Source organism: Marmota monax, unplaced genomic scaffold, assembly GCF_021218885.2.
Source record: "Marmota monax isolate L192 unplaced genomic scaffold, Marmota_monax_Labrador192_F-V1.1 WCK01_AAM20220418_F8-fsc00023, whole genome shotgun sequence".
NCBI classification, from domain to species: Eukaryota; Metazoa; Chordata; class Mammalia; order Rodentia; family Sciuridae; genus Marmota; species Marmota monax.
The window spans coordinates 16,484,810-16,556,898 of NW_026692907.1; the positions used below are offsets into that span (position 1 = coordinate 16,484,810).

General features: G+C 36.2%; 2 protein-coding genes across 4 annotated transcripts in view; both read right to left on the reverse strand.

Annotated features, from left to right (window-relative positions):
- Positions 1-22,313: 22,313 nt before the first annotated feature.
- Positions 22,314-43,108, reverse strand: Rpe65 (retinoid isomerohydrolase RPE65). Of its 2 annotated transcripts, XM_046451016.2 has the most exons (15): positions 42,923-43,108; positions 42,162-42,236; positions 40,973-41,055; positions 39,155-39,305; positions 37,631-37,738; positions 37,391-37,532; positions 34,006-34,153; positions 32,778-32,859; positions 32,413-32,545; positions 32,168-32,307; positions 31,409-31,538; positions 24,541-24,655; positions 24,350-24,444; positions 24,132-24,243; positions 22,314-23,018 (listed from the first exon to the last, which is right to left on the reverse strand). In XM_046451016.2, exons 1-15 carry the CDS (start codon positions 42,931-42,933, stop codon positions 22,867-22,869), a joined length of 1,677 nt encoding a protein of 558 aa, XP_046306972.1. In that variant the 5' UTR covers positions 42,934-43,108; the 3' UTR covers positions 22,314-22,866. The 2 variants fall into 2 exon arrangements, with proteins under 2 accessions (XP_046306972.1, XP_046306973.1); XM_046451017.2 differs by lacking the exon at positions 42,162-42,236.
- Positions 43,109-66,943: 23,835 nt separating this feature from the next.
- Depdc1 (DEP domain containing 1) overlaps positions 66,944-72,089 on the reverse strand; it is a 19,584-nt gene continuing 14,438 nt past the window's right edge. For both annotated transcript variants that reach the window (XM_046450846.2, XM_046450845.2), the window contains 4 exons: positions 71,571-71,743; positions 69,723-69,899; positions 68,612-68,797; positions 66,944-67,904 (listed from right to left, as the gene is read on the reverse strand). In XM_046450846.2, coding sequence (XP_046306802.1) covers positions 67,764-67,904; positions 68,612-68,797; positions 69,723-69,899; positions 71,571-71,743 — 677 coding nt within the window. In that variant the 3' untranslated portion in view covers positions 66,944-67,763. The remainder of the gene's footprint in view (positions 67,905-68,611; positions 68,798-69,722; positions 69,900-71,570; positions 71,744-72,089) is intronic.

Consider the following 72,089-nt stretch of genomic DNA (forward strand, 5'->3'; position numbering starts at 1 on the left):
TGGCCGAGACAAACTGATACTTCCAATAGACTTACTAATTCCTGGCAGGTCTCCTTTCAGTGGAATTTTGCTAGAGGTTTCTCAGCAGGTAGCATGTAGGTGTCTCTCTGATCCCGTTACTGTGGAGGTATTGAAAGTGCTGCTTCCTCGCCGGCCGCCATGTTGGGTCCCCCTGACATTATTTTCAATTTATGTAGAAGAAAGGACAAAATAAGAGTAGGAGCAGAAATATATGAAGTAAAGAAGAAATATTAGAGCTGAAATTTGATAAAAATCAAGGAACTCTAATTAAGACAAAAGAAGAAACATAAAAATTAATGTCAATGGAAAGGAAACTATCAAAATAACCCTACAGATTCTAAAAATATATTAAGGTAATATTACAATTGTATGCCAACATATGTGATAGCTTATATAACATGGTCTATATTAGAGAAGTATCCATGTGTACTGAGAAGAAAGTGTATTTGCTCGTTAATGGAGGAAATAATCTGGTTATGTCTGTTAAGTCTAAATTATCAATTATATATATATTTTTTACTTCTATAGCTTTTGTTTTTTAGTTTTTGTTTGGAGGACCTATCCAGTGGTGACAGAGGCATGTTAAAGTTACTCAGTATTATTGTGTTGTGGTTTATTTGATTCTTGAAATTGAGAGGGGTTTGTTTGATGTACTTAGATGTTCCACTATTTGGGCCATAAGTGTTTACAACTGTTATGTCTTGTTGATGTTTAATTCCCCAGCAGTATGAACTGGTGCTCTTTGTCTCTTCTTCTGATTCACTTTGGCTTAAAGTCCACTTTATATAATATGAGGATAGAAACCTCTGCTTGTTTATGCAATCCTTGTGAGAAATATGTTTTTTCCCATCTTTTCATCTTCAGTCCATGGATATTTTTGCCTATGAGGTGAATCTCTTGGAGGCAGCATATTGTTGGGTCTTGTTGTTTAACCCAATCTTCCAATCTGTGTCTTTTGATTGATGAGTTTAGGCCATTAATGTTCAAGGTTATTTAGATATTATTTGTATTCCCAATCATTTGGGTTTATTTTTAGTTTTTATTTTGAAGTAGTGTATTGACTATTGCTTCAGTGTAATTCCTCCCTTGGCTATTTTCACTTTTTTAAAACATATTTCATCTTCATGGAATATTTTGTTGAAAATGTTCTGTAGTGCAGGCTTTCTAGCTGCAACTTCTTTTAACTTTTGTTTATCATGGAAGATTTTAATTTCATTTCAAATCTGAAGCTTATTTTTTCCAGATATAGGATTCTTGGTTGGCATCCATTTTCTTTCAGAGCTTGTTATATGTTATTCCAGGACCTCCTAGCTTTGAGAGTCTAGGCTGAGAAATCAGCTGAGATCCAAATTGGTTTCCTCTTATACATACTCTGATACTTCTCTCTTGCTGCCTTTAAAATTCTATCCTTATTCTGTATATTAGGCATTTTTACTATAATGTGCCTTGGTATGGGTCTGTTGTAGTTTTGTACGTTTGGGGGCTTGTAAGTCTCTTGTATTTGATTTTATATTTCATTTTTTAGGTTTGGGACATTTTCTGATAGTATTTCATTGAAGACATTGTGCATTCCTTTGGTTTGTATCTCCATGCCTTCATCTATTCTGATAAATCTTAAATTTGGTCTTTTCATGTTATCCCATAGTTCTTGGAAGTTTTGTTCATGGTTACTTAACATGTTCTCTCCATGGTCTAGTCTATTTTCAAGATTATATATTTTTGTCTTCATTGCCTGAGGTTTTGTCTTACAAGTGGTCTAGTCTGTTGGTGATGCTTTCTATTGAATTTTTAGTTTGGCTTATTATTCCCTTCATTTCAAGGATTTCTGTTTGATTTTTTTTTTTAGAATCTCTATCTCTTTGTTGAAGACATCTTTTGCTATCTGTATTTTATCTCTTACATCATTCTTTACTTTGCAGATCAGTTTAACTATGTACATTCTAAACTCCTTCTCTGAAATTTCTTCCACTGTGGTGTTGATGGATTCTGTTATTGGAGTATCTTGGTTTGCTTGGGGTAATTTGTTCTCTTGCTTTTTCATGTTGTTTGTGTGTCTACCCATCTAACAGTATGAATCGGAGGCAGTAGAGTTTCTACCCTGTGGACTTACAGTGTCCCTAAATCTTTCTAGTATCTTACTGTTTAGGGGGAGACAAGTAATAACAACAACCAATGCAATTACAGCATTAAACCAAATAGTTCCTACTATGACACCTACAATGTTAATTTATCATGATAAACAGAAATGATATGATCAGTTATTGCCTATAATTAAAACAGCAAGTTTGCAAAAGGCTTTACATTTTCAAATGGTGAACAGGGAGAGAACAGAAATGATATAGGATGTGATGATTATAAGGAAGGAGTAGAGAAGATAGAAGTGAAAGATTAAAGGAAGAGTGAAAGAAAGAACAATAGAGATTGGCTGTTAGCAGAAGAGAGAATCAAGAGAAATAGGAGAAAAAATATAAATAAGGAAAAAATTTAAATAACAAAATAAAAATAAAAATAATATAAAACAAAACTAAAATATACCAATCAAATGTCCTAGTTAACAAACTTAATCCATGTAAAATAATTGGCTTCAAAAATGCTAGAGATGAGAAGAAAAAAAAATAGGAAACTGTATAAATGTCTATGTATCATTAAGATCACAATTAAACAGTGAAGAAGAAGAAAAGAAAAGAAAAGAAATCTTGATGAAAAGTTAATTCTTTCTGTTGGATTTTAAGGTATTCTAAACTTTTGTTCTCAGCAGTTTTAGGTGGGGTTGTCTGGAGTGTTATGCTCCACTGTCTGGATTGCTGGAGTGAGAGAGGTAATCCCATAGGCAGAGTTCTTGGAAGCAGGTGGGTGCCAGCTCTTTGCTGAATGTTAATTGGTCTGAAGATTTTAAATCAGTGCACCTCCATCACCCAGTACTTGCTGGTCCTCTCTGAAGACTTTACACCAAAGATCTCTCCTGAGTTCCATTCACATGGTGGGGGAGCCAATTCTTGGTCCCCTACATACACCTTCAAACAGTTTCTCCTGCCCTTCCCCTTCCGAGATCTGGGTCAGATGTGTCTTTCCCAGTCAGTCCTGCAAGCAGTCAGATTGAAGGTGGAGAGGTAGAGAGGGTGGGTTTCTAAGACCAGTTGTCCCTGGTGTAAACCTCTCTCCACATTTGTTTTTTTTTTTCTGGTCACTTAAGTACACTTTATATGGTGCAGCAGTGTTTACTAGGCCTGTATTTTGGGCCAAACTTTTGTTTGCCAGGAATTGGCCTCCTCAGCTGCTGGCCCCCATGCAGTAGCTGCAAAATGGCTCTTTCCTTTGTCCTCCACATGCTTCCTGGAGATATGGCAGCTTCTTTCCCTGCACCTGGATATTGTGTAGCACATCTTTCAGGTTTGTAGGGCAATGTCCTTGATATCTAAATACTCCATAACCAGACACAGTTTCCTTTAATTCTCTTCTTCCTCCACTAGCTCATGGAAGTACCGCTCTAGCTGGTGATTTGTCCTTGGCCATGGCAGTGGCAGTGACTGTGCCTCTGGGGATTTCTTCCTTATTTTATATGTCCAACCTCCTGAGTCCCCCAACTGCTTTGAATGTCCAGCTTTAAATTCCAGTAAATTCCCCTGATTTTTATTCTTTTGTTGTTGTTGTTGTTCCCATACCTTGCTGAGAAGTTGCCTGTCTGCTTTCTTGGTTGGTGTCACTCCACAGAGCAGTCAGAAAATCAACCTCCTCTATTTTCCCATCTTGAAAACCATCTGGGTCTCTTATTTCTATAAACGAATGTAAGAATCTTTTTTTTTTTCTAATTTTGTGAAGAATGTCATTAGTATTTTGATGGAAATTGCATTGAATCTCTATATTGTTTCTGGTAGTATGGCCATTTTGAGAATATTAATTCTGCCTATCCAAGAACATGGGATGTCTTTCCATCTTCTTTCTTTAATTTTTTCATTATTATTTTATAATTTTCATTGTACACCCATTTCCTTGATTAAATAAACTCCTAAGTATTGTATTGCATCACACTGTATTTATTTATTTATTTGTTTATCTATTTATTTATTTATTGAGGTTATTGTGAATGGGATGCTTTTCTGGATTTCTTCCTTGGCTGAATCAAACTTGTAGTATTGATTTATGGGTGTTGATCTAATATTCTGCTACTTTGCTGAACTTATATAAGTTCTAGAAGTATTCTGGTGGAGTTTCTTAGGTCTTCTAGATATAGGACCATGTCATTAGTAAACAGAGATAGTTTGACTTCTTCTGTTCCTATTTGTATCCCTTTGATTTTCCTTGGTGTCTGATCACTCTGGCTAATGTTTCAAGGACTTTAATGACTAGGAGTGGTGAGAGTGGACAGTCTTGTCTTGTTCCTGATTTTAGAGGAAATGCTTTTAATTTTTCTTCATTTAATATGATGTTAGCTTGGGTTTGTCATAAATGGCCTTTATGATGTTCAAGTAAGTTCCTTTGATCTCTAGCTTCTCCAGCATTTTTTAACATGAATGGGTGCTGAAGTTTATCAAAGACCTTTCAGCATCAGTTGAGAGGATCATGTAATTCTTGTCCTTAATTCTGTTTGTTTAAGTTATAAACTACATGTATTGATTTGCATTGTTGAACCAAACTTGCAGCCCTGGAATAAAATACACTTGATCATGGTGTATTATCTTTTTGCTGTATTTTGAATGTGATTTGCTGATATTTCATTAAGGAGTTTTGCATCTATGTTCATCAGGGATATGGGGTCTCCAGTTTTACTCCCTTGTGGCTGTCTGGTTTTGATATCATACTGGCTTCATAGAATGTATTTGGGAGTGTTCCCTCCTTTTCAATTTCATGTAATAATTTGAAAAAGACTGATGTTAGTTCTTCTATAAAGGTGTGGTAGAACTCAGCTGAGAATTCATCTGGTTCTGGACTTTTCTATTTTGGAAGGTGTTAAATTACTGTTTCAAATTCATTAGTTGATAATGGTCTGTTTAGGTTTCTATATCAACCGAATTCAATTTGGGCAGGTCATATATGTCTAGAAATTTGTCAATGTCTCTTAGATTTTACAGTTTATAGGAGAATAACATTTCAAAGTATGTTCTGATAATCCTCTGGATTTCAGAATAGTCTGTGGTAATATCTCCTTCTTCATCTTTAATGTTGTTGATCTGAGTCTTCTCATCTTTTTTTTTTTTTGGTTAGTTTGGCCAAGGGTGTATCTTATTTATCTTTTCAAAGAACCAACTCTTTGTTGCATTAATCCTATATATTGTTCTCTTATTCTCAATTTCATTAATTTTAGCTCTGATCTTAATTATTTCCTGTCTTCTACAGGTTTTGGAGTTTTTTTTTCCTTTTTTCTTTCTGTAAGGGCTTGAGATGGAGCCTAAGCTTATTTATTTGGGATCTATCTAATTTTTAATGTAGGCACTCAGTGGTATAAATTTCCTTTTAGAATTGCTTTCAGAATGTCCTGGAGATTTTGACATGTTCAGTTTCTGTTCTTGTTCATTTCTAAGAATTTCTTTATTTCTATTCTCATTTTTTCTGTGATCCATTATTCACAAAAGAGAGTGTTATTCAATCTCCATGTGTTTATGTGGTTTCTTTTATTTTTTTCTTGCTGTTGATTTCTAGTTTCATTTCAGTATGGTCTAATAGGATACATGAGATTATATCAATTTTTTATTTGCTTTGTGGCCTAGAAGATGATCCATTTTGGAAAAAATTTCATATCCTACTCTGAAACAGGTAATTTCAACTGTTTTGGCATGGAATATACTATAGATGTCTGTTAGGTCTATTTGATTTATAGTGTTATTTTAGTTGGTATATCTTTATTGATTTTATGTTTTGATGTCTATTGGTAATAAGGGTGTGTTGAAATCACCCAATATTATTGCATTTGGATCTATGTGGGATTTAATGTCATGGAGTATTTTTTTTAATGTAATTGTGCTTGTTGATATTTGAGGCAAAATTGTTTACTATCATTATATCTTCTTGTTGGAATATTCCCTTTACTAGGATGTAGTGGACTTCTTTATCTCTTCTGATTAATTTTTACTTGAAATCTGCTTTTTTAGATATGAGAAGAACTATTCCTGCTTGTTTTCAATGTCCTTATGTATGGAATATGTATATTTTTCCAACCTTTTACCTTCAGCCTGTAGAAGTCTTTTTCTCTAAGATGAGTCTCTTATAAACAGCATAAAGTTGGACCTTGTTTTTTTATTTGTTTTGCTAATTTGTGTCTTTTAATTGGGGAGTTGAGGCAATTAACATTCAACATTAGCATGGATATGTTTTTGTGGTTTCCTGCCATTTTGATGTTTTGCCATGTTTCATCCTGTTTTGAATCTCATTTGGTGTGTTATTATTCTATTGAAACTTCTTTGCTCAGGAGCTTTGGGAACTGTTTTTTAGTTCCTCTGTGTGCAGTTTATCTTTGAGTATTCTTTGTAGTTCTGATTTGGTGCTCACAAATTCTTTTAGTTCATTCTTATCATGGGTAGTTTTTATTTCACCTTTAAATTTGAAAGTGAGCTTTGCTGAGTATTGTAACCTTGGCTGGCAGTTATTTTCTTTTAAGGTTTTGACTATCTCATTCTAGGTCCTTTTGATTTTAGGATCTGAACTGAGAAATCAGAAGTGAACCTTATTGGTTTGTCTCTAAATGTGATGCAACGTTTCTCTTTTTCAGCTTTTAATATTATTTTCTTATTTTCTATATTAAGCATATTGATTATGATATATCTTGTTGAAATTCTCATTTGAGTAGGTCTATTTGGGGTCCTGTCTTCCTCCTGTATGTGGATTTCTGTCTGATATGTGAAAAGTTTTCTGTAACCGCCTCATTGAAAATGTTCTATATGACTTTAGTGTGTATCTCCATATTTTCTTCTATCTCAATGATTCTCAGGTTTGATCTTTTAGTGTTGTCTCTGAGTTCTTTTGTATTCCAGTTTTGTTCAATAATTTTTTCCCCTTTATTACATTCTATGCATTAAAATATACCCTGTCTTAATGGCCTAAAGTTCTATCTTCAAGGCTGAGGTTCTATTTTCTGTACATTTTAAGCTGTTAGTGATGCTTTCAAGTAAAATTTCAATTTGATTAATTGTGTCTTTCATTTATAGAAGTCCTGCTTGGTTTCTTTTCACTATTTCTATTTCTTTACTATAGTGGTTTTGCCCATATGATCTTAAATATTGCAGTTGAATTAAATGTATGTCTCTCATTTAACTTAGTATAGCTGATATTTTCATTTTCTTGGCCTAACATTATGAAATTACAAATTTGACAGCATTGGGTATTATCATGATTTAGAACATTTCATTGTTTTATAAGTTGAGTTTTTCAGAAAACAAGATACAAAATAAATATAAAGATAAAATTTTAAAGCCTGAAAAATGATATCTTTTGTTGGTTTTTCTCATTCAGTTTAGGTAGAGTTATTATGGATTTTGTGAAGCAGGAGCTGTATACATTTCTAGCCTGCTGGAGGAATATACAACTGTAAAGAGTATAGAATCTCTGTTTCTCACTGGGCCAGTTTTTCTTTTTCTTTTTTTTTTGTGGTGCTGGAGATTGAACCCAGGGCCTTGTGCTTGTGCACAGGGGGTAGGCACTCTGCCAACTAAACTATATCCCTAGCTCCACTGGGCCAGTTTTGATAACAACTTCTATCAAAGAGGATAGGCTTATTGAAGACCTGAGAAGTCTGAACTTTTAGAAGGAAAAGAACAAATCAGATTTCTTGCAAATAGGGTGCTCAGAATTAAGAAAAACTAGAGCTATTTTTGCAGAGACCAAATAATTATCACTTAGCATTTTAAAGATGAATTAGTTCTTGTAACCAGTTCTGGTTATCCATTATGTAGTGATAATAGATTGGGATCTAAATCTGATCCTTGTTAAGGAGTTAGGCTTCAGTGTGAAGACAATAAACTTTGCAGATAAAATGCAAAATATTAAAATCATACATGGTATAAATCAATGTTATACATAGCTATTTCAAGATGCATGCAAAATAACAGCAAACTAGGAATATGGAAAGCAGGAGAACGAATAAAAAAACAAGGGGTTGGGTTGTAGCTCAGTGGTAGAGTTCTTGCCTAGCCCATATGAGGTACTGGGTTCGATCCTTAGCACCACATAAAATATATAAATAAAATAAAGTTTTTTAAAAGAAGGAAAAAAAGTGTTACATATTGAATGGAAAACATGTATATAATAAAAAACAGGGCAAAACTACCTTTTTGTAGAAACTAATGAAGTTCATAAATTATAGGTAAAAATTATTAATTCAAAAAGTGGGAAGTTGCCAGGGTTGATGGTACATGCCTGTGATCCCAGTGGCTCAGGAGGCTGAGGCAGGAGGATGGCAGGTTTGAGGTCAGCCTTAGTAATTTAATGAGGCTGTAAGCAACTTAGTGATACTCTGTCATAAAATAAAAAAATTAAAAAGGCTAAGAATGCAGTTTAGTGGTTAATTATACTTGGGTTTAATCCCTGGTAGCAAAAAAAAAAAAAAAGGTAGAAAGTTACAAAAAGTGAAAAGGAATTAAAAAGGAGACACCAAAAAAAGATTAAAAAAGTATGTTATTAAAAATTATGCCAGCAAATTTGAAAATTTAAATAAAATTGACAAATTTCTAGGAGAATAAAATGTTAAATTAACAGAAGAAATTTAAAAAATCTAAGAAGTTCTATAACTATTTACAAACTTTAATGTGTAATTAAAGACCTTTCTATAGAGAAAACTTCAAGTGAAGATATCACCAAGTATCACCAATGAGTTTTGCCAAATATATAAAGGAAATAAACACATTTAATACAAACTTTTCCAGAAAATAGGAAAAAAGAGAACACTTCTCAACTTTTTTTTTTAAAGACCAAATAACCTTGATAATAGATTCTGACTAGAGTTAAAAAAAAAAGAAAGAAAATTTTCAGGTAAAATTTTTTTAGTGGCCTAGATGCAAAAATCCTAAAACATTGGTATAGGTTGTAGTTTTCATATGTCCCCCAGGAGTTCTGGGGGACATAATGCAGGAATACTTCAGAGGTTGAAATTTTTGGATTGTGAAAACTATAATCCAATCAGTACATCCTAGTTTGAATTTACTGGATGGTAATTGTAGGCAGGTGAGGTGTGACTGGGGAAGGCAGGTTAATGGGGGGTGTGCCATGGAGGGGTTGATTTTCCTGTGGCTTCTTACCCCCTCCCCACTCCCAGCCTTTTGGCTGCCACAAAATGTGCACTTAACTCTGCATTTTTGTTCCACCATGATGCTCTGCTTTACCTTGGGCCTAGACCAATGGAGTCAGCCACCATGGGCTGAACCTCTGAAACTGTGAGCCCAAAGTAAACTTTTTCTTCTCTATTTTGTTCTTGTCAGGTATTTAGGTCACAGTGATGAAAACCTAACTAACACAGTTTACACAGTCAAGGATTTTAAAAAGAGAATAATAGAACAAAAGCAACCTGGTTTATTTATTATAGTGCAAGTTCGTTTTTTTTTTATTTGAAAATTGATGGAATTTATAAAGAGAATAGTAGAACAGAGCCAACCTGAGTTGATTTCCAATCATGCAAATTTGATTTTCCTTTGAAAATCAATATTCATCCCATCAACAGAATCTGGAAAACATGTCATATATCCCTACACACAGAAAATAATTTGATAACAATCAACATCCATTCATAATAAAAACTCTTAGGAAATCTGAAATAGTAGGAGAAATTCTCTATCCAATAAGTATTTACCAAAATGACCTGTTGAAAGCAATCTATCTGAGATAGGGAATAAGGTGAGAAGCTCATTTTCACTTTAGCTTTATAGTTATGATTCTAACCAGTGTAATAAAGTAAGAAAAAAAGTATTGGAAATGAAGAAACAAATTATTATTCTAAGAGTTTTTAAGCACTTTGCTAAGTTATTTGAAGTACAAAAGATAAGATCAAAAACAGGTGAAAAAGAAGATATGAGAGTTAAGGTTGAGACAAAATAGAGTCAGGATGAGACTGTAGAAAACACATACTACAGCATTTTGCACACTTTCAATCATTGGCACACAGATCTGATTCTGACCTTTTTTAGCCACCAGTGGCAAAAGGAATTTCAATTCATTTAAAACAATTACACAAGAAAAACAACTGTTTAAGGAAACATAACCCTTTCTGATGCAAAGACCAGGGAAATTTTTTTTCTTGATGGAAAAATATGTGTAATATATGTACTAGGTATGTGAGAATATAATGATTTACTAATGCATGGGCTTAAATTTTCATGTATAATTTGATGCTTTGAATTGAAAAATTTCAAGTTTATATCCCAAGTTTTTTTCATCTGGAGTCAGTTTACATCTATTGAAGAAGCCAATAAACAGGTGAAAAATCTTTTTCACATTAAATTATAGATTTCTACCTGCCCAGGCTATGTAATATGATGGTCTTGTGTATAACCTGGAAGAGCTAGACAGGTATTTCAGGAATTCAAGTCTCATCTAGGTGTTAAACTGGCAAGGAACAAAAGGGTGATTTTCTTTCCAAATACATTACTTAGGAATTTAATTAATCATTTCCATTAAAAATTGTGGTGCATTTATGACAACTATAGGTGAATATACAATGTGGCAACAAAAGTTAAACTTACAGATAAGGAATACTTATTCCTTTTTATAAGAACATAAATAAAATATTAAATTGATAAATCAAGTAGAGACAAGTGAGTCATAAGTCTGATACATTTTCAAACTGATGTCAACTTCATAGAATTTGATGATTTCTGTTGAAATGTGATATGTGTCCTTAAACTCTGTTAATACATTCTATATATACAATTAAAAGAAAATGTAGATAGAACAGATTGAGGATCTGTGACTTCCTAGTTCCAGGATCCTTTAGCATTAAAGAAATAATTAATAGAAGGGAGTATTTTAAAATTATAAATCTTTTTAAAAAATATTTTTTAGTTGTAGATGGACAAAATTCTTCCTTCCTTCCTTCCTTCCTTCCTTCCTTCCTTCCTTCCCTCCCTCCCTCCCTCCCTTCCTTCCTTCCTTCCTTCCTTCCTTCTGAGGAAAGAAAACTGAGGGCCTCACATGTGCTACTCAAGTGCTCTACCACTGAGCTGTAACCCCAGTCCAAGAATTATGAATCTTAATCTTGATCTAGAAACTGTGCTCTTAGCCAATATAATGCAGTAATGATTAGTAGAGTAGTAAGAGGAATTGGAGATAAAGGAAAGGGGAAGAAGGAGAAAAGCAAAAGGGGAAGCAGGAGAGTAATTAAGAAACAACTGGAAGTAGCATTAGTAGAGTGGTAGCAGCAGCTCAGTATTGAGGAACCCAGAACTGGTGGTTATGAGTGAAGACTTTAGAGCCAGACTGCATTGGTCCAAATTCTACCTTTGATTCTAATAAGAAGTGAAACCTTGGGCAAGTCACAAAATCTCTTTATGTCTCAGTTTTCTCACCTATAAAACACAGCCTGGAGTTTTGGGTAGTATCTCAGGGACAGAGTGCTTGCCTAGTATATGCAAGCTTCTAGGTTAAAAAAAATAATAGTGTGTGTATGTGTGTGGGGAAGAGATTGGGGAAGGATTAAATGATCAATACATGTAAAGTACTTAAATTAGATGCACTCTGTGTTGGCTGTCAATATTTATATAATTGCTATTATCCTTAAAAATAAGGAAATATGTGAATGAGAAATCCTTTTCTCAACTTTAAATCCCTATCATAGGATCCTTTTTCAGGTTTTTGTGCATCTTTTTGTCTGTATTCTGGGATGCATTTTTCAGGGAAATCTGATTTTCTGACTCCATTTGCTACATGCCTCACCTATCTAAGTATATGATAAACTTCTCAAGAGCAGGGGTGACAACACATTGGAAATACTGAGCCTGGTACATGATGAGACAACCCAGGCTTGGTGCAACCAAAACATAAAAACTAATGTCTCCCCTGATGCCTCCCACCTTGGAGCTTTGTAGGGGAAGTTTTCTCAGGCTGATGAGGAGGTTGGCCATCTAAATGGAAATTTACTTTTAAATTAAAGTAACTTTTTTTTGGTCTTAAGAATTGAACACAGGGGTGCTCTACCATTGAAGTGTATTTCCATCCCTGTTTATAATTGGAGATAGTGTCCTGCTTAGTTGCCTAGGCTGGCCTTGAACTTGTGATCTCTCTGCCTTAGTCTTCCCAGTAGCTGGGATTATACTTATGAGCTACTATACCTGGCCCATATGGGCACTTAGTGAAGGTCAGCAGCAAGGCATAGATGGCGTATCTCTGGGCTGGTCCTTAATACTTAAGAAGGAAGAGTTGTAGTAGGGAAAGGAGATATTGGCAAAAAGCAGTAATATACTTTCTGAGACTACATTTACTTGTTATAAAAATGCCAATTAAACTTCAGTTTCTGAGTTACACTTGCCATATTTAAATGCTCAATAGGCACATGTAGCCTGCAGATACTGATTGGACAACACAATATTGAATATTTCCATCATCACAGAAAGTTCTACTGGTCTAGACAATGGAGCATAAAGATTACTCAGTCAATGTTAGTGGAGCAAAAGGTTTCAATGAACCAAGAGTGTTCAACTGATCTACCCTGTAGTGAGTTTTTGAGAATCAAAAGCTCTCTTCAAGGGCTGGGTGTGCAAGTGGTAGCGCGCTTGGCATGCGTGTGGCCCGGGTTCGATCCTCAGCACCACATACAAACAAAGATGTTGTGTCCCACCGAAAAAAAAACTAAAAAAAATGTATATATATAAATATATATATATATATATATATATATATGTATATAAATTCTCTCTCTCTTAAAAAAAAAGCTCTCTTCAAATGGTGAATGATCTGGGCAACAAACATTGAAGAGCTTTCATTTCCATTGTGCTTCTGTGGAGGATCTCTTGCTCCACAGATTCATGAATCGATATTGTTGGTCATGTTTTAGATATGACGTGTCCTCTTGGCATACGTTCCTGCAGATAAGCAAACTTTTACCTTTTAACCTTATTTGTTTCTTTTCTTTCTTTTTTTTCTAAGCAATCTTTTGATTTCTCTATTTCAAAACCCATCCTGTGAGGTGAATTTGTGTTAAGGAAACACAAATGTGAGGTGGGTTATCTGTGTGTGTGTATGTGTGTTGGTGGTGATGGTGAGCACAGTTGGTAGTCGTGAGATTTGTAATCCACTTGCAGTGGTTTCCCAAACAACTTTCATTGGAAGACAAAACATACTTTCAATTAAAAAAGGTGACCTCCCTTTTGCTATGCCATCAGCCTCTGTTTCTTAAATTTTGTTTTTCTTTCAAAAATTTTAAAATTGTAAATTTAAAAATTATAGTTGTATATATATTTCTTAAGTTTTTAATTTTTACATTACTGTAAATTGATCCATTAATTTACTCACATAATTAAGAGTTACATTATTTGGATCAGTGCCTGGCATTAGCCCCTTCTACTAGATTTACAGAAGATGTCTATATATGCCATCTCATGATTCTTACCATAATCTTGGAAGACTGATAAAGCAGATATAATTATCCCAGCTTTGCAGACAAGCTGCAAATCAGAATATTCTTATCACTGGTTCACATCAGATTACATATTTTATGAGAAGCCAGACAAGCCTAGATCTTGGGGTTTTTGACTCTTCCTCCTTTATTCTCTGCTGCCTAATTTACTTTGAAGGGAGATGGAATTATCAAAACAATCACAGACATGAACTTGAGCTCATTCCAACTTCTAGAACCTCTTTGGTACTAGCCCACATATGGGCTTTGTTTTTGCCTCTCTTTTATCTTTGTTAATTTAGAACTTGTAGAGAATTTAGATGCAGTGAAAAATAATAGAAGGATAGACTTTGAAATCAGGTTTGAGTTCTAATCTCTCCTCCACTACTTCCTAGGTGAGTATATTTGGGCAAATTACCTGAACTTCAATTTGCTCATTAAAAAAATAAAGAAACAAATAAACAAGTCAGGAATATTGCCTACCTCACTCACCAGTATACTGTAACAACTATATGTATCTTGAAACCTAGCAAATCCTTTATAAATGCAGTAGTTGTTCTCTTTCCTTAGAATTAAATTGTGAATGACAGATCTCAGTTAATGTTTGGGCACTCCACCTGCTATTAAAAGATCTTTTAGAATGTTCTTTTGCAATGAGTAAAAGTCTATTGAAATCAGTAAGTATTATTAAATACCTACCACGTACTCCAAAATGTGTTATGCAAGGCTCCTTGGAATGAAGCCTCTGTGACCCTAACTTTTGAAGCTTTCAATGTAGTCTGTCAACTAGTGAATAATACTATTTATTTAGAACCTAGGTACCTGGCAGTATGTCAAAAATAATATACAGATGATTAAGATATGGCCTTTGTTTTTTAAGTATTTACTTTCTAGAGAAGAAAACAAGGTAGTTACCATGGTAATTCCAAAGCTAAAATCAGAGCAGTTCAACTCAGTTAGCTGAACAGACAGTTGGACATGTTATAATGTCCCCCATTCCACAAATAAGTCTTCAAAGCGCAGCTTCCATTTCAAAATCAGACAATATATCATAACATTAGCATTCTACTTAGCATTTTAATGTATTTTTAAATTTAAACTCCTGGCAAATACCACAAACTATGTGATATCATTCCAGTTTTGCAGATGAATGTATTAGCAAAGGTCACAAGTTAATTAGTAGAAGCTCTGGAGAAGTGATCATAGAATAGGACTTTTTTTTTTTTTTTTGGTACTGGAGAATGAACTCAAAGGCTCTCAACCAATGAGCCTCATCCCCAGATCCTTTTATTACTTTAAATTTCTTTTCTTCTTCTTCTTTTTTTTTTTTTTTTGGAGACAGGGTCTCGCCAAGTTGCTGAGTCTGGCTTTGAACCTGTGATCCTCCTACCTCAGCCATCCAACCCACTGGAATTATAGGTGTGCATCACTGTGTCCAGCTAAGTTAGAACTATTTTGTGCTAGTTTTGAAATAGTGGGAACACAGAGTGAAAAATAAGGAAGAATATCCAAAATAAAGGGACATAAACAGATGGACTTCTGGATACTGAGGATAAATGGGCTCATGCCAGAAAAAAAGTGGTGGATCCTTTGGAACAACTGAGAAGACCCTGCATGAGGATTCTGGATCTGATCTACAAGGACTGTAGGGAACCATGGTTGTTCTTCAACATGTGGATCCAGTTATTTGCATAGTTTCAGGCCAAGTCCAGCTCTTCTCTTTTTCATTACAGTTGGAATTATTGTCAAACTATTTTTAAAATATATAGAGATGATATTGTACATAGGATTCTGCCTCACGGCTATAAATCACCATTGAAAATTTCCATGGAATAAAGAATTTTCATGCTAAATTTTTATAATGTATTCCTATTACTGGGTTAATAAACATATTGATGAGTCTTCCTACTGCAGAACATGGTACATATTTGCATTGGTTCGAATCTTGTCCTTCAGTAGTGTTTTTTTTTTTTCCCCAGCAATGGGGATTGAATCCAGGGGTGCTCTACCATTGACCTACATCCCTAGTCCTTTATATTTTTATTTTGAGATAAGGTCTTGCTCAGTTGCTCAGACTGGCCTTGAAGTTGTGATCCTCCTGCTTCAGCCTCCCAAGTTGCTGGGATTACAGGCAGGCACTCCTACACCCAGTTTAGAAGTACTTTTTAAATTGACATTTTGAATAACATAATTCTTCAATTCACATTCATTTGAAAGAAAATAAATACTAGAGAGAGACCCAGGTATGTTCTGTCCAGTTTTCCCCAACTGGTAACATTGCAAAACTGTAACCCATTAGCACAACCAGAATATTAGTGTTGATACCTATTTCTTTCAAATTTGTTTAAATTTACTTGTATTCATGTGTGCATGTATGTGGGCATTTAATTAGATGTAGTTTTATCAAATGTGTAGTTAATATCTGGACCATTGCAGTCCAGATATTAACTACACATATTAACAGTGATATTTTAAGTGGTTTTTATGTAAGTTCCATATATTTCTCAAGTTTATTTCTAAGCATCTCATCTTTGTTGTTTTTCCTACTATCAAGGCCTTCTCCCCACCCCCATGTTGTAACTGATTATTAGCTATAACATGGATTTATTAATAACTTCTGTGTCTTAGGTTATTATCTGTTAAATTACTAAATTTTGAAATTGTTTTTCATGGCTTTTAAACAGATTATTTTGAGTTATTTAGTCATACCATCTGCAAATTGTGTTAATTTATTTCTTCTGTTACAATGTTTTACTTTAAATTCTTTGAACTAATTGAATTGAGTGATATGTTCACAAAAAATATTAATATTGCTGATATTTAGTGTCCTAATGTTTTTCTCACATTAGCGGAAAGACATATTGTTTTTCTCAATTAAGCCTGATCTTGGCACTTGAACTAAGATATATGCATTTAATTATGCTGTAGAAATACGTATGCATAGTTCATTGAGTATTTCCATTTAAAAAGGTTGTTGAATTTTTTCAAATGCCTTTTTAGAATTTTTGGAGATGCTTATTTGACTTTTCTTCTTCGGTATCTTTGTATGATTATTGTCAAACTATTTTTAAAATATATAGAGATTATATTGTACATAAATGCAGTAGTTGTTCTCTTTCCTAAGAATTAAATTGTGAATGACAGATCTCAGTTAATGTTTGGGCACTCCACCTGCTATTAAAAGATCTTTTAGAATGTTCTTTTGCAATGAGTAAAAGTCTATTGAAATCAGTAAGTATTATTAAACACCTACCACGTATTCCAAAATGTGTTATGCAAGGCTCCTTGGAATGAAGCCTCTGTGACCCTAACTTTTGAAGCTTTGTATGATTAATGAATATAATAAATTTTCTGATGTTGAACTGTATTTGTACTTCTTTTAAAACTCACTCATGTAAATATACTCCATTATTTATTTAATTTTTAAAATTGGTACTTAATAGATATACACTATGGTGGAATTCCCTTTGGTATATTCATGTATATGTACATAGCCCAATTTGATCAATTTTGTTCTTCAGTTCCTCCCTTTTCCCATTCCTCCTCTTTTCCCCTCAATCTTTTTTGATTCCACTGGTCTCCCTTTTGTTTTAATGGGATTATTATTCCCCCTTATTTTGCTCTAGCTTCTATCAGAGAAAACATTTGACCCTTAACTCTGGGTCTGTATTATTTCACTTAGCATGATGCAGTTATTTCATTGTTCTTGATTGCTGAGTACATCTCCCCTGTGTATGTATAACATAATATCCATGTATCTATTGAAGGACACCTGGGCTGCTTCCATAACTTGGCTATTGTGAGTTGCTCTTCTATAAACATTGATGTACCTGTATCACCAGAGTATACTGATTTTGTTTCTTTAGGATAAATACTAAGGAGTAGATAACTGAGACACATTGTGTTTCCCTTCCTAGTCTTTTGAGGAATCTCTATATTGCTTTCCAGAGTGGTTGGTTAATTTGCAGTGTATGATGTATGAGTGTACCTTTCCCTCCCAACATTATTGCCAGCATTTATTATTATTTGTATTCTCAATGGTTGCCATTTTGACTTGAGTGAGATGAAATCTCAGTGAAATTTGATGTGCATGTCCCTGGCTGCTAGGGATGCTGACCATTTTATTAATACATTTGTTGGCCATTTGGATTTCTACTTTTAAGAAATATCTGTTTAATCGTTTGCTCATTTATTGATTGGGTGTTTTTTTTTTGGTGTGTGTGTTAAGTTTTTTGAGTTCTTTATGTATTCTGGATATTAATCCTCTGTCAGAGGAGTATTTTGCAAAGATCTTTTATGCTCTTGTTATCTTTGCTGTGCAGAAGCTTTTTAATTTCACATCATTTATTGATTCTTGATTTTATTTCTTGAGCTGTAGGGGTCTTGTTAAGGAAGTTGGTACCGGCATCAATATGTTGGGAGTGTTGAGTCTATGTTTTCTTCTAGAAGTTGCCCATTCTTTTAATGTGTTGGTAGGTTTCCCTCCATAGTATTTCATTGAAACATTTCATAGCACTATGCCAATTAGATTGTAATGTTGTTTTTCATGTATAGTTTTTGTCACCTTTGGATTCCAACATTATACACACTCATTTTCCATCCTGTTGCTCCTCCAGCTTGGCCTTTTGTCTTTATCTGCAGTGTTGAAAGTTCTACCACATCCTCACTCCAGCTAGCATGAAGGAACAGAGAGGCAGGGGAGGATACTGTTAAGGAGAAGTCCCAATTTCATGCTTGTGCTTACATCTCATTGTTTAGAAGTTACACATAGCTGCAAGGGAAGCTAAGATTTATTATCATTATACAGAGCAGATTTATGCCTCTAATGTTCAAGGGCACTGGTTCTTAGAGGTGTCTTTTTGTTTGTGATTTTTTAAAAAATTTCTTGGCAAAGTTTTGCTATAATTTTCACATTTTTTTCTTTTCTCCAATGCCAGGCCAATGTTTTCCTTAGTTCTTGTTGCTGTGAATAAAATTGTATCTTCAATTATGTTGAAGACTTAACACCTAGTACCTCAGAACGTGATCTTATTTGGAAACAGGATCTGTATAAAAAAATCAAGTTAAAATGATGTCATGAGGTAGGCACTAACCCAGTATGACTAGTGCTCTTATCAAAGGGGAATTGTGGACACTGAGATACACATGCACAGAGGGAAAACAGTGAGAAGACACACAGGGAGAATGCTGTCTGAAGACAGAGGATCAGAGTTTTTCTGCCACAGGCCAAAGAACACATAGGGCCACCAGAAGCAAGGAAAAGGCATGAAAGGCTTCCTGTACAGGTTTCAGAGGAAATATGGCCCTACTGACACCCTGACTTCAGATGTCTTGCCTCTAAAACTGTGATATAATTCATTTCATTATGTTAAGTCATATAGCTTTTGGTATATTTTATGGCAGTTATACTTATCAATTACTGAATTCACTTTTCTTGGACCAACAATTTTCAGAGGATTTGCTTTTGTGAGTTTCAGGAGGGTTTCATGGGGCCGATATAGTGTTATAACTTCACACTGAATACTCTCTTCCTTGCTGCTCCTTTGGAAACAAATTGGGGGACTCTGTTTTGTGTTTGTGTTTGTGTTTGTGGGTTTTTTGGTGTGGTATTGGGATTGAACCTAGGGCCTTGTCATACCAGACATGGTATCTACCACTGAGCTACATCTCCAGCCTTTCCATATTGATTTTTGCATGGCACTTGCATTTTCACAGCTACTTTGAAAAACCCAGTGTTGTTAGTCTTTTGTCAGTGTGAGCAAGACACCTGACAAGGACAATTTAGGGGTTCAAAGGTTTGGTCAATGGCCTGAGGTGAGGCAGAACATCATGGTGGAAGGATGTGTCCACGGAAATTTGCTCAGCTCATGACATCCAGGAAGCAGAGAGAGTGCAAGGAGCCAGGAACGAAATATTTAATCCCCAAGGCCACTTTCCCAGTAATCCTCATTTTTTCCACACACTGCACTTGCCTGCAGTTACCACCCAGAAATCGATTCAAATACTGATTCCTCAAATGTATTAATCCACTGAATGGGTTATATGTCTCATAATTTAATCATTTCATCTCCTGCATTAATACAGAAGTTTGAGGAGACAACTCATGTCCAAACCATATACCCAACCTCTTAAAATGGCATCAATAGGAAGGTAGTGATGGAAGGCAGAAGCTGTGAATTACCTTAGCTAGTTTTTCACAGTATCCAACAGAGACAGATGGTATTTGGAGTAGGGATCTCAGTTCTGTGTGAAAACTTGGCCAAGTTATTTAATTTTGTTGAGTTTCATTTTTCTCTTCTGCAAAATAGGATTACCAAGCCCACACACAGGGAGGGCTCTATAGAGATGAAATGGTGGAATCCCAAGCATAATAAGTACTTGGAACATGGTAACTATTTTTCAAGAAATATTTTGAACCAATAATAACTGGTAGGAGTTAGCAAATCATCACAAATTTTATTTATGCTCAGACTTGATTACTTAGTAGAATGATCATGGTTTTATTTGAAGAGAAAATTGAAATTATTAGGAATATTTCAGTGGCATCAGAAACCAAATTTTCAGGCAGAAAGCTTTTCATTTCAACATACAGTTCAGTCTAAGTTTTATTACTCTTTAGGAAAGTAACTTGGCATTTCTTTCTCATTTTTTTTTAACTGGGGATTAAACCTCAGGGATGCTTAACCACTTTAACCACTAAGCCACATTCACAACCCTTTTTATTTTTTATTTTGAGACAGAGTCTCACTAAGTTGCTTAGGGTTTCGCTAAGTTGTTGAGGCTGGCTTTGAACTTATGATCCTCCTGCTTCAGCCTTCAGAGTCACTAGGATTACAGGTGTGAACCACCATACCCAGCTCTGTCTCATCTTTAAAATAGTGAAGACAGCACCATGTTGAATGTAGCAATAAGAACAAAAGTGCTTAGTACACAGTAGTGTGAGCTTCTTTTATCCTGTTTTTCGGAGTTTATTTTCCCATTGAGACAGAGATTTAGCAGATCTGGTGTTCCTTGGGGGATGTGCCTACACTCTTCCTCTCAGGCTGAAAGAAGAAAACATTTTATTCTTAAACTGGACTGTGGGCTGATGAAGTCATACTGACACAGAGTTTTTGGAAGATAGTTTCCCTTTGATGTCAGTTGGTATTTTCTCCTTTAGAACATAGTACAGAGACTCTGTCTATATTGTTTGCCATGAGGTAGTTATCAGTTAAATTACCTTTTGATTAATTATGCCAAAGTTTTATTCTTTTTCCCCTTAGCTATAAGACTCTAAATAGCTTGTTATTTTAAAAATAGTTATTTATTAGCAGGTTGATTTACATTAATTCAGTTGAACTTTTTTCCCTTAAAACAGATTTATTTGTTTTTATATGGGACATAGTTCTCTCAATCACCCAGATGGATGGCATTTTCTTTGAAAGAAGTTTCCTTAATTTATTCAGTTTGAATTTATAAGTTAACCTTTTCTGCTTGACTTAAATCTTCCTCATTCTGATTGAAGTTTTTAAAGCTCACATTCCATCTTTGGATTTATAAAGCAGATCCTAAGCTCTCTTGCTACAATATTAGCAACGATGGTGATGGAGAATTCCAACTTTAGTGAAATGCTCTTGATAGAATGATACTTTAGTCAAATCTGCCTCTGTCCCTCCTTCATACTGTAGTCATCTCAGAAGGGGATCTTACTATAGGGGGAGATGTGGATACCCTGAATTGTGACTCTTGCTTCATGGAGAATGAATGGGAAAAAGCCAAGGAGTGAGTGATTGGCAAGTGAAGTAAGTGACAGTTTTAGGAATTCTCTTAAATTCAGACTTGAAGTCTAAAACTTAGCAATTTTTTAGTATTTATTTTTTGCATTTTTAAATAAATAGAGAAATACCTTTCTTTGTGAAATTCTATTCATGTGCTGTCTAGGGGCACAAAGCACTGGATTGATGTTTATTTACCGTGAATGCTCTACATAATTCTCTGGCATTTTCCCTTTTCTTTTTTTGATATTTTTATTTCTTTCTAAATTATCCACAGACAAATAATAATTATATTAAAAATCTGTAGGGATAAAAAGATGAAAAGACCAGAACTCAAATCTTAATAGTAACTGAATTTAGAGGAGCACTATGCAATTTTACTTTATAAATTTTATTTCTATATTTAGATTTGCTTTGAGAAGTATATTTCAATAGGTATTTAAAATTAAAAAAATGAGTTTTCATCTTATCTAAATAAAGAAATCAAGTGGATGACTGAAGTGCCCTGGTAAATCTGTTCCTTCAAGCTATTTTTTTACCTAGTCAAGCATGATGCTGATCATTTTAAATATGATAATATGTAACGCTTGTGGGCATAAAATAGACACAAGGATTAAGATATAGAATATAATTTGCCTGCCACTATCTATTTTTTCTTGTGATCTATAGCACAGAAGAGAGCAATACAAAGTGCTTAAGTACAAAGTGCTTAAAATGTGTTAAAACTTGAAAGTTAGTTAATTTTTTTCTCTGCCTTCCATCAGATGATTGCACAGTGCTTAAATATAATGAAAAAGAAGAGGCAACATAATATATCCCTCAATATTATCCCACACTCAGATTTTAACTTGATATTTGTATTTTATGCTGATTTAAAAAAATTAGTCACTACTAAATGTATTTGTGTTGACATAAATAAGCTTGAAATATATAACTTAATCTCTGAGATGTTATTTGATTGAGAGGTTGCAGTCACTGAGACATATGTTTTTTCATTGCAAAATCAGAAGTGGTAGCAACTGCCAATATTTAATGGAATTAAGCATGGAATTGAAAAAAAATTGAACACAGAGATTAAAGTTCATTAAGGATCTTTAAGCAGTTACATTTATGCAAAGCAATTGCTATGTACTCTTAAATGATAGTCCCTGGAAAGTTTGGTTTGACTTTAGTAATTAAGCCTTTTTGCCTTGACTCAGCAAAGCTACATACAAATAAGGTATGTAGAAGACTTTGGGTTTTAAATGTTAAAAAAACAACATTAGAGCAGATAGCTAAAATTATCTTTTATATAGGAACAAAAATCAGTTTAATAAGTCCACATTAATGTCTTATTTGATTGCTAAATATTAAAAGAATTTTTCAGCTATGGTCTATTTTATCAAGAAAATACTTTTTTAAAAAGAGATTGGTCAGAAATCTTCTATAAGACATTGAAAAATTATGTGCATGTGCAAGTTAAAAACACAACATATAGCAGGCTAAAATTGAACAAATTTGATTGCAGAACTGAAGCTAGTTTTCTTAGTTTTGTCACCATAAACACATCTTGCTAGAATATGCTCAGGATTTTTTGAACAGTCCGTGAAAGGTAACAGGGATGTTAATCTCCACTTCAGCCCTGGCAACTTCACTCAAATCCTTGGCATTCAGAATCAGGAGGTATGCAGGCTTTTGTCCTGCCCCGGGGCTCACCACCACACTCAGAACTACACCTGTTAATCAGAAGTGCATAAGGCAGTTTTAAATTTAAAAGAACCTAGGGCCATGGATTACATGTAATTGAAATAAAATCAGAGGTATTGTACTGACAAAGAAAATCAGACTTTTTGTTTTCTTTTACCACTTGCTTCTCTGACCACCTGAAGGGGTCTTTAAAACTTTTCCTTCTTGAATTATAAGCTCCAAGAAGGGAGTGATCATGTCTGTCTTGCTCACAGCTATTTCCCAATATCCTACTACAATGACTAGATCATAGTAAGTGCTCATTAAGTACTTATTAAATGAGTGGACTGAGAAAAATTGTAATGATCAAGTGAAGAACATATTAAAAGACTAAAAGCAATAAGGTATATTATAGCCATAATTCCCAACATCTATGTGGATGCTGACTTCCTTCCAACAAAAGGAGAATAAGCCTTTTTGTACTTTTGACTGAATGGGACATATATATTTGTATATATATAATATTATATATTACATATATATATATAATTATTTAGCATGAAATGACTCAACAATTATTTATGTAATTTCTTTGTGATTTCCCATATTTTAATTCCAGAGAGCATTATCTATCTCTCTGTCCTTGCTAATTAATGGCTAACTAAGACTAATACTTGGTAATGGAGTTGCTCTTTTATAGGCGGTGGCTAGATCTTTTCTAGCCCCAGTTTACTAAAAGAAAAATCCAAACTAGAGTCATAGAGCTGTACTCTCATTCTCTTTATCTGCTGGAAAACTCTGCTTCCCTTCCTAGAACACAATTTCTTTTCAGAAATGTATCTTGGTGAGGAGGGAGTGAATACCCAGATGGAATTCCTGCTGCCTGGCTCCTTTCTTCCCCTTTCCTGCATCTAGAGCAGACACTGATGCCCCAAACAAGATACCAAATAATGCTTCAGCATTTTTCCATTAGTAATCAACAAGATTTGATCATGAGATGAAATTCATGTGTGATTATGTTTAAATTCTTCAGGATTGTCCCTTCCTAGTATCAGGATCATTTTTAAACATTAGAGAATAATCAACCTAACTCTTCTCATAACGACTTAACTCCCAGAACTCTGATCAGAAGAGGGTTCAGATATATTCATTTCTTTCATTACCATCATCTTCTTCCAAGGCCTCTGGGTGAGAAACAAAGATGGGTTCTGATGGATAGGAATCTGGCTCTTGCCATACCCAAATTTCTTTAGTTTTGACGTTCAGCTTACAGAGCTGCTTGTAAGAAAGAAAAATCAACTGATCAATCCGTCAATATGCTTTATTTGCCTAGCATATGACTCAACTCACTGTTCCAATATTAGAAAGATGCATTAATTACCCTGTCTGGAACAAAGTGATTCAAGCCAAGTCCATAGGCGTATGTATAAGGTTTCCCACCGTACTTCTGGTAATTGATCTGAGGAAACTCAAATGCTACAAAATAGAGCACACACTTAGGAACACTGAGTTCATCTCTCTGAGCGGAACATTTGCTCTTTTTTGAGTGAAGGGTTCTCTAGATCAACTTACCTTGGCGAGGCCCTGAGAAGAGAACCTCAGGTTCCAGCCAGATGGTCTCATCGCTGCACAGAATCGCTGTGGCTGTTGTGTTGGGGAGTGTGATCAAATTCTTGCCTGTGTCAGCCTGGGAAGGAAGATAACAGAAACCTCAGTGAGCAGGAAGCAACTCTGGAACAGCCATATGTGCAGACTTCCGTTTTATCTCCTGTTTTTTTCCTCAGGTCAATGTTCAGGAAAGAGCAATGTAGAAAACTAGATGAGGGAGCCTGGGCTGTGTGGGCAAGCAGTTGTGCTTGTGCCAGGCACCAGCCAGGGGCCGCTGGAGAAGTCACAGAACCTCATAGGCCCTCAATATTTTGTAGAATTATTCTCATTTTGTAGAATGAGCCTGCCTTCAAAGAAAATTTAAGACTCCAAGGAAGGACCTCTGCAAAAAAAACATGGATAAATAAGTAAATTATATTTTCTGCAGACTGGCAAAGATGTCGACTGCCTGTGGGATGAAAGAGTATTTATCTATTTTATAGTTAGGATACCTTTTGGTTTTATGAAAAACTCCATGCGGTTATGTTGCCATAAGGAGGGGGGCAGAAAGAAGAAAGAAAGAAAGAGGCCCACGTGGTTTTTGAGAGCTCTTAGATCATGTAAATATGTGTGAGTACCCCCCAACACTTACATGCAAACATTTCAGATTATTTCATGAAAACAATGAATACCATGAGCTTTTTCTAACAATATATTAATTTATTAATACTTTCATCAAATATGTAATTATGTTTACTTGTGTATATGCTTTTAGTACTTGATTATAAAATCTATTCTAGGCATTTGGGATATTTCAGAGGGTAAAGTCCCTGTCCCTCATGAAACTCTTATTTAAAGAAGATTAACAATAAATGAATAAATGTACTTAATAAGTAAAGTGCATAATATATCATGACTGTGGGGTGCAAAGAGTAGAAGAAGCAGGGTCAGAAGTATAAAGGTTCCATGAGGCTGAAATTTTAACAGGTGGTCAGGGTAGGCCTCTTTGCTGAAGTGGCATTTGACACAAAACTCTTAGAAGATGAGGAAATTAGCAGTGCATCCAAGCAGAGAAAACAAATGGTGCAAGGCCTGAGAAGGGCCTGAATGTACTTGAGTAGCATCGAAGAGGCCAGTGTGCAGCAACTGACTGAGCAAGGGGAAGAGAAAAAAGAAGAGTATGCAGATGAGTGATGGGACCACACTGTGTAGAGGCATACAGGTTGGTATGAGGACTTGGCCTTTCTCTATAAATGAGTAATGGGAAGCCATTGGAAGTTTCTGAGCAGAGGAGCAACATGCTGTGATTTATTTTTAAAAGAATAACTTTGGCTATTCTGTTGAATCTTACCCTGGGATTAATGGAGATGCAAGAGAGGTATCAGGAAAATCTGTTTGTCTTGAGAGTAATCTAGTCCAAAGAAAGCCATGGTTCTAGCGAGGCTGGTAGCACTGGAGTCCGTGAGACATGGGAGATGGAGTCAAGGGGATTTCCTCATGGAGAGAATATCAAAGGAAGAGAGCTGTCAAGCCTAACACCATGGCATCTGACCTGAACAATTAAAGGCTGGTGTTGTCACAACAAAGGTCATGACTACTGTAGGTGGGAGAAGATGAGAAGTTCAAGTCTTGTCTTAAGAATCCTGAGATGCCTAATGGATATCCAATCTGGAGATGGAGATGTGGAGTTGGAAATAGGTTTTAAAAACCTTAAGTATAAGAAAAGGTAGGAAATATAAAAGTAGGATACTTTAAAGCATTAGTCTTTGAAAGGAACTGAATACACAGATAGATGGTAGGGGGATAGAGGATTGAATCCTGGTGCCCCCTACAAGAGGAGGAACATGTGGGTAGCTGGTTGGGGAAAACGTAGTCAAGAGAAGGATTTTGTAAGAGCTTGATGGAGTGATCAATTGAAATCATAGGGAAGAGATGATCTAGGAGAGAGGGGAGCATGTCCCTGAGTGGGTGAGGGGATATGGGGAGATTAGCTCTGGTTAGGAAGATGGATAATTCAGTATATGAGTACAGATGCTGGTGGGTAGATATGGTAGCAAGAGTCTATGGTTCTTTTCTGATTTCTTTGTTCAGAGGAATAGGAAGCACAGTCGTCATCCACAGTTGAGTGTGGAGGTGGGAGGTGATAAAAGTTTGAACAGAGGAGGATGTGGAATATTTAACTAGCAAAATAAGACAGTAAGTGAAGTTGGGAAATGTAGCAGTCAGGTTTGTGGTAATACATTTAAAATTGGAACACTCAATGTGATTGTGTGTTTGCAGCATTTAAGTTTGTACTGTGATGTACAAACATGGAGTGGGTGGATATTCCAACTTAATTAGGGTTGTGATTTGGGTAGATAAGTTTGATAAACAGGAAAGAAGCAAAAGAAATGAGATTCTATGTAAGGGCTTGGTCATAATTATTGACCGTGGAATTCAACTTGAGTGAGGAGGAAGGCAAGTCCTTTAAGGGAGTGAGTGATAATGAGAAAGTACTGTGTTCACTGGATTGGAAGCTCATGGCAGAAGTTGCAGTAGGGCAAGTGAATTAATAGACAAAAGATATGAGTATGTCTTGCATGAAACAGATCATAGATGGAACACAATCATAGTCAATGGCAAGGTCAAGAGCACGACTTTGGGGAGTGAATGGTGAGATAAAGATAACATCAGTGGAGAGGTCAAGCAACTAAGAGGTCAGGTTGTCAGAAGAATCAACTGCAGTGTGCAGACTGAAATCACCAAGAATTAAGGGACAGGCATAGAATTGGGAAGTCAGTGACACTGAGCCAGGAAGGAGAGGAAGTGGCAGCTAGTCAAAGACAACAATAATGAGGATTGTATGTATGGGTTTATGTACATGTCACTTGGCTACCAGAATAGCTGAAATGATGGGGATTTTGAGAGTGGATGGAGGAAACAATGGTATGCAAACAGCCAACAGGAACAAGAACACCTAATTCAACTTCAGGCCCAGTGGAACAAGTGCTGTCCTATTCTCCTCTGCTCTCTTTATGCAGAGGAGAAAGTGCCACCCCTAAAAGTTGCTCTTGTGTCCTAGAGAACAAGCCAGATTTTAGTTAAAGAGTGTGGAGGGAACATTCTGAGGAAAGGATAAAGGGAATTTCTAGAAATGGATTATGGATTACGAGTAAATAGTGGAAGATTTTCAGGAGAAGGAAGTGATGATCAAATAGGGAAGTAGATGTTGTGAAATGGGATCTCAAGGCACTTAGTGGTGATGTTGGGGAGAAGAGTGTGTATACCTGATATACTTATTTACCTGTGTATAGTAAGAACAAAGGTCTGTCAAACCTATTATTTACATGGTTTTAAGCTGACTTATTTTAGTGTTGTATCTTTTTAGTCTATTACTAAATTTGCTTTTTATTATAAGAAATCTGTAATATCAACTTTGTCTCCCTCAACAAACCAGATCTTCCCTTCAGTGACTTCATTTATCCCCATAGATACCTTTACCCTTTGACTCAGCAGTCTTACTACGGAGACTATCCTACAGCTTTTCAAAAATAATAAAGATATATTTTAAAGATATCACCATTATCTTAATTATTAGATAAAAACTTCATTCATTTTATGCTCTCAGCCCCTCTTCCTTCCTTTGATCTGTTGTTACCTCTCCTTTTAATTAATGGGCTTTTTGTATTTCCTTTCATTACCAAACTTTTAAAAGTGTAGACTCAGTACTGCTCCCACATTCTAACCACCTGCTGCTCCTGAAACTTGATGTCTACCTCTCTTGCTTTATTCCTTTGGAAATCACCAAATCAAGCATTTATAGTTTTCATTCTTTTCCACCTGTCTGTAGCTTATAGTTCTCTTAAACCCCTCTCCTGCCCTCTCCTATTTGGCATTTCCCTTTCTTAGTGGTAATTAGGGCTCTCTTGTGGCTCTTTTTCTGGCATCTTTTTTTCTACTACTTTCTGCATATGGTTATTTCTTAAGATACTGTGTTTGGCTATCTTTTCTTCTCAGTGTTTGCTAGCTACCAAATTCCCTATTTTAAAAGTAAACAAGCTTTTTATGTTTCTTTTAGAAAACCTATTCTAAAGTGTGATTTCCTCCCTTGTAGCAGTCTCATCTATTGTTATATATTTGATCTTCATTTCAATACCAGTAACTATCAGCTTTTCTTCTGTTCAAAAACCTTCACTGTCTTCCCATTACCTGTCCAGTAAAATGCAAACTAATGATGACTCATGATGGTCAACCAGTGATGACCAACCCTCCTTTTTCCTCATTTTTGAATGTGGCTACTTAAATGATCTTCTTTTATTTTCTTAATTTAAAGATGATTGTGATTTTTACCATTAGTAGTAAAATAAGTTTCCCCAAATCAACTGGCCCATTCTTTTGATAAATGTTTATGAGCATTCAGCTGTATGCAGGAATTGTGGTTCCTCAGGGAAAAGCAAAAGCGCTTGGGTGCCTTGTTGATTGACTGGTGGCCCACCAGGATCCATGTTCTGAACCTCTGGATCTCTGTATGTCAATTGCCTATTGAGCATTTCTGCTGAGATGACCATTAGGTATTTCTAACTAGGCATTATAAAAATAAATCTTACTCTATTTCTTGCAACCAGCTCCTGCTACTTCTATGTTTCTAATTCAGTGAATTGTACCATCATTCATCCAATTGCTCTGGGAAGAAATCTGAAAGTTATTCCAAATTCCTTCACATATAACTTGATATTAACTCTTGTGGATTCCACTTCCTACATATTTCTCAACTTTATACTTTCCTTTGTCTCTCAGTTTCCATTTCTTTTATTCAGGTATTCATTGTCTCTTATGTGCTCCATTGTATTTATGCTAGTCTCTCCACTGTCACATCTGTGCTCCATGATGTGCCAGGGGGACCTTTAGGAAACATACACCCCGTCATGTCATATACATCCCTAACATTTAAAATACAACAATGGGGCCAGGCATGGTGGTGCACACCTGTAACCCCAGCAGCTCAGGAGTCTGAGGCAGGAAGGTCATAAGTTCAAAGCCAGCCTCAGCAACTTAATGAGGCTCTAAGCAATTTTGCAGGACCCTGTCTCAAAATAAAGAAATACAAAAAAGGCTGCTGATGTGACTCAATGGTTAAGCACTCCTGGGTTCAATCTCTGGTAGCAAACAAAAACAAAACAAAATTTCAACTGCCCCTTTTCATTTAAAAATCATCAAAAGGCTTATAAAGCCCCTTATACTATCACTCCAGCCCATCTTTCTGATATCTATGGCTGATACCCTCTCCCTTAGGCTCCTAATGAACCAGCTCCAGAGACCATGTAACATTTTCATATTAGGTCTTGCTTTTTAAACTCCTCCTTGACTTTGTAGAAACTCTTTTGCCTACAGTAGTGTCTAACCTTAACCTCTTGCACGTTCTTATTCCTTAAAGAGCTTTTAAGCCTGTTGAAGAGCAGTAGCATCTGGTTCTAAATTGGGTTTCTTTTCCACTACATCTGATATAAGCCTTTGGTTCAAAGATTTACCTTTCACACAGCTGCCTCAACTCCTTTTGTGCAACTAGAAAGCACATAGACATAAAGGAGAATGTATGTTCATGTATTTATACGTGAAAGTTATATTTTTTATGAATTTACCTTTTTTCACATTAAAAATTCTGGTTATAACTCAGATTATTCTAAAAAGATAGGTAGTGAATACAGGGAAGAAAAAGAGATGACTGTGTTGGGGCTCAGAAAACAACATACCAAAATATGCCACTGCAGTCTTCAAACAGAGCTTCTGGGAAGCTGCAAATGCAGGGCAAAGTTCTCTTCTCTACCTAAAGACCCAATCCAGCAAAGAGGAAAGCAACTGCCTTAAATCTTCCCGGTGAAATTCCGTTTCACCGGGAAGATTAAACTAGTATCACAGAAAAACTGAAAATCAAATACCAGACCTGGGACCTAGAAGAACTTTGTTTCTGGCCATTGTCTGTCCTAGAGTCTCAATCATTTCCCCTAAAAATCGTTTTTTCTTCTCTACACATGCCTATAGCCCCCCACTTCCTCTCTACTATGAAGAGGGTTTTTGAATCTCAACCACCAGGACCTGCTTTGAATTTCATATTTTATAGAGCATGTACATACAAATTAATAAATTTGCATGCCTGCAGGGGCTGGGATTGTGGCTAATCGGTAGAGCACTTGTCTAGCACGTGCGAGGCCCTGGGTTTGAGGCCCTGGGTTCGATCCTCAGCACCACATAAAAATAAATAAATAAAATAAATGTATTGTGTCCAACTACAACTAAAAAATTAAGATATTTAAAAAAAATTGCATGCCTGTTCTCTTGCTAATCTATTATCAGTTTGTTTCAGTTACCAAACCTTCAGAGGATAAGTTTGAACTTCCCTACAGCAGTCTAATGCTATTAATGATTTTTGTCCTCTAGTGATATTTTCACATTAATAGAAAACCAAAATAATTCACTGATTACCCTATAAAGGTATTTTTTGATACTTCATTGCTCCAAAATTTCAAATTATTTCAAGTATGCTGTTGACAAAGGATCCTAGATACCAACAGGTCTCCACTATTCACTGAGACAGTATATTTTTAAAAGGATTTTGTAACTGAAAGAGCAGCAGATTTAGAATCACGGAACCTGGTTTTTGTCCTGGCTGTGCTGCAGTTGGCTTGTGCTAAGTCAGATCACTTTTCTGAGCTTCAGTTTCCTTGTTTGAAAAATGAGGGGAGCTTAATCAGTTTACTTTTAAAGTTCTTTCCAGATCTGAAATTTCAATACCATATATAAACATGAAGCCAGACAACATTTGTTAGAGAGATGAAGCATCCTGGTTATATCTGAAATCTGTGGGGAAGAAGGTTACCTTGTCGATATTCAAAGGCAGTACATATCTTCTAACTTCTGGTTGAGGAGCCTTTCTGGCATTTTTTTTTACCTCTTCCCAGTTCTCACGTAAATTAGCTAAATATAAGTAATTATAGACGAATTCAAATCTGCAAGACAGGAAGTCAATCATGAACACAGTTATAAATAATTTTAGAGAGATGATTCCTGACTCTTAAAAGCGCACGTTCTTCATTCTACAACACCACTGCTAATGACACAGGTGTATTAGAGGCCTTTCCTCTAGCCCATGCTGGGTGAAAAAAGAGAAACCTGTCTTGTGGTTATGTTTTAAAAGCAGCAGCCTCGAATGCTTTCTATTCTGCTTCTCTGTCAACACTATATTTGTGTCTTTAGGAGCTATTATGTTTTTAGTAATTTGGCTAATTTGAAAAAAAAAAAGTGTTTCTTTCTCCCAATCTCAGAGTGAGTAGGGTTCAGGGCTCCTTAGAGATCTTGTTGGGTTTAAGAAAGTTTAAGTTCATGTCTCAGGTCACAGAACCTTTTATTTTTAGTTCTGATACATGGACCTAGTTTGTCTTCAGTCACTGACCCCTGGTGTGTATTTCTAATTACTTAAACTCCATACTGCTTTTTCAATTACACCTTGTGACTTCTGCATATCTCTTGCTTTGTGAGATGTGATTTGGGTTGAACATTGAAACCAACATCTCTCCAAGAGCCCCTTATGGTCCAGAAGCTGCTGGAGATGGAACATTTACCCAATATCCTCTCTTACCCTTTCCAGCAACAGAGGTCCACAATCAGAAACCCACTGTCTTCATAGGTGTTGATGTGATGGAAGAGGTTGAAGGAAGAGGTTCTATATTTATTATTAAGGTACTTTCTTCTTTTTTTGTCAGCAATATGAAGCCAAACCTTGAAAAGTAAAGAAACTATTTTGATGCATTTAGAAAGGAGAGAAGTGTACATTATGAAACACCTTCTTCAGCATCGGCAATGTGATAAATAGATCAGACTTACCCCCATGGTTTCATTGGACTCAAAACAGTCCATGTAGTTGGCTCCCCAAAGACTCCATGAAGAAAGGAACTTGAACAAGTTAATTTTGACTGGTGTCTCCACAAAAACGATGTAATTGGGGGTCAGACCAAAACTGAAAAGGAAATAGGCTTGTGAATTAATGGGCTGAGTCTCAATGCACAAAGAAGTATGTGTACACAAGGTATGCTTAGCTACATGAATCAACAATGCCTACATGAAATTAATTATGTTTAAATTTAATTTTCTGCAAGAAAACATTGTGATCAGGATTGGTATCAAAGGTAGGCAAAGTAGATCTTTAAACTTGAGTTTTCCTGAAGATTCATGGCAGGCCTTCAAGTTACCTATGGACGTAAGATGGCTTGAATCGGTCACTGCAGGGGAATTGTACAACGATCTCTGACTTGCTTATTGGATCTTCCTTGTCTGAAATAAAGTGGTTTTAAAAGGCTTCGGAAGAGCCTCTTATTTAAAAAAAAATACAAAGCATTTAGAACAGCTTATACAAGCAAAGAAATACATTTTCAGATATTGAATTCAGAGGTTTTTCTCAGTCATTGTCATCTCTTAGGAAATTTCACATGAAGCTGCAATCAACCAGGAAAATCCAAATAGCAGCAGATTTGGAAAAGTACACTCCAGTATGTCTGTGGAAGAGTGTTATGGAGTCACATTCCATGACAAATGGAGGTGGGTTTTAAGTCAGAGGCAGAATTTTGGTATGGTCAAAACGCCTTTTATGACATCTTAAGATGCCTAAATTACAACGTAGATGGGTTTATGTCCACAATCCTATATAATTCTTATGCACATTAAAGTTCATTTACTACCAAGTTAGTGGTCTTCAAACCTTAACGTGCATCAGAAAAGCACATAAATGACTTCCTGAAATTCTGACTGCAGGTCCTTCTCCAAAAACGTCTCATTCAGTCTGCTTGAAGTGGGGCTTAAGATTTCTATTTCTAGCAAATTTCCAGTTGATGCTGCTGGTCTGTAGCCTCCACTTTAAGAACCATACTAAGACATACCAAACAAAATTTTACATGAATCCAAGTCTATCATTGAGAGGATTGTCATTGGACCTGATAATGAATGGAAGTTGAATGGAGAATTTTTGAGTGTCCTACTTTAAATCTTTTTCTAGACTTGTTTTTAGTTTGGGGAATTAAACACAAAATAGTATATATATATATATATATATATATATATATATATATATATATATACACACACACACACACACACACACACATATATGTTTATTTAATTTAAAATTTGCTTGGCCCATGAATAATTGCTCAATACATGTTTGCTGAATTTGAATCTAAATTGTATATGATAAATCCACATGTACACTAGATGATGAAACACCATGGAAGAGAACTCGACCACTTGCTTTCTGCAATTTCAAGTTGTCACCTCTTGCTGTAGTACCTTTGAGCATTAGTATCCTGATATATAGGGATGAGAGCAATTTTTTAGTTTGAGAGAAATTTAACATCCCATATTTCCAGTAGTTTTTTCCACAATGTAGATACATATTTTCAGAAAAAGAAAAACTGATAAACTCACCTGCTTGCAGTGGAGGAATCTTTACAATATTGTAGGCAATTGAAAAGTTTTTCCCAAAGCAATTACCAATGTTGTAAACAGTTCCATCACTTTCAATGTGGGGGTGAGCAGTGGCTCCGTTGACTGAGACATAGTTGCAAAGGTCAACCTATGGGAAGGATAAAAAAACACCATTCATGTTAAGAGAAAGAGGATCACACCTTTGTCCCTAGGTCTCATCCCATCATTAACCCCTTGCACCCTTGATATAAGTGCACTTTGTCTTTCTTTTCATTTCTCTGGATCCAACCCTCTTTCAGCTTTGCCTGAAGTCCCACCATTAGTGCAAAACTCTCCTCTGACCCCCACATGGACTCTGAAATCTGGAGTTCTATGACTGTGTTCATTCCTTGATGTAGACCATACAGTGCTCTTGTGAGTTTCTTTTTGCAACTACACCTTGATCTTTAACAATGATAAACTTGAGGCCTGTGACTTCTTTATATGTCTTTAATTGTACTATATTGAATTGTGTAAAATTATTGCTGTTTGATAATTTTTCATAAGAAAAATTACAGTTTGGCATGGGACAACCTAAATACCAAGCCCAGTGTGTTCAACATATGTATTTGGAACTGAAAGGAACTTTGGGATTTATCTAGCATGCCAGGCACTGTGCCAGGATCTAGGAAAACAGAAGATCCTTACTTTTAAGAACTTTGGTCTAGACCTATCCTGTCAATATGATAGCCAGTAGTTATGTGTAGCAATTTAAATGTAAATTATAATTAGATAAAATTTCAAATTTAGCTCCTCAGTCACATTAGCCACACTTAAAGTGTTCATTAGCATTGGAAAATGTGATCAGAGAACATTTCCATCATTATAGAAAGTTCTGTTGGACAGCACTGCATTAGACCAATAAGCTTTCATAAAGGACAGTGAGTGCGACACAGTACCTGCAGAGAAATGCTATGTAACCCAGACTGGGGGATTAGGCAGCTTCCCAAGCTTCCTATTAGCCCCCAGTTAATTCTTGATGGTGAGTAGAAGTTAACCAGGCAAAGTAAGATGTATGTGTTAGGAAGCAAGAATCCTAATGTGAAGGCATAGAATTGTGAAATGCATATGCTCTCTGGGCATTACCAGGTTATGCAGCATGGCTGGTGTGAAGGAGTGAACGGAAGAGGAGAGGTGAGAGTGGCCAGCACCTCCTCATTTGGACTTTTCCTCTGAAACCATGGGGGCCCAAGATTGAGTAACACATGAATGTTTGCATTTCAGAGCAAAGGCTTCTGCTGCAGTAAGGAAATTATACTTAAGGACATCAGCTGGAGGCAAAAGTACTGACTAGTTGGGAGGTTATGTCAGTTATAATAAATAAAAATTTTCAAATTATGTTTTTATGTGAAGCCAGGGTACAGTGGTATGCACAATGGGACCTATAACAAAGTTTTCTGGAGACATATCTTTGCTTCTACATTTCCAATTAAAGTACTATGTAATGGGAATATGGATTCATTTCAGAGCAAATTCATCTTTTAGAAACTCAACTTCACTTCTTTTCTAAATGATCCACACAAACTTGAACAGGGTTATACACGAATCAACAGGAAAGAGCTCTTTATACTCCCAGTAGCTTTGGGAGTATATGTCAAGTTGCAGTAAGTATGTCTGTCAAGAATTATAGATCAGTATGTGATATTGAGACTCAGTGTTGGGGCTATTTTTTCCTTTCTGTTACCACTGCATTTGTAGCTCTGATATTTTCAATTATTAAATTTACTTTTAGCAGATATATAAAAGCATGAAAATTGTACATATTAGTGGGGTGCCATGTGATATTACAATATGTGTATATAATGTCTAATGTTTAAATCAGTTTAAACATATCTCCTCTAACATCTATCATTTCTTTATGTGAAGGTATTCTAAATCCTTTCTCCTAGCTTTCTGAAATACAGAGAACTTTATTGTTATCTGTAGTCTTGAATTCCATTACTGATCTCCTAGCTGGTATACATATTTCTTTTACTCTCCCATTCAGCCCACATGTAGCTTCTCAATTAAACATCCTAAAGTACAGCTCTATTTATGCCACTTCTTTGAGTTAAGACTTTCAGTAGTTTTTCATTAGCTAAGCAACTGATTCCAATTTTTTAGTGTGTTATTCAAGCTTTTAGTTTCACCCTATCCTGTTCTCCTTGACGTTACATATTCTAGATGAGTAGCTCTGGTATGGGAGTGTTGTTGCCCCCTACTGGGAGATCTAGAAATGTCACAGGCATTTTGGGTTTGAGCAGTGATTGAGGACATGACTGGCATTTAGTGGATAGGTCGGGGACACCAAACCCCTATGATGCATAGGAGAGCCCCTACAGGATGAGTCACCTCCTGCCCAGTGCTGCTAGTGCCCCCACTGAGAAACACTGCAATTCTAGCCCAAAGAGATTACTTTTGGACATGTCCCTTATTTTCCCACCTCTGTGCCTTCCCTCATGTTACAATTCCATCCAGATTGTCCTTTCTCTAAATTCACAGGACCTGTACTTGCCTTTAGATTGTAGCTCAAATGCAAATTCTTTGACCCCTGCTTGATCTGTCCTTGCTCAGATCCTCAACTACTGCCAGAAATAATTTCTTATCTGTGCATTCTTACAAAGTTTTTCTTTTCTTAAAGGACTCATCACATTTGATGTCTATTATAATTTGTATTCTTGCTTGATTTCCTCATCTAGATGTTAAGCTTCCTCAGGGCAAGAATGCTGCTTGGCAAGTTGGTGTCAATAAATGTTGGTTGAAATTGTGAGTCTGTTTTAAGGAATATTGCATTGAAATTGCCCAAATTCTCAGAAAAAAATGTTACCTTCTAATATGACTGATATATATCTATGGTATTTAAGATATAGCATTATTTTTAATAAGAAATGTCTACAATAAGAAGCAAATTAGTGCAACCTATTTTTCTAGAACCACAGAAAGCAAGGTTTCAATATTAATAGCTATAAATTTTTGAACACCCAGTAGGTTCAAGTTCCATGATAGCCTGTAAAAGCCTTGAAGTTCAGGAATCATGTTGGTATACACATTGATATATCTCTTGTATCTGGCAAAAGTTCTGGCACAAGGAGAGCCCTTAATGAATATTTGTATACAAATGAAAAAAAAAATGAATGAATATATTAGGCATTTTATATGATTTTCCTCCAATCCATATAAATGTTTAAAATATTGCAGAGGAAGAAACAAAGTGTGTCCTATATCACATAGCTGGTAGTTGGTGACAAAGCAAGGATTTGAAATTTGATCTCACTCTCATGTTCTTTCCATCAAATTGCACAGTTGATTTAATTCCAAGTTCCACATTCTAAACTCCTGAGCAACATACCTGAGCACTATGTCCTACCTGCTTAATTGTCTCTAAGGTCTCTGGATTAATCTTTGTAATAAAGTTGGTCTCTGTGCAGGCATAGTAATCTTCCCCCACAGGGTAGACATTTACAAGGGCATTGTCGGTAACCTCCACTCCTCTAAAGTAGGAAAAAAACCTGCAGAAACAAATGAATTATTCAGTTCAACAACTTTCAAGTCGTAAGAGAAAAAGGGCTGATGTAAAATGTTTTTAATAACATGCAGTCTCAGAGACCTGGAGAATATATTCTTGCAGGGGTCTGGGAAAGCACAGGTGCCAAACTCTGTTATGACGATCCTTTTCTCAGTCATTGCACGTACGTAGGCATCAGTGCGGATGAACCTGGAGAACATGGAGACAAGGAGAGGATCAACACAGTCCAAGTGCCACTTAGAATGGTCATTCAGTGTGCCTTCATCAATTCAGAATGGTAAAGCCATCACATGAAGAATGAAGAGTATTGTCAGTTCTCTGTCTTGGAGTGACCCCAGGGAAAGAGATAATATCATGCCCTGAGGTTAAATTTAGTCTTTTAAACTTTACAATGACAGATGAGGAAATTGAGGTTCAGAGAAGTTAAGTGATTGGTATATGTGACCTAGCTAGGTTACAACTCTCGTTGGTCAGAGTTGGACAAAGTGGGCTTTCCATCTCACATCCCTTGACCCCATGGGAAATTCACATAGTACTCTGGCTTCCCGTAGCCTGTAACCTATCAACGGACCTATCCTTCCTGTGTTTTTATTCAATTTTAGAATTTATTTTGTGGTACTTTTGAAAGTAGGTATTCTTGAATTCAATGAGCAGGCGGATCTGCTGAACCATATCCAAGGCTAGCTGGCAAGGGTTGCCTAGGATTTCTCATGTGACGAGCCAATTAAAATCTGATTTTTGCACTTTTTTAAAGAGGAATGAGGTCTTTAGAAGGCATATGAAAGCTTTATTTCAACTCCAGAATTTGCTCTCATAGCTAAAGTTTTGCTTGGTATAAACTGTTTCTTTTCTAATACTGTCCAAGGTATCCTGACTAATTCAAGTCTCCAGTTACGCTTCCTTTTGATGTTTCTTCAAAATGCCTGAAATCTGTGGTGATCGATAAAGTCACTAAGAGGCCTGAATAATTAAACAGGACAAGGTGTTTCTTGTTGTGCCAGGGGGACTTGCTGGAATGCTGGCTTAGACTTTCAAGGCTTTTAGCAATAACTTCATGTTTTTAAAAAAACTACTCTTCCTGGGCCCCTGATGAAATCTTTGGTCCTTCCCTCCTTTGTGTCACTCTAGTACTTTCTGATTATAACAGGAAAGGAATCAACATAACTAATGGCCCAATAATAATAATAATAACCATCACAGTGACTTTTGTGTTGACCGTGTGCTTCCTAGAAACAGGAGTGGGGGGGCGTCACAAAGGACTCCTTTAATCCTTGTAATGAACCTGTCAAGTAGATGGTATTATTTTCCTCATTTTATAGATGAAAAAACCGAGAATTAGGGTCAACATCTTGCTAGAGGTCACCTCTCAAGGCAAGTGGTGCCTGGTAGGTACAGGACTTGAAGGCGGGTGTGTACCATCCCAGACCTCTAGTTCCTAACTTCTTGATTATCTCATGGTAGTCCCAGGTGTCTCTGTAGACACCTGATCTAGGTAGATTCTGAGAAGTAAGTGGGTATAGAGGTCCCCTACTGGTTCAGAAGGTTAAAAGGCACGTGACTGAGGTCCCACTGCTAGGAAAAGGCTGGGACCCTGTTCTCTCTTACCTTCTGTGGTATGTGACATGTCCTTCTTTAAAGTCAAACTTGTGCAGGAGGGCTTGCCCGTCAAACAGGTGGTAAAATGGCTCAGATCCAACTTCAAAGAGTCCTGGCCCACATCGAAGGAGACTGCCAGTGAGCCAGACAGGGATCCTGCCTGTAATGAAGTGAAACACAGAACTTAGCTTCCTGTTCCTGCCCTGGGGCTGGGTTTGACCCTTCTAAATTGGAGTAATGGCACTAGCAGCCTGATTGGGCAGCCTCTGCTGGACGAAGTTGGCAGTGACTTTCCCTCCTAGCCCTCGTGCCAGATAACACTTAGAAGGTGTCTGCTGACTGGAATCTCCCTTTTGCTAGGAGACATGGTGGTGGAAAACTTGTCAATGCCCCAGAGTTAGGAGAAGAGGCTAGAAGGAGTGAAGGGAAAGCATCTTGAGGTGAATGGGATTCTCCACTTAAAAACACTCCCCCAGGTACCAGTCTGTTTACTTTTCTGCCCTCTTACTTTTAACACAAATTTCTTAATGCATGGGGGCAGATTAAAGGATAACAGAATGGATTAGGAGTTGGGATCAGGTCATTAAGAAAGGTGTGTGTACAGAAGAAATATCTAAATGAAACAATAGGGATACTGTTTTTTTGTTTGTTTGTTTGTTTTAATGTAGGATTCCATCCCGTTGAGGGTATGAACTGCTGTCCAGATGAAAGTTGACCTGCTGTGGCAGAAATTACATAGGGCTGAGTGTCAGGACCTGGATTTTGGTGCAGGATGTGCTGCATGCCTTCAATAGGCCCCAGTTTCCTTTTCTGCAAAATGAAGGGTTTCCATAATAGCCCTTAAGGACTTTCTGCTTGCACAGTGAGGTTTATGTCCTATTACCCTTTTAAAAGTACAGTGTTTGCTCAATTTACACTAGGATTTTTTAAAAACAAATAGATTATTCCCTATATATCAGTCTCAGCAGTTTACCTGATATGGGATAAAAACTTGAAAAGAAGGCATGGATTACCTAAAAGCATAATACTAAGTTTTGATTACTAATGCCTAGATCGTTAGCATCAGAATCAAGTGGAGAAAGATCATTTGCCTCATCTGTTCTAAAGAGGAGGAAAGAGCTTTGCCCAGGCATTGACCCTTCCTGTAAAATACTGAGCAAGGAGACTATATGGATCACATGGAGTCTTTGGACAAAGATGGTGATAGTGAAAATAACTACCACCTATTGATCACTTTGTATCTGATTTGGGTTAGTCATTCTATTTATATTACCTCATTTAATCCCAACATCCCCATGAAGGAATTTTTGGATTTTGGTAGGTGAGGGAGGTTCAGAAGTTTTAGGCAATTTTTTTAGGATTTACAGATGGTGAAATAATAGAGCTGTGACTATACCTATACCTGCCTGTCCCCAAATGAACCAAATGGGCATGAAACCCACTATCCTTTAATGTAATATTCCCAGACATTTGTCACAAGGCCCTCACTCACACAAACCCTCCAGCAAGAGACTTTATTTATAGGGGATTACTATGTTCCAGGCACTGAGATGGGCTCTGTCGACTTGAAGATGAGATAGCTGTAGTCCAGGTTCTCAAGGAATTCCAGTTAGGTAGTACTTCTCTATATCACAGAAGTAAAGTAAGGGTAAATGAGAGGAAATGTGTTCTTGGGAAAAAAAAAAAAAAAAAAAAAACAAACCCTAAACCTCCAGCTTTCCTTTCCTATAGCCCAGAGAGGAAGCCAGTTCTGACAGTGCCAATGAATAGGAAGCCAGAGAAGAGACACCTCACAGCAAACACGATGGCTTCACAGTAGTTACCAACCTGTCACGTGAGCTGTGAGCGGTGAGGACAGTTCCTCCACAGTTTCAAATAGCTTCTTGTAGCCACCAGCCGGGTGTTCCACTCTGAAATGGTAGAACAATGAGGAAGAAGCTCATATTGATACTTCAAGAAGAGAGTCCAGGGAGACAGAGGTAGCACTCCAAGAGAGAAGGCGCCTCAGCTCCATGCCAATGTGCTACTGCCAATCTGGCAAGGAGCACTTGGGGCTTGTGGAGAGAGAGACATACTCAGGGAGAGAAGGGGGGCCCTGCTCAGTGCTCCTCCTTTCAAGTCAGTTGGTCACAGGGGACTCAATTCTGTCATCCGCAGTTTTCCTATATTTCTGAAGACAAATCAACAAATCTGCTCTATCACTTATCTTCCTGAACTTTGATCCTATACAAAACCTTTCTTAAGAATTGCCCTGCCTTAAATATCAAGAATGCAGTAACAATAAATTTGGTGAGTATGTGGGAAAATTACATTCATACATTGCTGGTAGGAATGCAAATTGATGCAACCTTTCTGGAAAGTAGTATGGAAATTCCTCAAAAAACTTGTAAGAATGAAACCACTATTTTATCCAGCTATCGCATTCGGTATATACCCAAAGGATTTAAAATCAGTATACTAGAGTGACACAGCTACATCAGTGTTTACAGCAGCTCAATCTACAATAGCCAAGCTAATGAACCAACCTATGTGCCCTTCAACAGATAAAATGGATAGAGAAAATGTGGTATATATACACAATATTCCATATTACTCAGCCATAAAGAAGAATTAAATTATGACATTTATCAGTAAATAGATAGATCTGGAGACTATAATGCTATGTGAAATAAGCCAGTCCCCAAAAGCCAAGGTCAAATGTTTTCTCTGATATGTGGAAGCTAACTCACAATGGGTTGGGGAAGGAAAAGAACAGAAATTCAGTAGATTAGATAGACAAAGGGGAATGAAGGGAAGGAAGGGAGTATAGGAAAAGAAAAGATAGTGAAATGAATCTGACATAATTTTTCTATGTATGCATGAATACTCTACCATCATGTTTATCTACAAGAATGAGGTCCTAATTAGAATAAGATATATTCCATGTTTTTATAATTACATCAAAATTGATTATACTGTATAACTAATTGATTATATGTATAACTAAAAAGAATAAAAAAAAAAAGATAAGAATTACCCTGCCCTATTGACACTCTCTGCTGAATGGATCATTGACTTTCTGGCCTCATGGGGAGACTCGTTCCTCTGGCTCCTACAGATTGGGAGACAACAGCATTTAAGGTCAGATACCTCATCCTCTTTCCTTTATCCATATTATACTATCATTTCTTCTCATCTTCTAATTCTTTACCAATCCTCGAGGTCTATAGTATTTTTCTAGAACTAGTCAGATTAAATGATTCTGTATTTTTGCTTGATTCCTACAGCCTATGTTTGCCTCCATGTTATGATTTCTTGGAGTGGGAGCTCTCATCAGACTTCCTAATTAGAACCACTTTTTAAATAAGCATTTACTTTGTACCACATATCATAAGAAGAACTTTGTATGGTCCTAGCTCATTCATAACACAATGAGGTAAGTATTATTGTTATACTCATTTCACTTATAGAAAACCTTTAATAAGTTAAGTAGTTTAAACTTTAAAATGTTAAGTGATTTGCCCACAGACACACAGCTAGTAAATGACTCTAAAAGAAGTGGAACCCAAGTCTGCCTGAAATCCTCATGCTTATAGTGCTTCCAAGCCCCGGTCTGCCACCCAAACCTCACCAAAATCCTGTATATTTACTTTGATACAGAAAAATTCCTGCATCATGACCCAAGGGTTTTCTTTAAACAGGTCACTAACCAGTGTCATCTTGTTACAAGCTCTTCATCACCATATAATGTCATTGCTAAGGTATTAAAAAAAAAAAAAAAACTCCCAAGATACTTACTGGATAGACATTTTCTCCCAGTGCGGGATCAAGAGTTCTGGCACCGACTGAGGAATGAGGGAGCAAGTCCTCAGCCAGGGGCTTTTGTATGCCTCTAAATCCCCCTAAAAGGAGTTATGGCTTTGGGAACCCTTCTCCGCCCCTCCGCTGAAGGAGGGGGAACAGAAGTGGCTTTCAGTGCTCAGATCCTCCTGATGCCTGAGCATTATTTGGGCTTGCTGTTCCCATGACAGTTTCTTGGCTGTTTTCCAGAGTCCTCGATCCTTCCCAAGGAGAATGAGAAGTGGATTGGAAAGAAAGGAACTGTGTGGGAGTGGCCAGCATGGTGCTTGAGCTGATCTGAGTCACCCCACTAGAACCTGGCACCCTTCTCTGATGCCCACACCCTCTACCACTTCTGTGCCTTCATCTTTACCTCCTTCATTTATTTATTCACTCATTTATTTAAAAAAATCCATAACACGTCACCTGCAGACTGGATGGATATTGGTACTGTCCCTCTCTCCATAGATCTGAAAACTCTGTAAGAGCAACAGGGAACTAATAAACCAGTTAATAAAGTTTGGGTAGTACTAGGAGTGGAGAAGTATGGAGTGTTATGGAAGCACATTGTAACAACTCGAACCCTCTCTGGCTACTTTATTGGTACCTTTCAGTGCTTAAAATTTTCCAATGAGGCTGAGGACTCTGCCTATGTCCTTTCACTGAGGGTAAAATTCTTCATGTCCTTACTGAAGTTTGCCTGTTCTTCATCCTAGCTTCCTGTCTGTTGGTGTGTTTTCTGTGCTCAGAGAGTATATAGAACTATTTCATTCACATTTCCATTCTCATATTAAGCCCCTGTTATTATTAGGCACAGACATGATGTCCACAGGAGTCTCTGGAAAATTGTCAAGATAAAAACTATCTGCAACTTTAAGACTTTTTGAGAAATGAATGATTTTACATTTAATAAATGGTTATGACTACCAACACTACAGCTGTTCTCCAGCAAAATGGTATAACAATTAATCTGAGCCCTCCCCAAGATAGATAACAGGATCTTGGTTTCTCAGCTTGCCTACAGACAGGGCATGGTCCTGGGAACAGGGCCCCATCCATCTGAGGCAGGGGGAGAGGTCCCAGTGCCAGCACCCGGCATCCAGCTTCAGTGGTACTTCTGGTCATCCATGAAGTCCAGGTGTCTCTACTGAAACCACTCCATAGTGAAACCTGTGGCATTAACACTGGAGAGGCAGCTTCCAAACTCCTTTATTCAGCTGCCTGATATTTAAAGTATTTCTGCACTGCTTAAATAATTGGATTTAGTTTCATTGTTGTCAACTAGAAACCCAAGCTCTAAAAAGTGATGATAGCTTAGGAAGATCTGGTATCACACAGGAAAAATATCAATTTTGGTATTAGAAAGTCCCAGAAAAAGAGTAAGTATCTAAACTGAGATAGGGACAATATATAAAAGTTAGCTAGCCAAAGGGCGGGTAGAAGAGTATTCAGGCACGTCATGCAGAATTTATAAAGTTTTGTAGGTGAATGTGATGCAGGGAAATAGAAATGAAACTGGACTAGTGATAATCATGGATCCGATTTTATAGAACATTGTACCATATAAAGAAATCAAGACCCATATCATTAGGGGGGGGCGGTGCTGACATGTTTCATGCAGAGTGGCATTTTATGCCAGGCATGGTGGCACACACCTGTAATCCCAGTAGCCTGTGGGGCTGAGGCAGGAGGATTGCAAGTTCAAAGCCAGCCTTAGCAATTTAACAGGTGCTAAGCAACCTAGTAAGAACTTGTCTCAAAAAATAAAAAGGGCTGGGGTTGAGTGCCCCTTAGCTCATTCCTGCTACCAAAAAAAAAAAGGTGGTGTTTTATTAAGACCACTTTTATTATCTTGTGGATAATATATGGGAATGGGAGATCTGGGCAAGATTAATTAGGGGGGTCACTTTCAATCAAGGGAAGATGGCTGATGTAGGAGGATGCAGGATATAAATAGTCAAATTCAAGAGATATTTCAGAGAAGGCCTGCTCAAGCTGTGTGATTAGTGAATATGTTGGGGGAAATAAAGGACACGAAACAAGGATGGCCCCAGGTTTCTGGTAATTCATCATCAGGATACTGCATGCTGTATGAGTGTGTACGTATGTGCGCACACACAAAAGCATGCTGTGTATGTGTGATACTTCAGGGATTCAAAGAAAATGCATTCTGATTTTGATTTATTTATTATGAGAAGAGACCACTGGGAGTTGTAATCATATGAGGGCCTCAAAGGGAGGCAGAGTGAGCTGGACTCTGAGCAGTAGGCTGGTGTGGAGAGAAGATGGAGAGAATATTGCTGGTGAAGGATGCAGAGTGAGAGAAGGCAGAGGAAGGGGCATCCTGGAAGGGCATGCACCGAGGAAGGAAGGGAAGCAGGAGAATGACTGAGGGGATCTGATTTGTGTTTTGATAACAAATCCCTCACCTCAGCCGATGTGCTTCCTTGCCTCCACCCTTATTATATGTCCAGTGGTGTTTAAGTGCTTGTGTGAGAGGGATGCTCTTGGGAGCTTCCCGGCTGACTTGCTCCTAATGTGTCCCCAGCACTTCCCCAGCCATTTTATCAGAAACCTTCTTTGAAAAGGAGAATCTTACCTTGTCCCTTCATCACTTAGAACCTTTCAAGAAGTCTTTTTAGGTTACTGGAAGAAGCCCAGGCACTTCAGCACAGCTATGAGATCTTCCACACGCTGGCCCCTGCCTGCTTCTCAGTGACCTCATCTGCCACTTTCTCTGACCTTTTGTGTCCAGCAGTCCCAATCCATTCAGGGAGTCTCGCAGACGCTTACTGTTTCATGCCTCCCTTTCTTCACCCAATCTAGACCTTAGTTTGCACTTCCCCCCTTTCCCTTGTCTATCTGGCAAATTTCCAGCTTCTGCCATAACCCTGATGGAACACTGCCTTTCTGTGGTGCCTCAGACAGGATGTTATTTTGCTCAGATACTCATATATAAGTCTATGTTTGTATTGATCACATTGTTATTTCACTTGTTAGCATGTCTATTTTTTTTTTTAGATAGAAAGTTTCTATTTTCTGTTTATTGCACAGAAATGGAATTAATTCACCCCAGCACAATGATATTTGGCAAAATATTTCAGTAGCTGTCAGAATGAAAACTGGCATCCATTCCATGTGCTCCCACAGAGGGAAGGTGACAGACTAGCAAAAACCCCTGTCCTTGCTTCTGCTATATCCTCACATGCAAAGTCACCTTCCCTGCCCCTCTCCTTTCTTCACCACTCCAGAACTCATTCTGCCTTGGCACAACTCAGAAATGTCATGAGGAAGTGGGGAATAGGTACAGCCTTGACCTTTGATTTCCTTCTTTCTCTCTTCTAGAGACATTGGAGTACCCTATGCGTCCCAACCCTTAGTCAGAGAATCCCTATTGGTTTTCATGTGAGCAACAGCCATCAAAATTCCTTGTGGTCTCCGGTTTGGGTGTGATATGCTTTGACATCTGATATCTTAAAAAGGTAGAGTGTGGCAGCAGGCTGACCACAACACTTGGGCATCATTATGCTCAAGGAATCAGAATAAGAACCCAAAACTCGTCATTGAACACAATTCGTAGAGGCCACTGAAGGATTGCCTTAATGAATCAAGCAGGCAAGAATAAAAATTCTGTTTATAAATGAGTGCTTAAGGATTTGTTTTGCTTTTCCTGAAGAATTTGAATTATTTTACTTAAAATCGTGATTATACTCTGGTTTTAATTAATCGGCTCTTGATTCACACCCTTGGAAAAGCACAAAAGAGGATTCTGGGTCAGGCCTATTGGATTAGTGATGGCTCCACTATTACAGGCCTATGGAACTTTTGTATGTTCTCAGGTCCTACCAATTGGTGCAAATGCAAAGAGGAATGGGCAGTTGACATCTTTTAGACAGGACCTCCCAGCCTCCAATTCTTTGGGCAAGAGAACTGGTTCATTAGATAATAAAACCTCAAATGTGGATTAAAATCACTTAATCTCTCACTGCAGGCATTGTATAAAGCACTATTATAGTAGCATTAGGCATTCTGGTTGTGCTGATCCAGTTTATGGAATTAGATTGCTTGGTGGGTCCTTCTCAGACAATGGAAGAATAGGTTTCTGTGTTAGTCAGCTTTGCTTCTCTGTGACCAAAATACTTGACAAGAACAACTTAGAGAAGGAAAAGTTTATTTTGATTCACAGTTCCAGAGGATTTAGTCTATGGTCAGCTGGCTCCGAGGGAGTACAGTTTCAGAAGGGTGTGGAAGAAGAAAGTTGCCCACCTCATGGCCACTGGGAAGCTGAGAGAGACAAGGCACCAGGAACAGAAATAGTTCCAAGGCCATACCCCTAGTGACCTACTTCCTCCTGCCATATCTCATCTGCCTATTGTTTTCACTACTTCCCCGTAAGTCCATTCAAATTATTATTTCATCAAATGGTTAATACACTGGTGAGATGACAGTCCTTATGAACCAATCATTTCACCTCTAAACACTGTTGCACTGCTTAACACTTGAGCTTTGTGGGGGGCATTCCAGATCCAACCATAACAGTTTCCTAATAAAAAGAGTTGTTAATATGATTGGATGAATGTCCTCCATTCCTCTACTTCCCAGTGTATTTAGATCTTTCTTAATGATTGTTTCATCAGGTCAGTGCTTCTGTTTTCTTTGCCACTATAAGGTGGAACCTATTACTTACTAAGTAGTTACTCAATATTTTAGGGCATTGTAAATGGTGTTTATTTTTTTTCTTTTAAAATGTTTTTATTAATGGATCATGATTATACATAATAGTGGGGTTTATTTTGATATACTCAGACATTCATGGAATATAACTTGCCCCAGGTACCCTACCAATATGCTACATCTCTGGACCCAAAGTTAGATTAAATTAAAATGTCAGCAAGGTTTTAAGTTAAGCCAGTTGGAATTAAACCATAAAGTCATTTACTGAATTAATCTATGAGTACATAAAACTGTAATCAGTTCAATAAACATTTCAGTCAATGACCTGTCATATATTTGGTTTGACTAAACTTAGAATCTTAGACACTGGTCTTTAATTGAGTTTGAAAATAATAATCCTCAACTCCTATTTTACATGTTAGGAAATTAAATTTCAAAAATTTTACTTATATAACCTATTAGTGAAAGCCTGAGGTATAATGACTCTCAATTCAGTCAAAATTGAAATGGCCTTGTTATATATAGGACATAGTGACCAGATTCCAGGCACATTAAAACATATTTGTCTTTATATTGTCAGTCATTCTTTTTTCCCCCATAAGCTAATGTTTATAACCATCAGCCCTGTGTGGCTCATATGGACATCAGAGAGCACTCTTCCATGTCCCTTATAATTCAGAGGCAGGGAGACCTCTAGGTCTTATCTGTCTCCCATTTAGGCTTGTACCCAACTTGAAGAAACAGAATGATCAGCAGAGTTTCCAGGCAAAGTTTCCTCTCACCATGGAAATCACATGAGTTAATGAGTCCTAAACCAGCTGTTAGGGCTCAGTTAAGCCAGTTGGTATCAGACCATAAAGTCATTCTAGTTAAGAGATATGACAGCATGCACTAAACCTGTATGATCATAAGAATCACAAGAGGAACTTATTAGAGATAACAGATTATCTCCTGAAGATTTTGAATCCTTAGGTCTGATTTGATAGATTAGGCATGGTTGAGAAGCACTAGCATAGGGCATGTCAGCTGACTGGGACCACATAGGCACATCAGAGCATGTGGGATGTTCCTTCTATGGAAAGAAGAAGTTTAAAAGACAAGATCTATACACAAAGACAGAGGACCTTGGTCTTATTGGTCATAGCATGCTTCAAAGTTGAGGTTGTTGGGGGATATTTTTAGCTCTTAGGATAGGTTCAGTGCTCTAAAATTAAATAGCTATGTTTCCTCTAGACTGTCTAATTAGTTGAGGTTAATCTTGGCATGTCAAATTAAAAGTTGGTATTGATATCCCCAGTGCTTAGTATCTTTGTCACTTAACACATATTACTGAACTAAAATTGTGTTCCTTAGGGATGGTAAGGAAATCTTACATAGATCTTTCTATCAAAGATGGTTTTAATTTTTTATCTTTAACTGAGATTGTAATGTACAGATATCTCTTTAACAATGATAAGGTATTTTAATTTTTTTTCCACTGCTCTAGCCTCTGAATCTTGTGGGGAAGTAATGCTTTTTGCTGTGTCAGGAGGCTTTGTAATGGTGTTTGTGCTCTCAGGTTGTCTGAATTGCCACTAAATTCTGGCTTAATTCTCATCAACATCACATAGTTTATCCTCTGAGGCAATTTTTTTTAGTGTAAAATACCTGGTGAATTATTTTACCTCTCTGAGTCTCATTTTTTATAGTAATATAGGAATAATAATTACACTTACCTTAAACATTCTTGTAAAATATAAATGAATTATTGATTTAGAGTGCTCAGAATAGTGCCTGGCAACAAGTACTCCATCAGTTGCTAATTATAGCTGTTGTCATTTGAGAATGAGAGGAGTTAAGATACAAGGGGTAACAAAGAAATGAGCCAGTGGACTATGTGGAAGATGGATGACAATGGTGGCCCTAATTTCTATTCTTTCTGTACCCATGTTCTCTGTAATGTGTCTTGGTAACACCTTTCTCTAAAGGGATGAAGTCTGTTTTCCCATCCCTTGAATTGGGACTGGCTTTGTGATTTCCTTAGTCCAATAAAATATAATTGAAGAGATGGTATGTCATCCTTGGCAGGCATCCTTGGCATGCTTGTACTCTCTGGGATTTTGCCTCTGCCATGGAAAAAAACTCAGACCAGCCTGCTGGAGAGCGGGAGTCACTGCAGCTGAGATTATTCTAATCAGTCAAGACCAGAAAGCTTCTCCTTCTGACTCCAAGTCAGATGACTGATCTACAGAATTGTGAGCTAAATAGATGGTCAATGTTTTATGTCTCTAAATTTTAGGGGAGGCCTGTAAGACCAAATTTCTTTAAAGTTTCTTAAAAATCCATATGTCCTACCTTGTGATTTAAAATGTTTATATAAATAACCCCCTCCCCTGATTTCATGAAAAATTTTTGCAGAAAGATGGGTGATATTTGTCCTCGGTCTTCAATTATGTCCTGGCATATGACCTTGAGTGCTTTGGAAAAAGATAGTAGATCAACTTGCTAGAGAAAAACAAGCATTTTCTATACACTGAGAAGTCAGCACTTGGGCCTTAGGTCTGTCCCTGGGTGACCTTGTGAGTCCTGTCTAGTTCACTCACTCCATAGTGTTTGTTGAGCATCTCCTATGCCAGGCACTGTTTAGCACTGGGGATATAGTAGCAAACAAAACACAAGCTCTTGCTTTCAAGGCAAGTATTAATTTCCAATTGCCATTGTAACATAGTACCATAAATTTAGTGGCTCAAAATCACAAATAATTCTGAAGGTCAGAAGTCCAAAATGGTTCCGCAAAGCTGGTTTAGTCTGAAGTGTTTAGTGGAGAAATTCCACTAAACACTTGCTTTCCCAGCTTCTAGAGGTTGCTCCTGTTTCTTGCCAGTGGCCCCTTCCTCCATTACTGAAGTCAGAAGCTCCGCATCTTCTCTGCCCTCTGACCACTGCTTCCATCCTCACACAGTGTCTCTTTGATTGATTCTCCTGTTCTCCCTTATAAGGACCATTATGACTATATTAAATCCATCCCAATAATCCAGGATAATTTCCCCATCTCAAGTTTAAGTTTTATCACATCTGCAAAGTATTCTTTCATCATAGAAAATAATATAGTATTAGGACATAGAGTTTTATTTAACCTACCCAAAGGAGGTTGCATTTCAGTAAGGTTCATCTTTGTAAGACAAAGTCCAGGTTCTTGACTATGACTCAGATGACTTTTTGTAAACCTCTTTCTTCCAAGCCCTATGTCTAGCACTTCCTCCTGCAAATATGTAGCCCAGCAATCTTGATTTGCTTCTATCATCATTCCCCTCAGAGTATATCTGCCATTTTTTTGCACTCCTGTGATTTGAATCTTTCTCTGAGGCCTTTTACCTACAACCTACACCTGTTGTTTGGCAAAATACAGCCCTCCCTCAGCATCCTTTTTCCATGGGAGACTGGTTCCAGGACCTCTTGTAGAAAATGGTGTGGGGTTGACAAGTATACACATCCTCCCTTTGTTTAAATATCTCTGGATTTCTTATATTTAATGCAATGCAAGAGCTTTGCAAATAGTTGCTGTTCTGTACTGTTTAGGGAATGATGACAAAAAATCTATTTAGTAAAATTCAGTACAGGTACAAATATTTTAAACAGTTGGTTGAATACACAGATATGAGATCTGCAAATATGATGAAAGGTACTCAGCAAGGACATGACATTGCCTCAGAAGTAATGCTTAGAAGTAATTCTTAGAAGACCTGTGCCCATCTCTATCACAGACTTTATCACCCTGTATTAAAACTATTTTTGTGTTGTATTGTTTTTCTCCATTCGATGAGAAGCTCTTGGAGAGCTGAGAGTGGCAGTCATTTCTCTAGTCCCACCCCTTACTATAGTACCTGGTACACAGTAGGGCTTAATAAATGTTAAATGAATTAAGTTTTTGATATTGGTTATTATATAATTTTAAGAGGAAGAAAGGAGGGAGGAGAAGTTGGAATTTTTATCTTGAGAACTTAAGAAAATCCGGTAAAGAGTGGGTCTCTTTGCTGAGCCTGGGGAGGGAACAGCAGCTGGGGAAGAAGAATTGTGCAGGACTGCAGGCTGTGATGAGAACCTGCCTTAGGCACCTAAGCCTCAGGGCATCTCCTCTTAGTGGGGGGTGCTTTTGATGTGTGCTTTCTTTGATCCTTGCTGTGTAGCTATGGCCCAGAATGTTCTGGAATGGAAAAAAACCCCAAACCCCCCAAACCAAAAAAGCATCCTACTTACTCTTTTCTGCTGCTAGCATCTAGGGTATGTATAGTAGAGAAGCAGCACTTAGGGAGAGGGCTGATGGTGAAATAAAATAATTTGTCCAAAGGTAATTATTCTTTCCAACATGTTTGAGAGCTGAAGCAGAAGAGGATGAAAATGCATAGAGGACACGCAGTGCGCAGGAGAGAAACAGAATACAGCATGAAAACAGGGGCAAAATAAGATGAGAAAAATACAGAAGGGCAGCAGCGCTTGGGGGAGCTTAGCAAAGCTGTTCTCTCAGTAGCACCAGTGGGACAGCAGCCATATGGAGAGGGATTTTGTCTACTGCTTGGGTAACACACAAAAACCCTGGGAGTGACACTTTAGATACCCTTATATGAAGGAACAGGTTATGGGATCACAACAGCGGGTTAGGAGAGATACAGAAACACCCGGCTGCCGTTCCTTGTAAGGGAAGCCAAGTGGGACTTCCATTTGTGTAGTTATTTTTAGAAGTGTAAATTCTGTCATTATGTTCAAGATAAATCACACTTACTAAATTCATCTGAGATATGGATTTAGTTATTTTTTGAAACTGAGCTTATGTTTTAGAAATTTTCTAAATTTATGCAATAGTCATATCCTATTGACCATCTCAAACTTGCAGAAATGTTGTAGGGGTAAAGGGCATTTCTTCTTCCCTCCTCTGAAGTTTCTAGTCTTTAAGTCTGCTGAAATAGACTGGCAATAGACAGATTAACAGGAGAAAAAAAATACAACTTTATTTACCCGCCCAGGGGCATCCAGGAAGGTGAATATTTCATAACCCAATGGGATTTAGAAATTTATGTATCATTCTTCATCAGGGAAAGGAAAATGAGGGGTTTTAGGCATTTTGAGGGGTAGTAAATGATTTTTAAGAGAGACAATGAAGAAGAGAACAGACAGTGACTTGGTACTAAGATAGGAATCTCAGGATATAAAAAGAGCACTGAGTCTCCAAAGAGAAATACAAACAAACCTTTGGAATATAAAGCAACTCCGGAGCAATCCCAGCCCCTCCCGCATACTCATTAAAGAACTTTTGTGATATTGGTTATTATCTAATTTTAAGAGGAAGAAAGGAGGGAGGAGAAGTTGGAGTGTTTATCTTGAGAACTTAAGAAAATTCGGTAAAGAGTGGGTCTCTTTGCTGAGCCTGGGGAGGGAACAGCAGTTGGGGAAGATGAGAAATGACCCTATCCTCATTACAATAGTATGACACATACCCAAATGGAGCTTTAAGAAGCTAATGAGACAGCATGATTAGAACATGCAGGTTCAAGGCACATGTCAAGGAAAACAGGTGCAAAACTGAGTGACACTACCATGACTCCACCTCTAGGTCCACCTCCTCGATATTGTCCCAAACCAAGAAGTAGCAACACTCTTTGAGGTTGTCCACAGCATCCCATTCTCAAGTATGTACTATTTCCCCTTTATAAAACCCTCTTGCTCAGCTGAGATGTCCTTAAAATGTACCTGAAATGTCCTTAAAATCTATTTCTGCCACACAGACAAGAATGTGGAGACCCATATGTGGTGACGGTGAATGAGCTCAAAGTGTGAAGTTTGATTTTCAGTCTTTTCCTCTGTCATATGAGTTTAATCTTCCTTGGTTAATAACATTTTAGTAAGAAGGTAATCATGTGTTTCTTTGATGGGTCTAGTTTTTAGGTAAAGAGATTTCAGAGGAAAACTTCATTCATCATATGCTGATCCCCAAGTGTCTTTAAAATAATCAGCACACGGTATCAGTTTTGGAGCTCCATCAAATGTTTAACCCCACAATCACAAACTTGATAGAATGAACAAAAGTGGAGAGAAGCCAACACATTGAATCTGAACATTTTAGGCATGTGAATGTGGATAACAACTGGGTTGAAAATCACTATTATCCAATGATCTTGAGCCTCTGAAACCTGATGCTCTGTGGTTTAATTCTAGGAGAAAGTTAATAACATTGATAGCTGCACTTAATAATTGAGTGTACATTGTGTACTAGATATTAAGCTAGACAATTTAGGTACATTCTTCCCAATCCTCAGAATAACTCCCAAAGAACATAGTATTATCCACATTTTATAGATGGGGAAATAGGCTAAGAGAAGTGAAATGTTTTCAGTTACCCAGCTAGTAAATGGCAAAGCAGTGACTTACACCCAGATTCAATGCTAAATAAATACTTGGACTCAAACTACACTATCTCCAACAAAGTATCTTTTTGAAAAACTTTATTCCTTGTAACACAATTAATGCATGTTTGTAATTATAAATTTGGAAAATATAGAAGTATATAGGGAAAAAATCAATTATCCTTCCATGGTTTTTAAATACGGTCAATTCTCATTATTTGCAGTAGTTATGTCCTATAAACTCACCATGAGCACTGAAATAGTGGATTCTGAATCTTTGTTCCAAAGGGAAATACAGGATTAGGTTCTTGGAGACTCTGTGCACATTTTCATCAACAAATCAATACACAACCTTGTTTTATGTGTGTTTCTGTGTAAAGATGCCTTATTTAATATGTATTATTGATTCTTTAGCATTAAACTCACAACCAACAGCCCAGTAACTCATGCCTGAATGTGGCTTATCTAACACACACAGAAGGAACATCATAGCCTGCATTCCATAGCACTTCAGCACTAGGCTTGGGATCATTATTTTAAATAGTGAAATCAGCAACAAAAAGCACAAAAATGGGTACCACAAAACACCCTGAAAAGGACACTGATTTATCATATGAGCTGAAACAAGGTAGCAGAGTGTCACCTGTTTAGGTGGGGACATGTGTGTCAGGAGACATATCACAACACTCCCAGCATGTCTTTGAAAAACCATGAAAGTGCCAGAAACCTTCATTTGAGGGCTATACATGAATTTTAGAAAGTAGGCAAACTCACAAACATGGAATTGTGAAAAATTAGAATTGACTCCATTTCTTCCTGAGGAGTCAAAACACCAAAGATTTTGTGAAATCACAGATGTTGTAGAAAATGGCTTTTCAGAAACACTTGCAAAGTGTTTTTTCACAAAGTCAGAGACTTTGGAGCCTCAAGCTGGACACAGATCCATCCATCTGTTCATTTATTTCATTGAACATCTCTTGGGTACTTACTTCTGAGCATGTGAGAGGCACTGTGATGCATGCTGTAGATCACACAATGAACAGGACAGCTCTCCAGCAGCTCCTAGGCCAATGCAAAGGAACAGGCACATGAGGAAATTATTTTAACAAAGTGTGGTTAAGTTCAGTAACGTACATAGACATAGGGTCTTTTTAAAATTTTTATTAGTGTATTATAGTTATATGTAATAGTTGGGTTCATTTTGATAAAATCATTCATGCATGGAATTTGATATATACCATTTTAGTTCCCATTTCCTCCCCTTTCTTTCCCCTCCTCCCTCCCTCTATTCTTCTTTCTCTACTGGTCTTCCTTTTACTTGTTTGATTTTTATTGGTGCTTTATAGATAAAGGTGAAATTCACTGTGGTATATTTATATGTACACATAGCATGATTTGTTAAATTGATTCCACATTTCCTCCCCTTTCCATCCTTCCGCCTTCCCTCTTGATTTCCTTCTATTCCACCGATCTTCCCTATACCTTTATAATATCCAATCCTCCACTCCTATTTTGCATATGAGAGAAAATATTTGACTCTTGATTCTCTGAGTCTGGCTTATTTCACTTACATGATTTTTTTTATTCCATCCATTTACTAGCAAATGCCTTAATTTCATTCTTAAAATGAGTAAAAGTTCATTTTGTATATATACCCCATTTCTTAATCCATTTATCTATTGATGGAGTTGGAAAATATCATCCTAAGTGAAGCAGCCAATCCCTAAAACACAAATGCAAAATGTTTTCTGTGATATGAGGATGCTGGTCCATAATGGGGATGGTGGGGGGGGAGCATAGGAGGAATGGAGGAACTTTAGATAGGGCAAAGGGGAGGGAGGGGAAAGGAGGGGGCAGGAGGATAGGAAAGACAGTGGAATGAGTAGGACATCATTACCCCAAGTACATGTATGAAGACACAAATGGTATGAATCTACTTTGTGAACAACCAGACATGAAAAATTGCGCTCTATATGTGTACTATGAATTGAAATGCATTCTGTCATATATAACAAATTAGAATAAATAAATAAATTTTTAAAAAGTTACACATGACTCAAATTAAAATAGTAGCAACGATGTACATTAGAAAACAAGACTCCATCATACCTTTAAAATTCAGTGACCACTGTTTGTATCAATCTCTTGTAAATATCTTACGGGATACCATAGTAATACATATGATGTGCAGGTACCATCATATGTATTTCTATTTAAATTTTAAAGAACATCAGAATGGAGAGATGGACTACAGATGGATAGCAAGTTTCTTAGGAAGATAGTTCCTTTAAACTCCATTTTCTTTAAAAAGCAATGATATGTGTAAAACTTTATCTATCTATCTATCTATCTATCTATCTATCTATCTATTTATTTTGGTATAATGCAGACTGAACCCAGGGGTGCTTAACCATTGAGTAACATCCCCAGTCCTTTTTATTTTTTAGCTTCAGATAGGGTCTCACTGAGTTGCTAAAGCTGGTATTGAACTTGTGATCCTCCTAGTTATATGTAATAGTTGGGTTACTGAGATCTCAATCTCCAGAATCTGAGGAATTACAGGTGTTTTACCACCAAGGCAGCAAAATTCTTAAAAACTTACTAGGTACAAAGGTAACAAATGGCTTCAAGATAACTTTGGCTTACATTTCAGGGAAAGGAGCTGTTACTAGTTGAGGGCATATTTATGCACATTCCCTTCTCAGCACTCTGTACATGTATCTCATTTGACCTTCAAACATGATGAAGAAAGCATTACCCTCACTTTATAAGGAAGGAAAGTGAGTCTCAGATTAAGTTTCTTAAGGTTTCACTTAGTTGGTAAGTAATGGTGTCTCCGTTAGAACCTAGTTCTGCATGATTCAGTATCCAGGCTCATTCTGTCTCTTTATGTATATTCTAGATCCTGTACAATAATGTTTAATATTTTGTTTATAAATATGTATGTAATAGTTGATATTTGCTCAGTGTTAAAAGAATCCCTAATGGGGGGGCGGGGCGGCGCTGAACCTGAAAATTTATACTTAAGTTTCAGGTTAATATCACTTTGTACTTGATTTGAAAAAGCCGTAAATGTTCAGCAATCAAATCCTTTCATGAAGATTCCATGGAGTATAAAGAGCTGCAGCAGAGGCCTGCAGATGGCACTGCTTGCTGCCTGTGTGTCACTAGAACCTAACTCACTAATAGCTTTCTTAACAGTTGCATACACAAATAATTACTTTAGGAATTACCCAACACTTAAAAGTTAAATTTCAGCAAACATTTGAATGATTTATAAATTGTGTAATTCCTTGCAATTTATAGGTGATGATGAAATTTAATTTTCAGTTTAATGAACAATGAGTACAATGCTTAATATCATTTCAGTCCAGTAACAGGTGGATTATAAATGCAGGAGGATGGGACACATGAATATCAATTAAGCTGGGGAAGAGAAAGAGGTTTGAATTCTTTGCTTGAGCATAGGGCACTGTGTGACAAATCAGATCACTTAGGAATCAGGAAGACAGATGGAGACTGCTAAAATCTAACAGTGGATAAAGTCTTTAGAATTTACAAGTTACAAATCAGAAAGCTAATGAGAATATGTGAATATGAAAGTCTGAGACATTGTACATAATGAGAAAAAATGGCAGTTCTTTTTTAATCACTGTTTTTAGTGCTATCATGAATTTTTAAGAAAACATTGTTAATCTCTAACCCTAGCCAATCAGATATGCTTTCAGAAAACAAAGACAGCTACTTGCTCTGGACAATTAAGAGACATAAATTCTGGAGACAGAATACTCAAAAATTTTCATATGTCTATATCTGGATGATAAGATTACAGGCAATTTAAACTGTCTCTCATTTCTAAATCATCTATAATTAGCTATAACATTTTAATAATAATAATAAATACTAAACTGAAAAATAACTAAAATAATAATAATAATAATTATTATTATTATTAGTTCTTTGTGTCTGCCTCTGTATCTATCCCTGTCTATTGGGTATTAACACAAACACTTTTTTGTTTGTTTCAATGTTAGGGAATTCTTGCATATTGGGTGTTCTGCACAGACCCTTATTCAGGGCTGTTATTCAGTCTTGCCACTGTCAGGATCTTGGCTGCATTTCTCAGATAAAGGGAGCTGTCCCTCTGAAGGTTTCCTCCCAGAATTAGCTATATCCAGTGACTGATTTTTGTGAAGGTACAAAGATCTGGCCTTGTCACTCAATTTGGGACAGAATTGAAAGGTTGTCCCAGCTTCCATGGAGTCAGCTGGGTGGTGGCTTTGTAACAATTGCACTGCATTGCAGTTCAAGGTTTTCCTTTGCTCCAGCCCACCTACATCACTTTCTTATAAGTTTTATTCCTAAGAAAACTTTCTACAGATAAGTATGTGTAAGTTGTATGGAGAACATGACCGGAGAGAGCAGAATCCTAGAGTGATTCTAGGAAGCTGACATCTACTGCCAGCCAAGATGGCAAATCTAAAACAGTGTTACTCAGTTATTTTTTGGATTGTATAGGAGGTTTTAAAAAGAAGATATAGTCTACATATAATATTTGTACTTATGTATGGGACACAGCATTATAATACAAGTATTCAATGTGCAATGATCAAATCAGAGTAATTTTTGCTTCTGTCTCCTCAAATATTATCATTTCTGTTTTAGGAAGCTTTAAATTCTCCTCTAGCTATTTGATGTGTATAATTGTTAGACTAAAGTTGCCCATTTGTATACATTATAACTATTTCCCCTCCACCAACAGTATTTTTGTGCTCATTCTTCAGCTTCTCAGTATCCCTGCTCACTTACCCTTCCTAGCCTCTAATGACCTCTATTCTGCCTTCCATGTCTATATGACCAACTTTTTTTAGCTACCTCAAATGAGAAAACAAATGGTATTTTTCTTTCTGTGCCTAGTTTATTTCAATTAATACCACACCCCCCAGTTCCATCCATGTTGCCACAAATAACAGGCTTCTATCCTTTCAGTAGTTGAATGATATTCCATTGTGTATACATACACCACATTTTTTTATCCACCCATCCGTGGACATGTTGGTTGATCCTACATCTTGCCTACTCTGAACAGTGCTGCAATAAACATGGGTATGCAGGTATCTCTTATTTCATTCCCTTTGGTTTTATACTCAGTAGTGGAATAGCTGGAACATATGGTAGTTCTATTTTTAGTTTTCTGAGGAATCTCCATTCTGCTTTTCTTAATTGCTGTACTCATTTAATTTCCTCCCTCCAAACAGTGTAAAAGAGTTCTTCATTCTCTACATCCTCAGCAACTTTTGTTATTTTTTGTCCTTTTTATAATAGCCATTTAAGCAAAAGGAGATGATACCTCATTGTGAGTTTTTTTTTTCCTTTTGGTACCAGGGATTGAACATGGGGTGCTTAACCACTGAGCCAAATCCCCAGCCCCCTTTAAAATATTTAATTGTGAGTTTCTCCCTAAGTTACTTAGGGCCCCATTAAGTTGCTGAGGCTGGCCTTTGAACTTTCAATCCTTCTGCCTCAGCCTTCTGCCTCAGTTGCTGGGATTATAGGCATGCACCATTGTGCCAGCTTCATTGTAGTTTTGATTTGCATTTTCCCAATGATTAGTGATGAGCATTTTTCACATACTGGTTGGCCATTTGTATGACTTCTTTTGAGAAATGTCTTCAGATCATTTGCCCATTTTGAATTGGAATTTCTTTTACTTTTTTTTTTTTTTTTTTGCAGTTGAGTTGCTTGAGCTCCTTAAATATTTTGGATATTCCAACTGTCAAATAAACAGTTTGTAACTATCTTTTCCCATTCTTTAGGTTGATTTTCAACACTAATATTGTTTCCTTTTTTAAAATATTTAGATGGACAGAATATCTTTATTTATTTATTTTTATGTGGTGCTGAGGATCGAACCCAGCACCTCACACATGTTAAGCAGGCGCTCCATCATTGACCCACAACCGCAGCCCCTATTATTTCCTTTGCTGTACAGAAGTTTCTTAGTTTCTTTTTTCCTGGTTTTCTGTTTTTGCCTAGGCTTTTGGTATCTTATCCAAAAATCTTTTCCTATCCCAGTGTCTTTAAATATTTCTCCTGTGTTTTCTTCTAGTAGTTTTATAGCTTTGGGTTTTACACTTAGGTCATTGATCCAGTTTGAGTTTGGTGAGAAGTAGGGGTCTATTTTCTGCATATTTATATAATTTCTCCCAGCATCACTGATGGAAGAGACTATTCTTTTTCCAATGTAAGTCCTTTATATCTTTGTCAAAAATCATTTGGTTGGACATGAGAAGATGAAAAGACCCTCCCATGTTCATGAATAAGGAGAGTTGTTAAAATGTTCATATTACCAAATGCAATCTACAGATTCATGCAATCTTTACCAAAATGCCCATACGCTAGAAAACAATTCTAAAATTTATACGGAAGAACAAAAGACACAGAATAATCAAAGCAATTCTGAGCAAAATGAGCAAAGCTAGTGGCATCACGGTTTTAAATTTTAAATTATACTAGGGTCATAGTAACAAAAACAGCATGATACTAGTACAAAAAAGACACATAGACCAACAGAACAGAATAGAAGACACAGAGGCAAACCTACATAACTACAGTCATCTGATTCTTGACAAAGATGCCAAAAACATACATTGGATAAAAGACAGCCTTTTAAACAAATGGTAATGGGAAACCTGGATATTTATATGTAGAAGAATGAAACTAGCTCTCTCTCTCTCTCTCTCTCTCTCTCTCTCTCAAAATGGATCCAAGACCCAAGTATAAGACCAGAAATTTCGCAGCTGTTTGAAGAAAACATAGGTTCAGGCATGCTTCCTGAATGAGACTCATAGATCAGGAAATAAGAACTAGAATAAATAAATGGGACAGAATCAGATTTAAGAAGTTTCTGCACAGCAAAGGAAATGATTCACAGCATGGAGGAAAATCTGTCACCAGTGACTCTTCTACCAGAAGATTAATATTGAGAACGTATAAAGAACTAAAACCCCTCAATGTTATAAAAACAAATAACTGCTGGGTGCAGTGATGCACACCTGTAATCCCAGCAGCTAGGGAGGCTGAGGCAGGAGGATCGCAAGTTCAAAGCCAGTCTCATCAACTTAGCAAGAACCTGCTACAAAATAAAATAATAATAAAAGGCTGGGGATATGGCTCAGTGGCAAAGCACCCCTGAGTTCAATCCCCAGTACAACAAACAAATGAAAACAAACAAACAAACAAAAAAACCCCTAATAATCCAAAGAATAAATGTAAAAATGAACTGAACCAAGAGGTCTCAAAAGAAATACAATAGGCTGACAACTATATGAAAATATGTTTGACACTTTAGCACACTTAACAAAATGCAAACCAAAAATGTTTTGAGATTCCATCTCACTTTAGTTAGAATGATAATCTAGAATATGATTCACAGTAAATTCTGGAGAGGATGTGAGGGAAAAAGGAAATCTTATATATCACTGGTTGGAATGTAAATTAGCATATCCACTACAGAAATCAGTATGGAGCTTCCTCATAAAGCTAAAAATAGAAGCATCATATAATCCAATATACCACTCCTTGATATTTATCCAAAAGAATTAAGGTCAGCATACTTTTGAGATACACACATACCTATGTTTATTGTGGTACAGTTCACAATAGACAAATTATAGAATTAGCCTTGATTTCTATCAATAGATGGATAAAGAAAATGTGGTGTATATACATGATGAAGTTTTATTCAGTCTTAAAAAACCAAAATTATGTCATTTGGAGGAAAATGGATAGAACTGGAGACCAGAGTTTTGAGTAAAATAAATCAGAAAAACAAGTATCATATATTTTCTCTCATATGTGGAAACTAGATGGAATAAACAGGGTTAAAAAAAGGGATGCCATGAAAGTAGAAAATAGACCATTAGTGCAGTGGAAGGGGACCGGGGAGGGAGAAGAGGAGCCTGGGGAGATATTAGGAACTGAAATCAATCAAATTACATTTTTATGTATAAACAAATATGCCAAGATTAAACACACCATTCTGTATATTTAATACACATCAATAAAACAGAACAGACCAAAAAAAAAAAAAAAAGTAGTTGACTGAGCCAGGTATGGTGGTACATGCCTATAGTCCCAGCTACTCAGGAGGTGGAGGCCTACAAATTTGAGACTATGTGTTCCATGTGTTTGAGCTTAGCCTAAGCAACACAGTGAGATAAAAAAAAAAAAAAAATCAATTGGCAGTAAATACTTGAATTAACTTCTGAATTTTCTTGTGCCTGGACCATGCTATTTTGATTACTATAGCTTTGCAGTATGTTTTGAAGTCTAGTATTATAATGCCTCCAAGTTTTCTTTCTTTTCAGGATAGTTTTGGTTATTCTAGGTCTTTTATGGTTCCATATGAATTTTGTACTCTTTGTGGTTCTGTGAAAAAATGCCATTGATATTTCAATGAAAATTTCATTGAATCTTTACATTGCTGGTAGTATAGACATTTTAACAATATTAATTCTTCCAATCCATGGAAATGGAATTTCTTCCAGTATGTTACTTTTTTTATATAGGTATTGTGAATAGGATCCACAATGTGAATAATGTGCTGGGGATAAAACCCAGGTCCTTGAACTTGCACATGTTTTAACACAGAGCTACATACCCAGCCTCATTTTAAAATTTCTTTTTCAGCTAGTTATTGTAGAAAAAGGTGCCCATGTGTTCTATGTTGATTTTGAAACTTACAGTATCACTGGATTTGTTTATAAGTTTCAATGGTCTTTTGATGAAGTCTGTTTTTCTTCACATGATGGATTGCTGGATTGCATAGGTTACTATCTTTCTGCTGCTGCTATTGTTGTTTCTCTGTGTGTTATTCCCTCCCCCCCCCCCCCCCCCCCCCCGAAACAGAATTTTCTCCTCAAATCTGGTTTTCAGCAACTTGATTCTGTGCTTTAGTGTCTTTTGTTTGGTTGGGTTTCTGTAGATTTATGCTTCTATCAATTTAGAAAAAAAAATCAACCATTATTTTTGGTCAAAAACTTTGTGTCCTCTTATTTTCTCCTTTCCAAACTCCAGTTGCACCATCATTCACCTTTCTATTTTCAGTTTAAAAGTTTTTCTGCTCACTTTTTCTACACTTTATTTTGGATATTTTCTATTATTGTTTTAAAGTTCACAGCCTTTTTCTGCTGTATATAATTTGCTTTTAATCTTATTCCATGTATTTTTCATTCTGCATATTGCATTTTTCATCTGTAGAATTTCTATTGGGATCTTCTTTATGTCTGCCATTTCTATTACTATGTTCTTAACTTCATTTTATCTGAGTAGACTTATCATTCTTTTAAAGATTTTTTTTCTATTAATCCCATTAGCTCTTTATTTTGATGATTTTTTTTTTTTAATCCTGGTTAAGGGGTTATCGTTTTTGTTACTTTGCATGTCTGGTAATTTTGATGGGAATGCTGGACATTTTTATTGTTTTACATTGTTGAATGCTGGATTTTGTTATACTTCATGAACAGTGAACTTGGTTCTGGCATACAATGTTACTTGAAGTTCAGTTTGAACATTTTGAGATTCTCTTTTAAGATATTAAGGTAAATCCAAAGTAGCTTTTATTCTAAAGTTAATTTAGCTCTTCTCCTAAAGCACAACCCTTCTGAGGATGCCACCTAATGTCATATGTAGTACAAACTCCCTCTATTTTGGTTGGTGAGAACATGTTTAGCTGTGTGAGGTCCAGGGAACTGTTTTGTTTAATGCTTTCTAGACATTCCATAGCCTTCTTAATTAGTACTCAAGTCATTTCCTTTATTCCATGCAAACACATACCAAGAGAGAAGAAAGAAGACCATGACAATGACTTCTGGAGTTCATTTTCTTTTGGCAGCATTCCAGACAACCTGAACTTAGGCAACTTATCTTCTTGATGTGGCAAGACCAGTATGTTTATTTTGGTTCCTCTGCCTGGCAGCTGCTTCCAGGAATAATATGGGGCAATCATAAGTCTTACTTCCTTTACCCACCTGCCTCAACCTCCAGGGATCATTAGCTCTGGCATTACCTATAGTTCAATGTTTGAAATAGTTTCTTCATGTATTTGTCTGGTTTTCTAGTTGACTACGGCAGAAATAGTAATTCAGAGGTCAATGTGAAGATAAACTGATAAAAAATTTGTTTTCATAATGAGCAAAAGTCAACATTGCTTTTACTAGTATTATACTGTTTCTTCGGTATATGTTCTGAGAGATTTTTTGGAAAGATAACAGCTAAAATGTACCTTTTATTTTTTTTTTACTTCTGAAAGCAAGAGTTAATTCTGAGTTAATAAAAGATTCTTAAGTTACTATACTTTAATGTACTTAGAGAACTATTAATTTTGAGTAATTGGACTTCATTTCTTTCAATTTAGTTTAACATTAAAACCAGGTATCCTTTCTTTTTCAGAAATGCTACACATCAATATAAATACCCCACATATATTTATAGCATCAAAATCAGAGGGTAGTATATCTGATCATAGTAGGGGTTACCAGGATATAAAACTCTGGAAAAACTATCATTCCACCAAACATAAGGTAAAAAATATTGCAGGGTAGAAAATATATTAAGAAATACAAGGACAGAAAATTTTGAAGGAGTTTTAGTGAAGATCTTAAGCTCAATAACAAGACAAGAGGAACATGAAATTGAGAATGGGCTTACTGAGTTTCAGATCTATATATTACTATGCTTTGGATCTTAAATGTTCCTGAAAGGTCCATGTTGAAAGCTTGTTCCCTGAAGTGGTGCCATTAGGAGGTTGTAGACCCTCTAAGAGGTGAGACCTAGTAAGGTCTTCAGGTCATTGAGGCCATGTGGGACCTTGGCCTCTTCCTCTCTTTCTGTTTCTGGCCAAAGAGGTTCTCTACACCACATACTTCCATTGAAATGGGTTTAATTGATTAGGGACTGAATTATTTAAAACTGTGAGCCAAAATAAATCTTTTCTCTTTATAAGTTGCTGATCTTAGGCAGTAAAGTAACAAAAAGCTGATTAATATAAATATTTTGCCTTTTTTGGACTATTAAAACAACTTGTTCACATTTTATAGATGAGGAAATTATCAAAGACAGAAAGGTAGTCAGTGAATATTTCCATGTACTTTCCACCACTAATGACTGCAAAACTAACTGGATAATGTGGGGAAAGGGTCACAAGATACCAATTAGCAGGACACTAAGGTGGTGGCAATAATTTTAGGATCAGAAATATAAAGTAATCAGACATTGTCTGATCTTGTGAAACCTATATATTCCCACAAGTTTTTTGATTACTTCATATCTACCCTTTTTTAAACATGCAATATTCTACCCACTTTCACTTTTCTCTTAGAAGTATGACTTTTTATTTCCTGAGAAAGCAAATGTATCAGAGGATTTCCACATGCAACTAATATAAAATCTACCAATAAATTCATCTGTATTTGAATTTAGATTCTACCTTTATATAGAATGGAATATGTCCATGTGCATGCTGTAGCCTAGGCTAAGCTCTCTACTGCATTGGATTCCATATACTTCCACAGACCAAGGAGTTGCTTTTGAAGATAACTATTATCCTTTCTCACCATTTCCTGCTCTACTAGATCAAAAATTTCAACCAATATGCATAGTCAAAAACTTTGTCTCATCACTAAAACATAGTTCAATAAGACTCACAACTTGCTCACAATTTGGTTTTGGTTCATGTGTGTCCAGAGCAATTGTGGAAACTACATATTTTATAAAGATCTTTTCTAGTGTTACAATTTTAGGTCATTCTAGTAATAATAGCAAATACTTAGTGTTTATTCTATGCTTGATACTCACTAAACACTTTGCAGTGCCTTACTTAACACTCACAATAATCCTAAGAGAGGTACTATTATAATCTTCATTTTACAGATAAAGAAACTGGGGCTTAGAGAAGTTAATAACTCGTCTGAGGTTATTAGCTAGTAAATAGCACTGCAGATCTCAAATCTGACTTCAGATTTCATGTTATTAAAGTGTCATACCAATTATTTTGTGATCTCAATTGCATACATACTAATGCAAATGAAAGTTTACTGCTTTTTATATTTATATATTTAATGTCAATAAATAGAAAAGCAAAAGTTGTTACAAAATCCACAATAATTTTTATCTTAATTTGCAACATAATTCACACGATCAGGAATGTTTTAGCATACAAGTACCTTGGAAAGAATTCTAATTTTAATTTGGTTCAATAATTTAGTAGCCACGGTTTCTGGGCTAACGTTATATTCATCATTTTCTGACCAAATTTTTAATAAAACAAAATAATAGCATTAAGTGGATTACAGTCATTCTATATAACAATAATATAAAATTACATTGGAAAATCAGAAGTCATTAAATATTAAGAGTATATTACATAATATTATGTCTTATGGTGCACTTAAGGAATAGATACTTAATAATCTTTAAATTTAAAAAAAGGAAGAACAACTTCATATTTATATAAAGTAATCAAGCAGAACCTTGTGTTAAAAAGAAGGGGATTTATATTTGGCATTTTCTTCCATTGAAAAAATATAGCTTGTGCTGTCATCATGACATTTACTTAAATGTTTATAAAAAGCATTTAGGTCACTAATTCTCAAAGTTAGCTGAACACTGAATCAGATAGAAATGTCTATATCACCCCACTGCAATTTAAAATTAACTGATATAAAGCAGACTCTATACATACTGATTGTTTTATAATGCCTCAAGTGATTCCAATTTGCACCAGTTTAAAAACCACTAGCTTAGAGAATTGTTTCATAATCACAAAGATCAATCTTTGGATGGGATTCCTCATGGCTTGATTTTAGTGAGTGTATTGTTTTTAAGTATCTGATATATGTTTCTCCCTTGATTAAAAAAAATAAATACGTAAAGGGAATAGATTGATTTATTCATCATTGCCTCCACATTCAGGGAACAATGAAAGGAATATAGTAGTTGCTGAATACTATTCTGAATGAACACGATAGCCCTATACTTTTATATATCTCCATCTTCTGGTAGATTATAAATGTAAAAATTCAAAAGATATTTATGGAAAAAAAATGAATGAATAAAGCAATGAGGATAATGGTTAAAGTGAAACAAAATCTTACATAAACATATTTATATTTAAACAACACACATACATACACACACACACACACACACATATATAAATAGATCAAAGTAGAAAAAGAATATACAAAAGTGCAACATTTAGCAGTTGAGAATTCATTGAACTTTCAAATATTCTTCACATTCTTATACTTAGAAACAAAGAAGTAATCCTAAATAACTACTCCTTCAGCTAATATCCATAAACAAATGCGTAGATAAGTTTTCTTTTTCTAAAGTTTTCTTTTAGAAACAGTTACAGCTTAATCTTGATGAACACAAACACAACTCAGTTTTCAAAATTCAAGTAAATAAAATTTTAGTATAACCATTGCAGATTTTCCAGATAGTAGCATTACAAAATAAGATTGTTTCTGGTTAAAATATTTGGTATTGCCTATTATTATGCTTTCTCAGTTGAGATTCAGTAGCTCTTTCACAGTCTCAAATTGATAACTATTTGGCACATCCTCACATCATGTGTTTACGTAAGAGAAACCTGACTAATAAGAGAATCCCATTTTAATAGCTAGATTCACAGATATGGCTTCATTTATCAAAGTTCGACAAGTATTAGATAATTTTTAATTTAGTTAGTATCTTAGACTACGAAACTTTGGTTTTCTTAAAATCAACATTGGTTGCTTGATTGTAGGTTTCTCACCAAAAAGTGCTGCTTCACTCTCTGTGGTTGGAAATCTTTTCTGATATATCAAAGGATATTCCTTCTGAAACTTAAAAATAAGGTGAGGAATTAGAAGGTATTTAACACTTATTTCCCTAGTTGATGCCAGAGCTCAACATTTGTGATAAGAATTTAGCGCATTTCTCAAAGATGGATTACAGAGACAATAGCCTTTCATTTTATCCTTGCTCCTCGTTCCCTTTCTTTTCATATATGTGAAAGGTACACTAGAAGATCTTTTAGATCCCTGTTGGCAATGACATTCTAGGATTCTTTTTTACTGCTAATTCTCCCCTTAATTTCCAGATCTTTTCAATTGGAAAGCCCATGAAGGTCTCAGGGATCTGGTATAGTTCACATTTCTTTGAGTGTTTCCAACTTAGAATTAGTCTTACTAGAATTATGGAGCAACTGGGGTTTGGATTAAAGCTAGAGTTTCTAAATGATAGTGATGACTCACCCAAACTATGTCCAGATTTTATAATTGCTTTTCTAGGCTAATTTCAGCTGTAATTACACAAAACACCAGAAACAAGGAGAATACTGTTATTATTGCTAATATTTTAAAATTTATGATTCAGGATATATTTTAGAAGTAGTTTAATGCTTACATATAATGTACCATAATATGTAGCTTATACACTTAAAATTTAAGTTCCAAATGATTGAAATAAGAAATTGGATTCTAAATGTTATAAAACGACAACAACTTACAGCATATTACAAATATGACTGAGCACTTGCTCATTCTCTTACCTGTTTTAGTTTTCTTCTTTTCTCTTTTAGAGGCAAACTCTTATTTTTAATAATATTCTCTAAAAGTTCTGCAATTGCTGCTTGAGAGGTAGAAACCTTTTGTTCATCAAACTCCTGAGCACTAATTTGTTTACAATAAGAATAAGTTGGCAAAGGAGCAAATAGTCCATCTCCAGGATTTTTAACCTGTAGTGAACAACATGAGATAGTAAAAAAATCTATTATTTTTGATGTCCTTATTTGGTAAAGCATTCTTTTGATGAGATCTAGTACTGATTTATTTTGCTACTTATCAATCATTCAATGCATTAAGAAAATTGTTTTATGCAGTAGTGATGAGTCAGTAGTATCAAAATTCTAGTTCTACAGCCTACTGGGTTTTATAATTCAGCATAAAACATCAATATTATGACTTAGTAATAAAGTATCCACCTACTGTTTTTGAGGCTTAGGGGCATGATATTAATGGGCATCCATTGATAACAGAAAGCAATTGTAGGAAATGGTTGTAATTATCATAAGCCAGGACAATATTAGAATGAGAGAAAGCACAAATGCATGTGCTGGTCAGCCTAAGCTGAATACAGCAGTTACCTGTTGTTTTTGGCTGCTCAGTATGCCTTTTCTCTTTCTTTTAATAATTCCTTCCCATGCTGTTCCCTCTACCTTTTTTGAAAAACAAATTCTGATCTAATCTATGTAGAACCAATTAGAATATGACCCTCTTTCTATCTTACTTATACTCAATCACTCAAAGAATGCATATTTAATCTGGATCGGGCCAATTGAGAGTCCAAACCCAGAAGTTTTCAAATTGGGGGTGGAGGGTTGGCTCTTTTTCTTTGTATTCCAAACATAGGGTGTGATGCATGAACTTTAATCAGCCATATCCCCCATCATGTGATAGAGGCATTTGTCAAAAATAGGACTGAAATGTAAATAAGAGATGGTAGGATGGGCACAGATTCCTAGTTCTATGTCTACACTACTGACTTTTAGAAGTTATTTAGATGCATTAATAAAATCTCCCTTTCTGATGGGGCTAGTTTGAGATAAGTTTGACATGTGCAAATGACTAATGCACAGACTTTTAAGATTCAAAAATACCTACGTGGCCCTTTTTTAAATAGTCAAGATGTTTCTCTACTGCAGTCTGTAAGTAAGAAGGTACTTGAAGAATTTCCTGATGATGATCCATTAAGAAAGAAACTAATCTTGCAGCAAGAAGCTCATCAAGATCCACTTCTTCGGCACAGCACAGCACACACCGAGAAAAAGTGTGTATCATCTAGAAACAGCAAAAAAATTTGAATTTAAGAATTTAAGGTTTCATATAAATTAGAATATCAGTAATTTCCAGGCAGCACTATGTGAAATATTGAGATAAAGTGACAAGCAGACTTCACATTAAAAATGAGGATAGTAATTTATTACGATTAGAAAGGTAAAAATTCTAATATATTTAAGTCTTTTTTAAAGTCCTTGTTAAGTATTTCCTTAACATAATTCTAAAGGGCTATAATAAGGCTTAGGTTTATCTTCAGTTTTGTCACAATTATATCTGTAAATACTGCAGGTTCTATCAATACCACATGGATATGTTGTTTAAAAAGTTATTAGAAAACAGGAACTTACCACATTAAATTAATTTCACAAAAATATAAACCAGGAGAATATATCACGCACACAGAATATATATTCAGCAGAGGTTGCAAACTTGGCACTATATCTTTTAAAACTCTGGAAAATAGTTGTTAAAGCTTATTCTATCAGTCTTTAAACAGCAAATTAATACACACATTTTTCAGTTCTGTTGTAGAAATCTTTATATCTTGAGATAAATTTTGTTTCAAAACTTATCACTCTCACTCGTATCCACATAAATCCACTAACACACACGCCCCACACTCATTCTATAATAATCAGAATGGTTTTTCTTTCTAGTTCCAAGGCTCAGTCCTCAGCTTTTTGCTCTTTTCTATATTCTTAAACCTCTTTTATTATCTTCAATTACCATCTCTATGCGGATGACTCAATAAAAACTTCCTCTGTCGTGACCTTTTGTTCGCCTTGCTCACATTCCCAATATTTTGCTGGATAAATTTTACTTGAATGTCTTATAATTTTAAAACCAAAATTATGTCCTTCTCACTTAATGTTTCTCAAACATCTTCTCTTAAAAACTTATTCTTCTTAATAGTGCCATAATTACTCAAGAATAGTTCTCCTTCTTTATATTATGTCTGCCACTATAAAGAACTGGCATTATAATGAGTGGAAAACCAGAGAATAGCTATAGATTCCTTACTGTGACAAGCTGCAGCCTAAGAAAGTAGCAGTTCTTAGAGGCAACAGATCATTTCAAAGATTCATTTTCAACAATAATATGTATATAAATGCCTCAATCCTCATTGTCTAAGAAGCCTAAGACTGCTTGATAATAATGTTTCCCAACTTTTTCTACCATGATGACTTGCTATCATAATTCATCAAATATACCTTTCCTCCCACCATACTCTGAAACACTTACTATAAATGGATTTATCTTTAGTTCTCCACTTTCACAGAGCTCTAGTACCCTTAAGGGTTAAACACTATCTATGATATAGCATCCTCTTCTTTTCTCACCAAAAAGAATTGGCACAAACTAGCATAATGTGATCTGACTGTAGATCTATCATTAGGAAGCTATATAGGATGCATGAGAAGGCAAAGTCCTCTGTCAAGATTAACACCAGGATACAAAAGTATAACAGACTGGGCAAAAAGATTAGTACACAAATATTTGCTGCTAGGAAAAGTTAAATTTCTAAGTCTTTCTAACTCAGGAATGTAGAACTTCCAAGATCAGAATTCACTTGAGTAGTACTTTAAGATAGATTGTTTTCTTTTTTCATTTGTTTTTTCACAAAACAAATTACGAACCAGAATTTATTATTTCCATAAGAAATAAACTTACCAGTGATCTTGTACCCATTACATCATGGAGTTTGGGCATATCAACATTTTGACTCATTCGAGAAATCATGCGCATTAAAAGTTGAAGCCGTCTACGATTTGGTGGGGGAAGTAACAAACAACATAACTGCAGTGCATTGATGGCAACTCTCTCTAAATGAGGTTGCAGCAAACCTAGAAGGTAAAGTCACCCCCACCCCAAAAAAGTTCATCAATGATACTAATTGCTTTCATACTACCAGTATATATAGTTATAAAAAGAGGTTAAGATAATATCTTAGAATTTAATTTCTTTTGACTATGTAGAAATTTCCATATTCCTCAAAAATATAACAAGATTCTCATTATTTTCCTCATTACATATTTCTAATTATTAAAATTCTTCACTTATTAAAAAGAAAGTGACAATAAGCAAAATTGAAGAAAAAGAAAGTAAGTGCTTTAAGAAGGTTGAGTAAATCTTGGTTATGTCATGACAAAGTCCTTTACAATAATATCTTTTGGAGGAAAAAGAATAAGC

Excerpts from the sequence above, each read along its gene's own strand:
- Rpe65 (XM_046451016.2), bottom strand. Across the intron at positions 37,533-37,630 it reads TGCAAGAATATATTCTCCAG|GTTTTTTTCCTACTTTAGAG; the intron begins GTCTCTGAGACT and ends TTGTTTCTGCAG. Across the intron at positions 23,019-24,131 it reads GGCCTTGGAAGAAGATGATG|GTGTAGTTCTGAGTGTGGTG; the intron begins GTAATGAAAGAA and ends TCTGATTAACAG.